The 62,015-nt window shown below is 46.7% G+C and overlaps 16 protein-coding genes across 16 annotated transcripts; 6 read left to right on the top strand and 10 right to left on the bottom strand.

Annotated features, from left to right (window-relative positions):
• Window positions 1-1,662: 1,662 nt before the first annotated feature.
• Window positions 1,663-2,025, top strand: EDB93DRAFT_1042389 (uncharacterized protein; the record flags this gene model as incomplete). Its single annotated transcript, XM_041444576.1, is given in 2 exon segments — window positions 1,663-1,814; window positions 1,827-2,025. Coding segments are annotated over 2 exon segments (351 nt in total), but the record flags the coding sequence as incomplete, so codon positions are not given.
• Window positions 2,026-11,411: 9,386 nt separating this feature from the next.
• EDB93DRAFT_1243623 (serine carboxypeptidase S28-domain-containing protein) lies at window positions 11,412-13,667 on the bottom strand (the record flags this gene model as incomplete). The annotated part of the gene is made up of 8 exons (XM_041452168.1): window positions 11,412-11,747; window positions 11,800-11,887; window positions 11,935-12,019; window positions 12,146-12,328; window positions 12,563-12,747; window positions 12,864-12,920; window positions 12,971-13,187; window positions 13,421-13,667. The coding sequence occupies 8 exons, from the start codon at window positions 13,665-13,667 to the stop codon at window positions 11,412-11,414; spliced, it is 1,398 nt and encodes a 465-aa protein (XP_041301219.1).
• Window positions 13,668-14,383: 716 nt separating this feature from the next.
• Window positions 14,384-17,183, top strand: EDB93DRAFT_1185680 (peptidase S28). The gene is made up of 10 exons (XM_041450797.1): window positions 14,384-15,103; window positions 15,160-15,204; window positions 15,257-15,551; window positions 15,605-15,661; window positions 15,716-15,900; window positions 16,127-16,309; window positions 16,361-16,382; window positions 16,433-16,519; window positions 16,568-16,655; window positions 16,705-17,183. The coding sequence occupies exons 1-10, from the start codon at window positions 14,839-14,841 to the stop codon at window positions 17,035-17,037; spliced, it is 1,560 nt and encodes a 519-aa protein (XP_041301218.1). The 5' UTR covers window positions 14,384-14,838; the 3' UTR covers window positions 17,038-17,183.
• A 776-nt stretch (window positions 17,184-17,959) lies between these two features.
• Window positions 17,960-19,090, bottom strand: EDB93DRAFT_1185676 (uncharacterized protein). The gene is made up of 5 exons (XM_041450796.1): window positions 18,818-19,090; window positions 18,758-18,766; window positions 18,524-18,706; window positions 18,377-18,473; window positions 17,960-18,326 (listed from the first exon to the last, which is right to left on the bottom strand). Exons 1-5 carry the CDS (start codon window positions 18,923-18,925, stop codon window positions 18,163-18,165), a joined length of 561 nt encoding a protein of 186 aa, XP_041301217.1. The 5' UTR covers window positions 18,926-19,090; the 3' UTR covers window positions 17,960-18,162.
• A 1,414-nt stretch (window positions 19,091-20,504) lies between these two features.
• EDB93DRAFT_182203 (peptidase S28) lies at window positions 20,505-23,176 on the top strand. The gene is made up of 11 exons (XM_041455607.1): window positions 20,505-20,566; window positions 20,648-21,030; window positions 21,085-21,129; window positions 21,183-21,477; window positions 21,530-21,586; window positions 21,714-21,898; window positions 22,110-22,292; window positions 22,345-22,366; window positions 22,417-22,503; window positions 22,551-22,638; window positions 22,688-23,176. The coding sequence occupies exons 2-11, from the start codon at window positions 20,784-20,786 to the stop codon at window positions 23,018-23,020; spliced, it is 1,542 nt and encodes a 513-aa protein (XP_041301216.1). The 5' UTR covers window positions 20,505-20,566; window positions 20,648-20,783; the 3' UTR covers window positions 23,021-23,176.
• Window positions 23,177-25,095: 1,919 nt separating this feature from the next.
• EDB93DRAFT_182169 (uncharacterized protein) lies at window positions 25,096-28,343 on the bottom strand. Its single transcript, XM_041455606.1, has 4 exons — window positions 28,190-28,343; window positions 27,726-28,132; window positions 26,769-27,410; window positions 25,096-26,393 (listed from the first exon to the last, which is right to left on the bottom strand). Exons 2-4 carry the CDS (start codon window positions 28,090-28,092, stop codon window positions 25,252-25,254), a joined length of 2,151 nt encoding a protein of 716 aa, XP_041301215.1. The 5' UTR covers window positions 28,093-28,132; window positions 28,190-28,343; the 3' UTR covers window positions 25,096-25,251.
• A 3,711-nt stretch (window positions 28,344-32,054) lies between these two features.
• EDB93DRAFT_1243620 (uncharacterized protein) lies at window positions 32,055-32,774 on the bottom strand (the record flags this gene model as incomplete). Its single annotated transcript, XM_041452167.1, has 4 exons — window positions 32,055-32,085; window positions 32,141-32,191; window positions 32,247-32,592; window positions 32,645-32,774. The coding sequence occupies 4 exons, from the start codon at window positions 32,772-32,774 to the stop codon at window positions 32,055-32,057; spliced, it is 558 nt and encodes a 185-aa protein (XP_041301214.1).
• Window positions 32,775-34,472: 1,698 nt separating this feature from the next.
• EDB93DRAFT_181843 (MFS general substrate transporter) lies at window positions 34,473-36,665 on the top strand. The gene is made up of 9 exons (XM_041455605.1): window positions 34,473-34,822; window positions 34,878-34,993; window positions 35,050-35,229; window positions 35,279-35,355; window positions 35,406-35,464; window positions 35,510-35,566; window positions 35,615-36,195; window positions 36,248-36,336; window positions 36,389-36,665. The coding sequence occupies exons 1-9, from the start codon at window positions 34,641-34,643 to the stop codon at window positions 36,581-36,583; spliced, it is 1,536 nt and encodes a 511-aa protein (XP_041301213.1). The 5' UTR covers window positions 34,473-34,640; the 3' UTR covers window positions 36,584-36,665.
• Window positions 36,666-37,189: 524 nt separating this feature from the next.
• EDB93DRAFT_1109118 (uncharacterized protein) lies at window positions 37,190-37,958 on the bottom strand (the record flags this gene model as incomplete). Its single annotated transcript, XM_041447924.1, has 4 exons — window positions 37,190-37,287; window positions 37,503-37,665; window positions 37,718-37,839; window positions 37,931-37,958. The coding sequence occupies 4 exons, from the start codon at window positions 37,956-37,958 to the stop codon at window positions 37,190-37,192; spliced, it is 411 nt and encodes a 136-aa protein (XP_041301212.1).
• Window positions 37,959-41,463: 3,505 nt separating this feature from the next.
• EDB93DRAFT_1340894 (uncharacterized protein) lies at window positions 41,464-43,185 on the bottom strand. Its single transcript, XM_041455463.1, has 3 exons — window positions 42,847-43,185; window positions 42,198-42,778; window positions 41,464-42,145 (listed from the first exon to the last, which is right to left on the bottom strand). Exons 1-3 carry the CDS (start codon window positions 42,990-42,992, stop codon window positions 41,580-41,582), a joined length of 1,293 nt encoding a protein of 430 aa, XP_041301211.1. The 5' UTR covers window positions 42,993-43,185; the 3' UTR covers window positions 41,464-41,579.
• A 346-nt stretch (window positions 43,186-43,531) lies between these two features.
• On the bottom strand, window positions 43,532-46,226 carry EDB93DRAFT_1340893 (uncharacterized protein; the record flags this gene model as incomplete). Its single annotated transcript, XM_041455462.1, has 6 exons — window positions 45,914-46,226; window positions 45,640-45,855; window positions 45,072-45,589; window positions 44,837-45,019; window positions 44,143-44,784; window positions 43,532-44,094 (listed from the first exon to the last, which is right to left on the bottom strand). The coding sequence occupies exons 1-6, from the start codon at window positions 46,057-46,059 to the stop codon at window positions 43,532-43,534; spliced, it is 2,268 nt and encodes a 755-aa protein (XP_041301210.1). The 5' UTR covers window positions 46,060-46,226.
• Window positions 46,227-48,089: 1,863 nt separating this feature from the next.
• Window positions 48,090-48,791, bottom strand: EDB93DRAFT_1185549 (uncharacterized protein). The gene has a single exon (XM_041450795.1). It carries the CDS (start codon window positions 48,641-48,643, stop codon window positions 48,296-48,298), a length of 348 nt encoding a protein of 115 aa, XP_041301209.1. The 5' UTR covers window positions 48,644-48,791; the 3' UTR covers window positions 48,090-48,295.
• Window positions 48,792-50,046: 1,255 nt separating this feature from the next.
• On the top strand, window positions 50,047-54,785 carry EDB93DRAFT_181708 (uncharacterized protein). The gene is made up of 9 exons (XM_041455604.1): window positions 50,047-51,145; window positions 51,212-51,391; window positions 51,448-51,603; window positions 51,652-51,759; window positions 51,810-51,953; window positions 52,006-52,168; window positions 52,221-52,465; window positions 52,519-52,663; window positions 52,716-54,785. The coding sequence occupies exons 1-9, from the start codon at window positions 50,177-50,179 to the stop codon at window positions 54,434-54,436; spliced, it is 3,831 nt and encodes a 1,276-aa protein (XP_041301208.1). The 5' UTR covers window positions 50,047-50,176; the 3' UTR covers window positions 54,437-54,785.
• A 165-nt stretch (window positions 54,786-54,950) lies between these two features.
• On the bottom strand, window positions 54,951-56,407 carry EDB93DRAFT_1185546 (uncharacterized protein). Its single transcript, XM_041450794.1, has 10 exons — window positions 56,222-56,407; window positions 56,097-56,165; window positions 56,012-56,033; window positions 55,921-55,954; window positions 55,799-55,868; window positions 55,632-55,742; window positions 55,437-55,567; window positions 55,318-55,385; window positions 55,191-55,261; window positions 54,951-55,130 (listed from the first exon to the last, which is right to left on the bottom strand). Exons 1-10 carry the CDS (start codon window positions 56,294-56,296, stop codon window positions 55,071-55,073), a joined length of 711 nt encoding a protein of 236 aa, XP_041301207.1. The 5' UTR covers window positions 56,297-56,407; the 3' UTR covers window positions 54,951-55,070.
• A 246-nt stretch (window positions 56,408-56,653) lies between these two features.
• EDB93DRAFT_1185540 (uncharacterized protein) lies at window positions 56,654-58,176 on the top strand. Its single transcript, XM_041450793.1, has 11 exons — window positions 56,654-56,745; window positions 56,809-56,991; window positions 57,042-57,104; window positions 57,172-57,193; window positions 57,249-57,282; window positions 57,331-57,400; window positions 57,455-57,541; window positions 57,609-57,745; window positions 57,797-57,864; window positions 57,918-58,000; window positions 58,061-58,176. Exons 2-11 carry the CDS (start codon window positions 56,824-56,826, stop codon window positions 58,145-58,147), a joined length of 819 nt encoding a protein of 272 aa, XP_041301206.1. The 5' UTR covers window positions 56,654-56,745; window positions 56,809-56,823; the 3' UTR covers window positions 58,148-58,176.
• Window positions 58,177-59,146: 970 nt separating this feature from the next.
• Window positions 59,147-60,208, bottom strand: EDB93DRAFT_181449 (uncharacterized protein). Its single transcript, XM_041455603.1, has 8 exons — window positions 60,017-60,208; window positions 59,892-59,960; window positions 59,807-59,828; window positions 59,718-59,751; window positions 59,597-59,666; window positions 59,357-59,540; window positions 59,238-59,305; window positions 59,147-59,184 (listed from the first exon to the last, which is right to left on the bottom strand). The coding sequence occupies exons 1-7, from the start codon at window positions 60,086-60,088 to the stop codon at window positions 59,247-59,249; spliced, it is 510 nt and encodes a 169-aa protein (XP_041301205.1). The 5' UTR covers window positions 60,089-60,208; the 3' UTR covers window positions 59,147-59,184; window positions 59,238-59,246.
• Between the last annotated feature and the right edge of the window lie 1,807 nt (window positions 60,209-62,015).

Here is a 62,015-nt window from a genome sequence, read left to right as displayed (position 1 = left end):
AAAGTCTGTTAGCTTAGTCCTCAGACTAGTCAACATACCTTGGTTTCAAACCATGGTCCATATTTCCAGTTTTCCTCAAGTTTCATGATCTGAATATATTTTAACGGAAAAAGTCTAATGTGAGATGGGAATCACATTTAGACCTAGTTGATGTGAAAAGAGAAATGAAGGTTAAGGTACAGCCTTGCCTTTGGCTTATTCACTTTGGCTAGAGAAAACCATAGAGAAAAGTACAAAGCCTATAAAAAACCTATCCAAAAAGACTGTGTTTCAATTCCTGCCAACTGTCTTATTTTTGCTACCTACTTTTCTCTAGTGTTTCTTTACTTTACTTTTTCATTAGGATGCTTTGACTCACCTGACACTTCATAAAATTGTACCCATAGGGTATGATGTCATTATGATGTCATAAGACTCCACAGATACTCCTGCAGGTATTCTGTTGAAAGATATTATGTCATCAAGCTCTAGATTATTCTACTCCATAATGACATCATCCATAATGTCATTTCCTTCTAGAATATTCTGCTCCACAATGACTCACTCTGACTCACTCATGGAAGGTTCTGGAATCTTTTACTCTACAATGATGTCACTCTTGATGTCATTATAATGTCATTACTCCACATTCCAGAATGTTCTGCTTCACAATGATGTCATAGCTCCATCTTTCACTTGTATTTTATTCTTTTATTGGGTTTGACCCAATATTTTAATTGGTCCTCCTTATTTTTTATTGTTTGTGAACCTAGGTTACTTTCCCACACAAAATGTATATAAGGAGAGCCCATTCTCCCCCAAAAAAAATATGATCTCCCATTTGTAGCAATCTGCCTATCAGATATTTCACTTGCAAAGTTAGTCCCTTTGAAGTGAGATAAGTGCAGGAAAAAGAATTCCCTTGAGATTATAAGTTTCTTACCTTAGAAACTTATTTAGTGCTATAGACCAAGCGTTCTTGGTCATATATATTGTCTTTGAGACCCCTTTGTCTCATTGCTCTGTGCCCTTTGACTAAGCGATCTTAGTCATCTATCATATTGTTGAGACCACGTCTCACTAGTTGTCCCATAGACCAAGCAATCTTGAACATATATCGTATATTTGAGACCATTGTCTCATAGTTCCAGTGCCCATAGACCAAGCGATCTTGGTCATATTTTGTATATTTGAGACCATGTCTCACTAGTTCCAGTATCCAAGTCCAGAGCCTAGAAGGAGATTTCCTAGGCAAATATGTCTCAGAAACTGAATTACGTGTCTAAAAGCTTATTCCTAGACAAGAGATTTGAGTTTCAATAAAGAAAAGTAAAGCTCCAGCTAGGTTAATCTTAATAAAGATTAGTTAGCAAGCCTCCCAAGAACTCACACATTATCTACCACAAAATAGGAAAAGTCATAGACTGTGTTAATCGAGGACTGGCAAGAAGTCTTATCCAAAGTGTAATTGTAGTGTCATTACATTTACACGACTTTATATAAGACCCTCGGTTATTAAGACATCAGATTGATGCATGGACTGAGATCCAACTTTTGTACATGCCCTCCGTGTCTCAATTGTGTGCTACTGGTATTGGCCTCATCCATCCCCTCAATAGTACTTGAACCAGCAATGAAGAAGAGAGCAGCTGTCCAGAGCCAAAACCCAACTCTGCCAGACCTGAAGATTTTCAGCTCTTACTTCCTTCCAACTTCTGTGACCTCACACCATGTGATCCAAAGCTTCTTGAAATGGAGTGGTCTTTACGTTCTGCTCAGGCCAGTGATGCTCTGGATGAGTGTCATTCCCATATCTGCATTCGCCATCAGGAGTTGTGATTTGAAAGCCGACACCTTCATGGCCAAGGTGCCAACACTCGCACACAGAGGACTGTCCAAGCCATGGAGAAGCGGCTGGTCCTCAGCCATGATAAATATTCATGTGCTCGTAGCGCACTGGTCTGCCTTTCAGGACACCTCAATTGTGTTGGGTGGGATCACAAGTTGCAGGTACTGAAAAAGTCCGACCTTAGACCAATTGGTGACCTAGGGGGACAGACTCAGGGCATGGCAATTATGTCGTGGATTTGGCTCATGCATGGGATCTCTTTGCATCACAGCGAGGGGCTGCAAGACTGTAAGTTCTTACACAGCAATGTTTTTGTTCAGAGTTGTACTCATTTCATGATCCATCTAGCGCTCTGCGTCAAATGGTGTAAGACACAGGCTCATCATACCAGATGGTTAGAAGAAATACAACTCCTGCTAGTAGAAATGTGCCGCGTGTTAGCATTCTTCGCATGGGAAGCCAAATGCTGGGATGAATGATGAATCCTTTGTGTGGTGGACTGGTCAGAATATGCAGAGGGTTTGATGGCATATGCAAAGTGCCAGGCTGCTGTCTGTCGCGCCTTGTCTGCCAGTTTTTCAGAGATGTGGTCTAATGTGGGAGCCCTGGTGAATGCCGGTTTGGATGATGATGCAGAAGACCAGGAGGATGACGGACCTTCTATTGATGGACTTCCACGCGAAGAAGTTGATGGTATTGATTAACGTCTATCCTGTACCTTCATATGTAGTCATCTGTAATCAATCTTAGATCTCAGATTCTCAAAGATGCTCGATACTTGCAGTGCAGTCTGGGTATCCTCCATTAGAGTGACATGTGCCGGCTCTCAGACGCTCTCGGACGGAGAACCATGGGAGCACATGGTCCGAGATACATGATTCACTAGCCTGCAGGGATGTATCATTAGAATGGATAGTCGAGCTGATAAATGTATTCCAGTTTTAGGGCTATAGCCCATAATGATATATTCATACACCAAGATGGGGTGGGAGAATTTATTTGACATAGACATCCAAGTGCAATTGCATAATCACAGACGCTCCTCGACTGAACCATATCACCGCAAGCCCATCTCACTCAATTTTGTTCATTGTAGCGACACACGGAAAAAAGGAACTAAAAGAAAGGAATGTATACTTCAGTCTCGTGCTAATAGAGCAGCGGACTAACTAACCTAAAACAAAGGAATGTATACTAGTAGAGTTAGAAATGAATGTAAAGTATTAATGAATGTCTCGCCTTCAGTCTCGTGCTAATAGAGCAGCAGACTGAAGTGTTACCAACTCTGTCTGTATGTACTCTCATGATTAAGTAAGCTGTACTTGCCGCTTTAGGAAAATAATAAACAAAACAATACGCCCACTCGGCAAGTTATCAGCAACTCCATACTCCCATTCCTCTAGTGAATCTCTCATGCTTCTCTCGACTTAACGACTTCATCAAGATGTCCGCAACCTGCACATTCATGGGAAGATACTGCAACTCAATGTCTCCAGTTTCGACTCTTTCGTGGATGAAGTGATAGCGAAGCGCAATATGTTTCATTCGACTGTGGAATACGGCATTTTTGGTGAGGGAGATAGCGGATTGGTTGTCGACAAGGATGCGGATACTCTGGGTTGGGAAGATGTTGAGCTCGTTCAAAAAGGTTTGTACCCATATCACTTCTCTCGTCGCTGATGCTGCTGCCATATACTCTGCCTCTGTTCTCGAAAGAGCCATGGAGTCTTGCTTCTTCAATGACCAACTCACTGTGCCACCCACCATAACGAACACATATCCAGTGATCAATTTTTGATCGTTTGTGTCCGCAGCCCAGTTGGCATCAATGTATCCTGTAGGAAACACATTCTCTTGGCCCTCGAAGGTGAGTCTATTAGTTGCCGTTTTACACAGATAACAGTAGACGTGCATTAGCGCATTTCAGTGCTCTGGTGTTGGCTTTGCTGAGTGTTTGCTCAGTGTGCCCACTGGATATGCGATGTCTGGACATGTCACTAGCATAGCCTACATCAAGGCTCCCAATGCACTCTGGTATGTCCTTGCCTCGAGTTCGGCACTCTCTGCCTTGATCAATTTAACATTGGGGTCCATAGGGGTCGCGACTGGCCTCGCGTCCTGCATTCCAAAATGTTTGAGTATTGTTTTGACATATCTCTCTTGCAAGAGTTGGATTGTTCTCTCCTTCCAGTCTCTGATGATCTCCATTCCTAGTATCCAACATGCTTCTCCAAGGTCAGTCAGGTCATACTCGTCTTGTAGCTCCTTCTTTAACTGATTTATGACCTTTAGATCATTAGAAAAGATCATTTTGTCGTTGACATAAACCACAACTATGATGAACTTCCCATCCTTAACCTTGAAGAAGACACTGTGTTCAGATTCACAGCGTGTGTATCCAAGCGCTTCAAAAACGGTGCGTAATTGATTGTACCATGCCTTATGCGCTTGCTTAAGACCATATAGTGCGCGCTTGAGCTTCCAGACTCTGTCCTTCAAGTAACATGATCCTGGAGGCATCTCTAAGTATATTTCCTCATCTAGCTTGCCATTGAGGAATGCTGACTTTACATCCATTTGATGGATTTCAAGGTCGAGCTTTGCCACCAATGCTAGGAGGATCCGGATGGTTGAAAACTTCATGACCAGTGCAAATGTTTCAGTATAGTTGATCCCTTCGACCTGGGTAAAACCTTTAGCGACCAACCAGGCCTTATATTTTTCTATTTCTCCGGTAGGTCCTCATTTGACCTTGTATACCCACTTGGAATCAATAACTTTCCGTCCCTTCAGTCTCTCAACTTCCTCGTATAGGCCTATCTTCTCGAAGACTCTCAGCTCTTCCATCATGACCGCTGTCCTGCATGATGTGGGAATCATGCATGGACATGAATACTAGGTGACCCTCAAAAGATAAAGTCTGTTAGCTTAGTCCTCAGACTAGTCAACCCATACCTTGGTTTCAAACCATGGTCCATATTTCCAGTTTTTCCCAAGTTTCATGATCTGAATATGTTTTGACAGAAAAAGTCTAATGTGAGATGGGAATCACATTTAGACCTAGTTGATGTGAGAAGGGAAATGAAGGTTAAGGTATAGCCTTGCCTTTGGCTTATTCACTTTGGCTAGAGAAAACCATAGAGAAAAGTACAAAGCCTATAAAAAAACCTATCCAAAAAGACCATGTTTCAATTCCTGCCAACTGTATTATTTTGACTGTGTTTCAATTCCTGCCAACTGCATTATTTTTTTGACTGTGTTTCAATTCCTGCCAACTGTCTTATTTTTGCTACCTACTTTTCTCTAGTGTTTCTTTACTTTACTTTTTCATTAGGATGCTTTGACTCACCTGACACTTCATAAAATTGTACCCATAGGGTATGATGTCATTATGATGTCATAAGACTCCACAGATACTCCTGCAGGTATTCTGTTGAAAGATATTATATCATCAAGCTCTAGATTATTCTACTCCACAATGACATCATCCATGATGTCATTTCCTTCTAGAATATTCTGCTCCACAATGATGTCATTACTCCACATTCCAGAATGTTCTGCTCCACAATGATGTCATAGCTCCATCTTTCACTTGTATTTTATTCTTTTATTGGGTTTGACCCAATATTTTAATTGGTCCTCCTTATTTTTTATTGTTTGTGAACCTAGGTTACTTTCCCACACAAAATGTATATAAGGAGAGCCCATTCTCCCCCAAAAAAAATATGATCTCCCATTTGTAGCAATCTGCCTATCAGATATTTCACTTGCAAAGTTAGTCCCTTTGAAGTGAGACAAGTGCAGGGAAAAGAATTCCCTTGAGATTATAAGTTTCTTACCTTAGAAACTTATTTAGTGCTATAGACCAAGTGTTCTTGGTCACATATATTGTCTTTGAGACCCCTTTGTCTCATTGCTCTGTGCCCTTTGACTAAGTGATCTTAGTCATCTATCATATTGTTGAGACCACGTCTCACTAGTTGTCCCATAGACCAAGCAATCTTGAACATATATCGTATATTTGAGACCATTGTCTCATAGTTCCAGTGCCCATAGACCAAGCGATCTTGGTCATATTTCGTATATTTGAGACCATGTCTCACTAGTTCCAGTATCCAAGTCAAGAGCCTAGAAGGAGATTTCCTAGGCAAATACATTCCAGAAACCGAATTACGTGTCTAGAAGCTTATTCCTAGACAAGAGATTTGAGTTTCAATAAAGAAAAGTAAAGCTCCAGCTAGGTTGATCTTTATAAAAAGATTAGTTTAGTGAGCCTCCCAAGAACTCACACGTTATCTACCACGAAATAGGAAAAGTCGTAGACCGTGTTAATCAAGGACTGGCAAGCAGTCTTATCCAAAGTGTAATTGTGGTGTCATTACATTTACACGACTTTGTATAAGACCCTCGGTTATTAAGACACCGCTTGCCATAGGTCCGCATCTGCCCAGTTCATGGCTTCTTCAAACATTTTTGGATCTTCAGCCATCTCCGCATGGTAAGCATGTTCTTCAACCGCAAGTCCCTTCTCACCCTCACACTCATCTGCAAGTATCTTCTCTTTGATGGTAGCTTCCTGGTGAGTCTTCAGTGTTGATCTTTCATATGTGTTGACGAAATATTGGGGATCGTCGTCAGGAACTGGTGTCTTTCATATGCAGGGTTGAACGTCTGATTTTGTGTGGGGGAATTGGACGTGGGTATGGTGCCAGAGGGCCTTCTGGCTGTGTGCGGCATCTTGTGGAGGTGTGTTGCTGAGGTTCGAGAACTAACTTCATGTTGACTTATAGATACAGGGACTTCCTGTTCTATTTGTTCGGGATCCTGTTACTGTTACAATAACATTTGAGCCCTACTTATTTTTCCTTTTCTGTAACCATAGCGCCGACTCTAGACTCATCTAGACTCGGCTATTCTCTTTTAAAGCAGGGCTGTCCTGCACTTCTTTTCTTCTTGATTGTATCTTGACTACTATCATGCGCAGCATGATTGTTTCACCTATCTTTGCTATCTTGATAGGTTGTACTATTTCCCTATCTTTGTTACCTTTCTTGACATGGCTGCACTGCTCCTTGTTACCTATATCAACCCCATGTACAACAGTAGTATTCCTTAACTTAATCTACTGGGTTTTCCCTTGAATCCTGTTCTATAAGGTCTCCACCTTTATAGTCTGATATCTGATTCTAAGACAAGTCACTCACTGTCTTAGCCTGAACCCCTGATAGGCAGAAGTGCTAAAACCACTCGCCACTGAACCTAGATAGAAGCCGCCGTGCTCGTATAGTGAGAACCCTTGGTCCTGAACCCTCCTTGTACTAGGAGTTCAGAACAAGCTGTCAACAAGACTGGTCTATCTTTGACCATTGACAGAAGAACTATCCCAGTCATAACAGTTACGGACTTGGATAGTATCTATTGACGACGCTCAAACAGAGTGTGTGTCGTCAACGGTCGAGGACGTCCATGGGCTAGCCCAAGATTAGGAGTCTTACTTGGCGAAGCTTCGGCAAGTAAGGTTTAACACCTATGTCCAAATCGGGTAGCTTATGTCAAGCGGGGCTCGACGATAAGTGTATCTGCCAAGGCTTACGACACCCGAAGGTTAATTGTAAGATCTGCATTAATAGAAGGACAGAAGTCCAACTAGTTAACAGGGGCTTTGCTCGTCGACAAAGTCGATGAGTAAAGATTGAGACTAAAGACTTATCCACAATGAGCAGATAATAAGATAGAATATAGACTGCTGGCTAGGCAGAAAGGATCACTCTTGTTAGGAGTAGGAGGTCAAGAACCAAGTAGATTCAAGTTAAGGAACTAGATACGTGGTAGCGAGTTTATATAGAGGAGAGGAATCGTATTAGTGGATGATAACTCGTACTACCAGAAGGGGAACTGATCAAAGGGTGATACTAGAAAAGGAAGGCACGTTCGAGGTGAGTCATAGGCGAACCAGAACATGCGGATAAGAAATGAGTCAAAGAACAGAAACAGGAAGTGAAACAAGCAGGGGCACAATCGTGCAACTGCGGAACTAAGTATAAGTGTAAATGTGCGACTGCGCACCGAGTCATAGATCAAGAAAGAAAACAGGGCAAAGGGGATGTGGTGTGCATTGTGTCATAGGTTACCATCCGGACAGTAAGGGTAAAGGGGACTGTCCACAGGATCAGTCAACGGGTGAAACGGAGCATGGGTATGCTTCATTAGAGAAAGGGTCCAGCCAAATGTACTGGCTCTGCTGGAGTGACAGGTAGAGGGCAAAGGGGAATGCAAGGATGACGAGGATAACAAGAGCAAGGTTGGGGTAAGGGTGTGATGCAAGGGTGGAGATGAGGAGGATAAGGAGAAAAATGGTAGAGGCCCAAGCGTCTAGATGTTCTTGTAACAGATCCGAGTTTTCATCCTTGATGTGTACTTGTTCCATTTTGCTTGGATCTGGGTTTTCCAGTGAGTCTTGTGGTTTTGTTTGGTCTCATTGCATATTAACTTAACAAATTTCAGTGTTGTCAACATCAATCTTCACTCGGCTCGACCCTTCATCAACCCCTTCAACAAACATGACGTCCCTTGACTCTATTACTCGCCCACTGGACCTCTGCAAACAGACGTAGGCTTTACGGTGTTCGGCATACCCCAAATGGATGCACTCAAAGGATTTTGTGTCAAGCTTTTGACAGCGCTCATCAGGTATGTGCATGTGTGCCTTGCAGCCAAAGATTCTCAAGCGCGCTACTGACGGTTTGTTGCCAGTAAAAGCCTTGTGTGGTGTTATGTTCTTCTTTAAGGCATGAGTTGGCACTCTGTTGAGTATGTGGGCTATGTAGAGTATGGCATCACCCCAGTACTTCTTCGGAAGTCCGGCATCGTTTAACATGGCTTGTGCTGATTTGACGAGGGTCCGATTCATTCGTTCAGCAACTCCATTCTCTTGTGGAGTGTAAGCATTCGTTTTTTCATGATGAATGCCTTTTGACTCAAGGTACTTTAGGAAGTCACCGGAACCATATTCCCCGCCTCCATTGCTGCGAAAATAGTTTACACGTTCGCCCATTTTGGCCTCTGCTCGCTGGAAGTATACTTTCATGAGTCCAAGTGCTTCATCCTTCATTTTGAGAAGTTTGACCATGATGAAATGCGAGCAGGCATCAATGAATGTGATGAAGTATTGGTGTCCTGTTTGTGAAGTGGTCTCCATGGGTCCACAGACATCAGAATATGTCCTGTGTAAGACCCGGGGATTTTTGATTGTGGATTCATCTGGAATGGGCTTGCGTGCCTGCTTGCCTTCGAGGCAGGGCTTGCAAACTTGCTTTTCATGAGTGATTGATCCCAAGACTTCCATCCCTCTGACCATGTCTTTTTCGAATAGTTTCTTCACAGATTCGGGTGTGATATGGGCAAGACATCTATGCCAGGTCTCGAACGTTGCCTTCAATGAGTATGTGCATGCCACGAGAGCCATGATTGGTTCTTCTGCATTCAGTAGTGGGCTTAGGCCTTTGATAATGTAAGCACTTTCGCTAATGCAAGTGTGTCCCTTCAATATGTATAGGGACTGTTGCCACTTTGCTAGTGCTGCTATTGAGTCATTGCGAGTTATTGTGCAGGTGTGCTCTCTGAACGTTGCTTCATATCCCTTGCTTGCTAAGCACAGGATTGATAACAGATTTCCATCAAGATCAGGGACATAGTATGTGTCTTGCAACATGGTTCATTTTGTTTGCGCACCACCTACTTCAACTTCCAACTCTATGCTCCCAATGCCTGTGGCCTCAATAGACCGCCCATCTCCAATTATGACACGCTGCGTGGGAACTAGCGCATGAAATGACCTAAACCAGTCTTGTCGACATGACATACTTGCTGATGCACCAGAGTCCACTATCCACTCTGCAGGATGGGACTCATGTTTTGGTTCGTGTGTGACAAACAGTTGTAGTGATGGTGTGTCATCTTCGACTACATGCGCTACTTTTGCTGATAGCTCGGACTTGTCCTTAGACTTGTCTTTGTCCCCATCGCTACTGTCCTTGTCCACAGATTTGGACTTATCGGCCTTTTTCTTTTGACAATCTCTCTCCCAATGACCTGGCTTCATGCAATAGTTGCAGTTGCCAGGTTTCTTCTTCTTGTCAGTATTCAAATTCTCTTTCGACCTGTCCGAAAGTTTTGGCTACAAGAGCCGTCTGGGAATCCTAACCTCGACACTGATTTCTCCTCGACTAAGATCTGGCTTATAGTGCCTTCGATCGTGATTTTGTTGCTTGTCGACATTAAAATCGTTCAGAGGGTCGAGTAGGAAGTAGGGAGTGATATGACCATTGCTATGGCTACTAGGGAGTCTTCTAGGGCCTGTCCAAGTGAGTTCAGCACTTGGGCCTTCTGTCGCATCGAATTGAGCTGTGGTTCCATAGGAGAATTGTCCAAAAGTATTCTGCGAAACAATTCGCCTATTAGATAGGACTATGCTTTGCTTGCCTTTCCCTTTGTACCTCTCGCACAATTTGGTCCATGCATCAGATGCTAATATTGTGTGTAGAACTCCATTTAACAGGTTCGTCTTTCAGCGTCAATGTGATCTGTGCATGTGCTTCCTCATGTTTTTCTCTAGCCACTCATTTAGTGCATCTGGGTCTGTGGCAGGTGGCTTCACCTCCACTCCAGTGACTAGATCCCAGAGTCTTTGTACTGTAAGTACTTTCCTTGCTCGAAATTTCCAGTTCTGAAAATTTGACCCATCGTTCTCCAGTGATGGCATATCATAGAGCCGATTCAAGGCTTGAATAATTTTCTTTGAGCTGGATGCTGATGAGGCAGAGGGATTTGGGTGTGAACCATGGGTTTGCGGGATTGATGGGTTGTTGGACATTGTGCGAGAAGTAGGATAGAGTCACTACTAGGCTATTTGTTGACTGAGCTTCAGTCAGGGCTCATAACCTTTTGTTCATTGTGGTGACACACGGAAAAAAGGAACTAAAAGAAAGGAATGTATACTTCAGTCTCATGCTAATAGAGCAGTGGACTAACTAACCTAAAACAAAGGAATGTATACTAGTAGAGTTAGAAATGAATGTAAAGTATTAACGAATGTCTCACCTTCAGTCTCGTGCTAATAGAGCAGCGGACTGAAGCGTTACCAACTCTGTTTGTATGTACTCTCGTGATTAAGTAAGCTGTACTCGCCGCTTTAGGAAAATAATAAACAAAACAACACTCAAATCCTTACTACTAACCTTCCCGTTGCAGTTTTCCTTTTGTGCTTACTTGCACCGCCCCACCAGGCGATGCGAGGAGTACGTGTCAGAAACATAAGAACATATCAGCATTACAAAAACACAACAATACGAAGGAAAGCATATGACGAGACATATCCAACATAGGGTCTATGACCCCAAAGGACTAAATGTGATGCAAAAGAAGAAAACACGGACGCACGGCAGATCATATGGTGTTCATATCAGTTGATCGACAGATTATCTTCCCATCAAACATGTGCATGACCTTGCTTCCAAAAGGCGAGAAGTTAACATATGTAGCAAAAACAAAATTGGTTTATAGGTCTGATGGCTATATCACGGACTCATGAATGCCCTGGTGTCCACTCAGCAAGCCACTCCTTCATGTACCTTAATGCTGCTTCCTGCACGACCCTAATAGTCGGGTCTACAATACCATTATCCGCCACCATATCCGAGGTATGGAATCCATCGCTCATATAGATCGGCATGCGGGTAGTGTTGGGCTTATTCAGCCCATCAGCAGAGACAGTTCCCCCGCGCCAAGGGTCGCGCAGGCCGTTGGCGAAGAACAGACGTGGGACATCCACATTCCAGCCAGCGTACATTGCGTTCGTCTCTGCTGTGGCAGGTTGAGGCGGATAAGCGAATACTTCAGGGAACATGTAGACACATTGACGCTGATGATTATGTTGAAGAAGGCTCATGTCACAAACCTAATTATATACGTACCTCGTCGTAAATGGGTTGAAGGATTCTGCTGACGATCGCGGGTTGGCCTTCAGGAGGCCCAACCTGGTAGAAACCGATTTGGTTGCACCTAGTAGGATTGTCAGATTAGATATTAATGCAGATGAGAATGCATACACCATCCAAGACCATGATCTGAAGGCATTATCCACGGTAATATTAGTCCAGTAGATGTCAGTCGGATTATACGTCTCCAAACAATCTCTGGCTTCACCGTCAGTACGAACAATATCACATCTCAAAAGAACACGTACTCAATATCTTGAACCTGACAAACTTCATCATCCAGATTAGCCATGTGAATCAAAAACCGAACGGACGATCGTACTATACTCGTAATATGTAGTATTCCAAAATTTTCCCCAAGAGTTGACAGCATTATCAAGTCCCCACCCGTCAGGTCCGGCATTGATACCGTCCTTGACCTCGAGTGCATCGCAGAACTGATAGAACATTGTGTTTGGGCCGGAATCAGGTGACAGACCTTGCCAATCCCAAAAGTTGTCTTGAACTATTGTTCCGAGGAGTGTCAGTTAGGACAAAAGACAATATGCCAAGTTGGGAAAAAGAACATCGTCCAAGGACCCATATATAAATTCGTAACCAAACGGGTGACGCGACATGAATAAGAATGTTAAACTAATGCAAAACAAAATGAAAGGCGTCGTTGGCGCGAATCAGATGATGTATAGGTGTCCGTTCTATGCAAGTATTTGAAACTGAATGAAACACAAGGACGACTCACGTGCGCTGGCGAAATCGTCAACGTGCTCAAGGCTGCCGAGGCCAAATGCCTCCTGGAGCGTCTTGATTCCAGCTATGTCGTTAGCCGCGTACATTCCATCCAGGTAGGCGATCACTTTCTGTACATCGGAAGAACAGTTCTGTGGCATGTACTCGCGAATAGGTGTGAAATAATCATAATAGTCACTAATTTTGGTCGAGAAGAAGCCGGAAATCAATATGTCAGAGGTGATCGTAAAGGAAGAGAAAGGCAATTCATCACGTCAATGAAAGTGAGCGATGATTGCAATAAAGTGACATACGTGATCGTTTGCACAGTACCAGAAGATATATATCCAGCCCAGAAAATTCCCGGTTTGCTTTGAGTCGATTATTACACTGACAAGTGGGATCCGTTTGCGGCACTCACTTGACCATCGTATAACTGGCAAGGGCTCCTGAGTAGCTTCCTCCGACCAATATCCATGGTGCCTGACTTGGTTTCACGGCATCACCCCCAGGCATTGGAAGGTCAGCGGTGGTGGCGAAATACACGAGATCGTCGATAGCTTGCTGGACGGTGAGGAGAGCTAGAGATTGTGACGTGAGGTTGTCGTATGGATTGGAATAACCAAAGAAACGGTGTTCTATACAGGACGGCGGCACCGTTTTGTTGTTGGGCGATGAGACCATTAATGGTGTCATTGGTAGTAGTAGCCTGCGTAGTCTGAAATCGAGTACTTTGAGAGAAAGACAACAAATCGGTTATAGGAAAACCAACCGTCTCCGTTCACTTCTCCAGGCGTCATCAATATAATGGGACCGCCTTTAATGCACACGTCAACATCACATGAAGCGCACCTCGATCCTCGCGACATACCAGACTCATAAAACTCCACGTCCATCCAGTATCGCTGCTTGAATGTTCCCAGGCCAGGATTGTTGTGGTCGATGAGCTCGTCGAAGTAATAGACGGTCGAAATATTTGGGAGTGTTGCATCATTCGACGAAGTGAAATAACGTTCCGGCACTGGAAGTTTGTGGAGAGAAGGCATCCCACGAAGCCTAGCGTTGGGAATGGCTGCTCTGGCGATGCCTACAAGTAGCAGCAACATAAGTGTCCACATCTTGATCGCAAGTGTTGGATTACACGACGTGATCTTGTCAGAGAAGGGGCATTTATATGCCTGCCAGGATGTGCAGCGTAACCAGGCCGATCAGTGACTTAATTAAAACTAGGTCAACGATCCGTCATAAATTGGCAAATTACAGAAACTGCATGGATCTTACCTGTGGATAGCTTGGCGAGAAATCTTTGAAAAGTTCACCGCTTGAATGAATGGAGAATGCCAGCGCGCCCTGGGAATCATCTGACAGCGGATACATAGAAACTGCTTATGCCAGCATAGTACTAGATGTTCATTTCGCCAATTTGTTTCCGATGCCTTCATAAGTTTCGCTGTTTGCTGACTTCAGTTGACTTGCAGGTCGTCGCTCCGTAAATACGCAATTCTTGTGACCCAAGCCGGGCATTATAAGCTTGAACTGGGAATGCTACAGATTATTTTTTTTAAAAAAAAGGTCTGGAAATGAGCGCTGAAGTGCCAATGGGATTACGGACTGACAGACGAGGGACAAGTAGGACTTCGATGATGTGCGAAAACGCAAAACCAGAGTGCACAAGTCTGAAATCTGGGACTCGGAAGTTGGAGCACATTATAGATTAGTATTCAGTAACACGGTTGAAGACAACGATAACCAAGTGACTTTATATTGATCATGTAAAGTCCTTCAAGGCAGCGATGTAGAGTCCAGAGTATGTGGCAAGCAACAAGCAGGTGTTGCGAGTTAATTTGCTGCTTAGCGTAAATTTGGAACGTCACGGCAGATGCCGCAGCCGCGGCATTTTCCTCGTGCCCATTCAAATCACGCGTGATCCCGCTTGAGCAATTCACCGATTCACAAGTGGTGAGCGCCGCTAGCGAGGTGTTAGTGAACTTGTAATTCCCCACTAACCTATCAGTATCGAGCATGTAGTAAGTGACTACTGGAGTTACGAGTATTGATTTCCAGGTCATCAACCAGAACCTACAATTATGCAAATCTCAGTGGTCATGCGACTCCCCGCCACATGCACGCCGAGCAAATGTACACGTGCTCTGATGGTGCATTTTATGCCAGCTAGATCCAAATTGCAGTTACATAATGTTCATGTGTCTTGCTTGCGAAGGCACCTCGCTGTGGCTATAAAAGGTCTTTCCTCGGCCATCATCATGTCGTTGAGTGTCATCCGAGTCAATGTTCAACATGATGTGGGCCCTTGCGTCGCTCCTGCTTGTAGGTCCCGCCCTAGCAGCTATCCCCAACGCCATGCTTCGTGGTATGCCTTCTTTCCCAAAGCCCCCAGTGCCGCGGCTGCATCGTTCCATCACTTCGCCGAATGGCACAGTGCTCCCACCCACTTCTACCGTCTATTACTTTGATCAGCTCATCGACCACAATAATCCAGACCTCGGGACATTCCAGCAGCGATACTGGATGAACTGGGAGTTCTACGAGCCCGGTATGTCGTGAGGATTGAAATACAGCTTCAAATAACATTAAATCGATGCATTGAAGGTGGCCCCATCATATTGATGATGCCCGGAGAAGGTAACGCGGAAGGTGAGTTTACCATCGTTGATTTGCGGCTTCCTAGAAAGCACTTGATTTTTAGGCGCCGAGATCTTCATCACCAATAGTACCATCAATGGTCTCATCGCTCAAAAACAGAATGGTGCAGCCATCATCATCGAACACCGTTTCTTTGGCTATTCCAATCCATACGACGACCTCACGTCACAATCTCTCGCGCTCCTCACCATCCAGCAGGCCATCGATGATATTGAGTATTTCGCGAAAACCGCTGACCTTCCGATGCCTGGGGGTGATGCTGTGAAACCAGGTCAGGCGCCGTGGATATTGGTCGGAGGAACCTACGAGGGGGCCCTCACGAGTTGGACGATGGTCAAGTGAGTAACTTACCGTGAGTAGATGTTAGTTTCAGTTAATGATTCATGTAAAGCAAACCGGGACTTTTCTGGGCCGGGTATGCATCCTCTGCGATGGTAGAAGCAATCACGTATGTCACTTCATTGAAATAATTGCTTGTGCCCCATTAATTTGACAAAAATAGCGACTATTATGGGTATTTCACCCCTGTTTACGAGTACATGCCGCAGAACTGTTCCTCTGATGTAGAGGCAGTGATTGCCTACCTTGATGGTATGTACATGGCTAACGACATAGCTGGAATCCAGATCCTCAAAGAGGCATTCGGCCTGGGAAATGTTGTACATGTAGATGATTTCGCCAGCGCAAGTGAGTCACCCTTATCCTTCGTTCGGTCTTAAATCGTTGCATAGAGCGGACACAATGTTCCGAAGGGCTTCTGATCCACGCAACATCCGTAGTTGATATCGCCTTCATCAGCGCGCGCAGTTCTTCCTTTTCCATATGCTTACCTCGAATTTTCCTTTTCCAATATTCTTTTTCTTATATTGTTCTCCTGCCTTCTTGACTCGATTGACTCTGCTTGAGCCAAAAGTTCAATCCAACCTGTTCGATTGGGAACCTATGCAGCCTTCTAGTGGCCCAGGAGCGATGTTTTTCCAGTTCTGTGATGCACTCGAGGTCAAAAACGGTATCAGTGCAGGACCTGAAGGATGGGGTCTCGAAAACGCCATCCAATCTTGGGGAAACTTCTGGAATACCACATACTACAACTATAGTAGGCGGTTCCCTTTATTTCTGATTGACGTGGCTAAACTTGATAATGAAGTCTGTGGCTCAGATGATGCCGAGTACGTATCATTGAGACCTAGTCGTCCGGATTGGCTGACTGTCAAGCTAGAACCTGTCTTGGGACGTATAACACGAGCCAGTCCTACTGGAGTGATGTCACCGTGGATAATCCAGACCGGGTGTGGTTGTGGATGATGTATGTATTTCTCATTAGCTTGAATATCCATTTTGACAATTATTCCAGGTGCAATCAACTCGGATGGTACAGGGTTGGCCCTCCTGAAGGCCAGCCCGCAATTGTGAGCCACATTATCCAACCCATTTACCAAGGTGTACGTCTATTGAATTTGAAACATGAGCGCTCTTCAACATCATTTTCAGCGCCAATGCGTGAACATGTTTCCTCAAGCGTTCACATATCCGCCTGAGCCTGCCACGGAAGAGATGAACGCGAAGTACGCTGGTTGGGACGTGAGCGTCCCGCGTCTCTTCTTCGTAAATGGCCTGCGTGACCCTTGGCGCGAAGCATCTGTCTCTGCTGATGGGCTGAATAAGCCAAACAATCCCAGCATGCCGATCTATGAGGTCGATGGAATCCATACCACGGATATGTTCACAGATAATAATATAAATCCGACTGTCGCAGCCGTGCAGGAAGCAGCATTGAAGTACATGAAGGAGTGGCTCGCTGAGTGGGCGCTGTCCACCTCATAATAGATTGAATCGTCGGGGCTTGCTTATATTACAGTAACCTGCGTTTGAGGAGAAGCAGTGTCTCGTAGGCAAATCAAATAAATGGAAGACAGATTCCTTTTGTATGGGGAGAAGTATCGATGTTAATGCACAGTGGATTTCATTCATCAAAGCCTCCAAGGGCCCAGGCTGCAGCTACCGCACTGTATGTGATTCAAAAGCAAAGACACTCCGCACTCCGTTCCCTCAATGACCCGGCACCGATTACCTCAGGTGCGTGTCAATTATTCGGATTCATTCATGATTATCCTCAAGCAACAAATTCCTACATCGGATGCATATCATTTCCGACCACAACTGCCTCTGCAATATACGAGGATAGCAGACACCTGGATCCGAGTGAACTTGAAGTTGTGTTGGGCATTGAAGGTCGTGGCGGGACACGTGGAGATGTGCGGTCAGTCCGTTGTAGAGTGAATATAGATTGTGAACTGGTGAGAGAACAGCTGTGTTTAATGCCCCTGCTCGATTCCGAATTCAATTCAGGTGAAGTTGTGACATTGGTGATATCGTATTAGACGTAATGGAACTCAATTCTAATCCGTCCGCGTGTCAGTGCAAAGTCGACTCATATAGCTAGACGCTAGGCATATAAAGCAAAAAGTTTGGAGACCACTGGACTTTCGCGATTCGCGTAGGCCCTATATAGTGATGGCCTGTCATCGACTAGTCCGAGTATATAATACGGGTCCTGTTCTCAAACTTCAATGCATCATGATCACGTCAATCTGATAGGCGCTGTGAAGCCCTTTGTCAAGGAATTCAACATGCTAGGCATGAACGTTCATGAACCACGGAAATGACCGTGTGCCACATTAAGTCCTGCAGTGCTGCCTGCTGTCAAGAAGTATTCACTGAGCTTCGGTATGAAGCAGAGTCTGGTGACTCATTCGAGCTCTCGAAAGAAATCCCTATACAACAGAACATATCCGGACAGTTTGGTCCGACACCAATCTCTGATAATATACATGCATCATATCTGGGGACGATCTAAGATCGTTGACACGTTAGCCGTACATATACATATGCTCAAACACGACCTGATCGAGTCAGAATCCATCGCAGTTCCTCAAAGGTACGTATACTTCAGGGGCCAGTCGGCCGTCTGAGTGTCCGCAACTTTGGTGGCAGAGTCTCTTCGAGTGCGCACCAAGCGAAGAGAGGGGGCAACCACGCCCATGATAATATCTCTACTGTCGCCAAGAATTGAAGCCACCATACTCCAGAAGCGTAACACGCGATCATAAGAGCTATGAGATGCTGTTAGATCGATCTCGGCACCATCATAAGGACCACTCACATAGCATCAAAAACATGATAGAAAGTGTGAGGGATACAGTTGGCCAACCCATAAACAGAAGTGTACAACACAGGCGAAAGCGTGTGGACGTCAGGACCTGCAATTGTGTGAATACGCATGAAAAGTACAGTCAGGTCCACTACAAACTCTTTTGGCCCATATTCGATCACAAGATCCATATATGTTGACCACGGCTAAACCGGAAAGCAGGCCACCGAGGGCATGCGCGAAAGATCCTAGGGCTAAAACATAGCAACCGCGTATGGTGTATGGAAGAAATGATGTCAGAGGCGGTTGCGTTGAAACAAAAATTGCCGAAGTAGTGAGGACCTGCAATTCAGCATTAGCTTTTTTTCTTTGATCCCGAGAGGTGCTACATGCCAAGCCCGCCTGCAATGTCATAAATTAGTACATAGTTTGGTTCATATCGATATTTCTTACCACTATGTTAGTATTGTTCAGCCTATCAACAGAAATCTTCCTATGTTTCTCCCATTCATCATCGCTGATCTTAGACATCCAGTGTTGTTTGAGAGATGGTCTTGCCATCGAGATTAAACAGAGTATACGAAATAATGTGGACGCTATAGGATGTTTATCAAAATCAGGAACCTCCCAATATTTTGGTAGCGGCTCATGTGGCCTACAAAACTTGATCAATCAATGGTCCAAGAAGCAGTCAGGTTACTTACTGATTAGTATTGTTTCCCATTTGACCCAGTAGGTGAGAGGACTCGGGCGGCCTACAAAACTTGATCAATTAATGCTCCGAGAGCAGTCAGATCACTTGCTGATTGGTATTCTCCATTCGTGAGAGCAGTCCTGAAGTCGAGGTTCCTCTTCGGTAAAACTGGAAGCGATCTTATATAGTTTGCTGTAAACGATGTAAGTAAGCACGCCATGCTGGTGCTAGCCAAGCTAGGAAGGATGGTAGCGTACATGACCAAATATCACCGGGTGGGGGCGGCGATCTGCACCACAGAATGTACCGCTAGTAGTACATCATCGATCCGATTTAGAACCATGCATATCATTCACAACTTTCGCAAACCACAGATTTTTGATAACCCTGAAGTACATCAAATTCATAGACACGTGGTAGAGGGTCCTCAGAGAACATCCAACTTGCAGGATGTTGATATTACGTCAATCAGTGGAACGTTGAATCCACACGACGTGCTTGCTAGGAGAGTGTCAGCGCTAGGAAAATGGCAACTAACAGAAGCGAATAACAAGCGCCTCTGGACGACATAGGGTATTGAAGGGCGTGCCTGAGACTTGTAAGGGCCAGTAATGACGCAAATCGCAGAAAAATGCTCGTGCTATACCCGGATAGGTTGGACGTGGCGATTACACCACACGATAGTACAGGTGGACCGGCAGCAGGAATGGACAACCTACCGGTGGTCGACCGGCCACTGCGGCCAGTGGTATGATGTAAGATGCCAACCACCCGGGCAGCCAGCTGCCACTAGCAATCCAGTTGTCCTTTGTTAACAGCGCTGTAGTTACGTCCAAAGTTTGAACAACCTGGTTCAGCGAGCGCACCGACTCCACAGTACTACTATTAGTGGCCTGTGATATGTTGAAGATGATCATGATGTAAGTCAGACGTCGATTAATGCGTTCGAAGCAACTCCGACGAGCTTCGCACTCGGATGCGCGTCTCATTTATCTTGTATGTATGAGAGATCTTCTCATTCGCTGTTGTGTTGAAACGAGCGTTGACTAGCGGAGTGTCGGAGACATCTGAGTAGCGGAGAAAGAAGTTGAATATCGGAACGCTCGTTGTCGAAAGTCGAAACCTTAATCCTAGGACCTGCTACCTTGCTAAGCATGCTCATTGTAAATTTTAATGAACACCTATCACACGGCTATGTGTACAAGATCACAGTCTCAGTAGATTCTCGCTACCGTTACTCTCAGTAGTACGGTACAAAAAACCTCTGAAGGCCAGTGTCAGGTACACTAGTTACGCTAATAGTACTCTTCCTGGGCTTTTCCCTAGCGGTGCAGTACATAGATCAAGAGCAAGTTTGACTGGGGCACAATCCGTCTTCTGCAAAGGGGCTTTCCTCAGTACTCATGCTGGTCATCGTATGGCGTGGAATCTTTGTCTTACTACCACCGACTCATGTACCTGGAAGATCAGAAGACTTAATTCAAGCTGCCCCTTGCGGCACATGAGCGGTGAGCATCTTTCGTCAAGCCTATTTTACTAGGAGCACCGTAAGGCCGTCGAGCAACCTGCAGCTAATATATCTTCTTCAGGCTTCTTGCGAATCGAGAAAATTGTCAAATTGCAAGTATTACGCTACCCACTTACGCATCCTGCTGGCAAGGCTATAAAATGTTTTGCCAACCATGATCATATCGTCTAACCCCACCCTGGCTGTCAAAGCTCGACATGTTGTGGGTTGCATTGCTCATCCTTTCAGACCTCGCCCGGGCAGCTATTCCTAATGCCATGCTTCGTGGCATGCAGTCTATCCCCAAGGTCTCAGTGCCTGAACGTTCTGTCATTTCACCAAACGGCACAGCACTCCCCAACATTACGACCGTTTATCACTTCGAACAACTTATCGACCACGATAATCCAGACCTCGGAACCTTCAAGCAGCGATACTGGATGAACTGGGAATTTTATGAGCCTGGTGTGTGGTAAGGATCGAGGTGTGCTTCAAGTGATATTGATGTGTGCATTTAAGGTGGTCCCATTATATTGATGACGCCTGGAGAAGTGGACGCAGATGGTTGGTTTTACAATCACCAATTTGTTATCTATCTCTAAAGTACTTGATTTCAGGATACGAAAGCTACACTACCAACGACACCATCAATGGTCTCATCGCCCAACAACAAAACGGTGCAGCCATCCTCATAGAACACCGTTTCTTTGGTTATTCCAATCCATACGACAACCTCACATCAGAATCCCTAGCTCTCCTCACGATCCAGCAGGCTATCGATGATCTCGTATATTTCGCCACCACAGCTGACCTTCCCATGCCTGGAGGTGATGCTGTGAAACCAGGTCAGGCGCCATGGATATTGATTGGGGGAAGCTACTCGGGGGCCCTCACGAGTTGGACGATGGTTGAGTGAGAATCTAAAACAAAATTTTGATGTTTCAGCATAATGATTAACGTAAAGCAAACCGGGAATTTTCTGGGCTGGATACGCATCTTCTGCCGTCGTAGAAGCCATCACGTATGTTACATCACTGCGCATCTCCAATTAATCTGATTGCTTCTCGTTATGACCAACTAAATGTTTTTGCATGACCTGTCCGTTCGTTGTAACTCGGCCTTGGATTCTTGTTTCCTAACCCAAACAGCGACTTTTATGGTTATTTCACACCTATTCGCGACTACATGCCACAGAATTGTTCATCTGATGTACAAGCCGTGATTGCATACTTGGATAGGATGTTTACGGCTAACGACACCGCTGGAATCCAGACGCTCAAGGAAACATTTGGACTCGCAGATGTTGTACACGTAGATGATTTCGCCAGTGCACGTGAGTCGTCCTTGTCCTTTATTCAGTTTTATGTAGTTACGTAGAACGGACAACACTCATCGCAATTTATCGTCCCTTCATCAACGTGCCCTGATTGGATCATGGGTTCGTCCTTCCCGTCATGTTCTCATAGATTTCCCTTCTGCGATATTATTTCTCTTGAATCGTTCCCCTGCCTTCTTGACTCAACTGACTCTGCTTGAGCCAACAGTTCAATACAACCTGTTCGATTGGCAATCTCTACAGCCCGATTCCGGCCCAGGAGCGATGTTTTTTCAGTTCTGTGACGCACTCGAGGTCAAAAACGGTATCAGTGCAGGGCCTGAAGGATGGGGGCTCGAAAACGCCATCTACTCTTGGGGAAACTTCTGGAATACCACATACTACAACTCTGGTAGGCAGTTCCACTCTATTTTTGATTGCCGTGACTCAACTTGATAGCGAAGTCTGTGGATCCGAGGACGCCGAGTACGTACCCTTGGGACCTAGATGTCCGGATTGGCTGACTGCGAAGCTAGAACCTGTATCGGGACATATAACACGAGCCAGTCCTACTGGAGTGATGTCACCGTGAATAATCCAAACAGGTCGTGGTTCTGGATGGTGTATGTATTCTCATCAACTCAAATATTCACTCTGACAATCATTCCAGATGCAACCAAGTCGGATGGTACCAGGTTGGCCCTCCTGAAGGCCAACCCGCGATTGTGAGCCGCATCCACCAACCCATCTACGACGAGGTACGTCTATTGGACTTGAAATATGAGCATTCTTCAACATAATCTCCAGCGCGAATGCGTGAACATGTTTCCTCAGGCGTTCTCCTCTCCGCCTCAGCCGACCACTGCACAGACCGACGTGATGTATGCCGGTTGGAACGTGAATGTTCCACGGCTCTTCTTCGCCAATGGTCTGCGCGACCCTTGGCGTGAAGCGACCGTCTCTGCTGATGGGTTGAATAAGCCTAAGGATCCCAGCATGCCCATCTATGAGGGCGATGGATTCCATTGCTCGGATATGATCAGGGGGAATGCTATTGTAGACCCGACCATTGCAACTGTGCAGGAAGCTGCATTGATGTACATGCACGATTGGCTTGCTGAGTGGAAGCCTAATGCTTAATAACTCGTATAGATAGACGACCAGAACGGTTAATAATAACTTATGCTGTTTTATGTTTCAGACTGAATTCTGGTGTGTTCCGAGCCACACCAGGAATTCGCACCCGCCACATTCAGTCATGTATGCGGCCAGTGCTCCCAGAGTCCGTCCGTAGACGTGGATAGCTATAGGTCAGTCTTGTGATTACTCTTTCCAATTTGGCTATCGAGTGCCACGGAGGCTCTCGAACTGGAGAAGACGCAAGTTAGGGCCATCTCAACTTTCTACTACAGGTATTATGTTAGAAGGCGGCGCCTGGGAAAGGTAATTTTCATGGTACAGCTTGGGCGGCTCACCTTCGACTCTGCTCGTTACAGATCCATCCTCTATTTCTCTAACCTGGTGCGTCCTCGCGATCTCTGTTATCCCAGGCTGCGTGTTATGTTCTTGACTTGGATATGTAATCGATGTCAGCTTACCCGAGACCGGGCCACTGGCCCACTGTAACCGCTTAGGCCTCTCCGACTCGGACTATAAAACCTGTACCCGACATATTCCGACATCCGTGAACGTTGCAAGTACAGATCTGGACTATTGAGCACATCAGTCTAGACATGAAAAGTATCTAGTCTCGGATAACAGGCAAAGCTTTGGGGTCTTCTGAAGCGGTGCCCTTTTGATGCCACGGCGTTCTGAGCAGATAAGTTCATATTACCCTCCCAGCTGCGTCTTCGGAGCGGTACGCGTTTAGCTCGTGTATATGACAGTCCTATTTCACCAGCAGTACATACAAATCCATTCCATCCCATGGGGTGGCACGTCTGAAGCGGCAGGCGGCCCGGACCGGCTGGGTGATGGGAGGTATGGGGCATTCGTGCACTTAGGATTGCAACCGAAAGACCAAGACACCGGGGATCTTTAAATTAGAATGAATTGTCCTACGTAGAGTGCCTTTCTCAAAAAGGACAGAAATTGGAATGATCTTCGGAGTGTGTGTATACTAGAGTCTCATGGTTTTCAAGCACGTACCGTACTAACCGGATGTGGCTGCAAGCTTTAAGGCGACATGAGTCAAACGCTCTTCGTAATAGCACCAAAGTTGCTCCCACAACGGTTACATTCTGTGATATCAGGTCGCGCTACTAGGTAGAATAATAGTACCCCAAAATTGCTTGAATGCATCTCGCAAAGGAGAATGCCACACGCGAAGGTTTTGTTTCAGTCAAGACAGTACTAAAGTGACTTGTACTATACCAGTCGATCAAGGAACAACTCGATCCAAAGGAACTTAATCCTTTATCTGGGCAGAGTGACACACCAGCACATGAATGACATTTGGCACCTAAGCACAAATTGGGCTACCTCTTGAGTGCAAGGGCGGCAGGTGATATTATTTGCAGAAATAACCGAGGACCCGCTCAGGGCTGCAGCTGTTACGCAGCGAGCTGTCAATGGGTGATCATTCAACCCATCCAGTAGCGATCACGAGTTTATGAAAACTTGTGCTCACCTGAGCCACGGCGCACGGTCGCGTCGACCATATTGTCCCTATAGCGTAACTGTGGATCAAGGATGAACCAAACCAAAGCAACTCGTTCTATGGGAAAGCCCTCCGGCTCCCGAAGTTACGTTCGAGGGACCAGTCAAACAGGGGTGCGGTCAAAAATACTATGCGATTGCTGAATAAACAGAAATAGAGGCTGAGACAACAGGACACGGACTCTAGGGAGTAGGGTAAGCCAACCAGCCGAAACACTGTATAAACGATGAGTAGATAAGGATTAGAAAATGTACACCGACCACCATCAATGACCAGCGATCTACACTATGAGGCGACATAGATATAATATACGCAAAACAAAGCATCATAAAGGGACAAGAAGAACAGGGGTACTCGGAGAAAAGTGATTTAAACAGATCATAGTACTGGGCAATATGCATAGCGAGGATATGAAAAGCAACAAGACAAACTTAATATTGACATGGAAAACGTGCAAAGCATGAACTGGGTAACCAAGAGACGAAGAAATAGAGGGATAGATAGTTCACAAGAGTGATGAGCTGGTGAATAAAAGTGCTCAACAGATAGTCCCAGACCGACCGTCGGTCAAACATATAGCAAAAAGATGATCACAAGAGCGACGCGTTGTGAAAGGTGATGCGAGTGGGGATTATGGACAAGAATCGCAAAGCTAATGACAGCGATGACATTGGAGCCATTTTTGGAGGGACGACGATCACAGGAGAGATGATCATTCGCGAGGGGGCTGCTCAGGCGACACTGGCCAAACAGGTTCCCTATTTCTGTCCTTGTCGCCAGAACGAGTCAAAGGCACCGCGGTGGATGAGATTGTAGTCTGCTGCGCAGGCTGTTCGGAGGAGGTGTGAGAATGTTGAGGCGAATGCTGCTGCTGATGTTGCTGCTGGGAAACGCTTGCCATCTCGTCAAGACCTCGCTTGACACCAGCCATCAAAGCATCCGTTTTTTGGATCATATCCTCTAGCCGTTTCCGCTGCTCGTGCAGTTCAAGGTAATGTTGCCTCAACTCACTCGCGGTTGGAACACCTGACGACAAGACACCGTTCAAAACATCATGAGGCGGGGGCGAATGACCGAGGGGTCCGTAGTATCCATGACCCATGCCATGAGGCGGCGGCAAGACGTACCCTGTACCAGGAGCAGCAAGACCAGGGTTTAACGGCGAATGCGTCCTGCTTGGCGCATTGGAACCAGAGCGCATGTAGCTAGATGGCGTTCCGCCGAAATCACGATTACTCAAGAGACTAGGGGGGCCATAGCCGCCAAACCGTTCACCGAGAGCGGCATTAAGAGGAGGGAGATCGAATCCAGCATGTGGAGCTGCCATGAATGCGCCATGGCCTGATCCAGTGCGTGCAAGATGGTGAGCATGTGCGAAGCGTTCCATATCGGAACTGCGCGGTAACGAATGGGCGCGGTCACCAGTAACGCCGCTCAGAGCCTCTGCAATCTGTTGTATGCTCGTGCCTTCTGCCCATGCGGAACCATGTGAATCGCGGGACGCTTTCCGCGTAGTCCGCTCGTTCTTCCGCCGACTGACAGGTTCTTGTTCCTCTTCTGCTTCCCCCATATCTTCATCGTCATCCTTTTCGCGCAAACGGCCCTTCTCCCGATCGCTCTTTCCACGTCGTGCTCGCTTCCGGCGAGGTTGAGGCTCTTCTATCTCACCATCACTCTCCTCAGTGTTCGCATGTTGGCTACCAAGACGGCCGACCGAGACAAGCGCCTCGGCCGCAGCTTGATCTGACATGCGCCCCGACGACACTCCAGCTGCCGGGACGCGTTTCCGCCGTTTGATGACAGTCTTTTTCATGGAGTTAGGACGATGCGTGCCATGAAGCTTGAAGTAAAGACCTAGATAACAATCACAAAGGTCAGTGCTGAAACGATGATAAGGCAAAAAAACAATCAATGTGTCAAAATTAAAATGGTCCGAAAGAAGCATCCGTCAACATCGCATATGGTAATGCGCGTCCCCACAAATCGTGGGAGGAAAGATAAATCAAAAGGATAAGTTGAATTCCCATTTTCCCATTACGCGAATGATAAATTGGGCTGGCGGACACCCTGATTCTGGAAACGAGGTATAGACACGCGCGACAATTGCGAGATGAACGTGTGCTCCGCAAGAAATTTTACAAAGTGAATGGGGCTTGCGGAGATAAGACCAATGACCATGCACGGCCAGATAGGAAGGGCATGTAAACTGAAACGAAAGCTGAAACTCACCACAGGCATTGCAGATATTGTTACCAACATCGTCTCTTCTCCATAATGGCGTTGTACTCGTACCACAGTTAGCACAACTAAGCGCTCCGACAGTAGACTTGACCTTCTTAGCGGGCCCTGACGCTGGGCTTTCGGTATCGACACCGGGTGAGGGTGCATCACCGGTGGGAGTTACACCTCGCGCGGGGGCAGACGGTGAGGATTCGTCTGCAGGAGCCGTCATCTCTAATCTTCCGGATATGGCGAGTGCATTATTGAGTGTGGGACACCCTGCACAAGCACTAGATCCTCCAGTGCCATCACATCGTCCGTCACCTGGACACGTGCCTCCAATAGAAATGTTATGTGCACTTGAAGCAGATATGGACTTGGCAGGAGACGAGGTTTTCGAAGAGGGTTTTGGCTGAGGCTGCCCAGAGCTCTCAGGTTGAGATGATGACAACGCTTCCTGATTTTTTGACGATTGGGGTTGGCTGGGTGATGCCGCTGGTACAGCCAAAGATGCCTGATTTAGGTTGGACATATCTGTTTCCCCACTTCCGTTTGGGGGTTGGCGAGCGGGAGCTGCAGCTGTCGCAGTGGGCGTTGGCGTGCGGGCCAGGGATGGGGGACGTGCGACTTTGCGTGATTTGAGGTAAAGGCCTACATGGAATAAAGAGCAAAAACCCAAGCGATGCGCACACGAGTTGCACACATTTCAATCAGCACACTGTTACTGCACTACCAAGCGGTAGGTAGGGAAAGAAACGTAGGAAATGACATTGGGCCAATCAGCATGATGACCGGCAGAAGCATGCACGGAACACGTTTCAGATGCAACTGAATGCTGCGAATGTGATATGGAGTGCACGGGGGTGTGTTTTGGAAACGGACGCCCACGAACCCACCAACCATGGGTTGACACGTGACGGCGTAGGACGGGAAATGAAAGAGATGAGATGAAGAGAGATCACTTACCACAAGCATTGCAGATGGTTTTGCCCTCGGTGTCGCGTCGCCACAGGGGCGTGTCAACGACTCCGCAATTAGTACAGCCAGTACGTTGCTGCTGCTGGGGCGCGTTCGGTGTCGATGTTGGTTGGTCTTCTACGACAGGTTGAGGGCGCTCTTTTGAGTGCAAAAGTTGCTCAAAAGTGAAGTCGCCTGGGTTTATCTTCTGTTGAAGGGACCCGGCAAGGACCGGTGAGTTAGACAAAGAGTCGCGTTGTACTGCAGCGTGTTCTGAGGCTGTGCTGGGCGAGAACTGCTGCTGTATCCGGGAGAGGGTAGAAAGCGCAGGATGATGCATGTTCAACGCAGGAGGTTCCATTACGATTGGCGACATTTTTTTTTATCAGACGATAGTAAGATAGACAATAGGTTGACTGAAACACGTTGAACGTCAGCTGTTGGGTGAAGACCGCGGAACGATGAGATCTCACTGATGCTGTACAAGTTGATGATGAATGATGCGTGGTCGACGTGGACGACGATGAGAAGAGGGGTATTGTTGTGAGCGAAACACGTAGGGGGGGAGAGAAATAAACGGACAGAGGAGAGTCGGGCACCGCAGTGTTTATGATTTTTGGTATTGGCGGGAACCGATAAACCCAAAAGATAACGACCATAACCTAAATCCAGCCAATCAGATTACACCCGTTTCAAAGATAACAACCAAATTTCCTAATCATCCTTGAATTCTACATCCTGTCTATGTTTTTGGCTTAAATTTACCATTCATTATCCAGATAAAAAAAAACTATGCCAACTGACCAGCGAGAGTTTTGTTGGAATAATAAAATATTATCGGTTGAGCGTCTATCAAATATTATATTACCTAATACTTTGTACGTATAATTTGTACATGTTGACTTTGTGGCAAGCGATCCTCCCAGGCCCTTCCCCAATCTTATCTGAATTCCCATTCACTATTATTACCTTTCCAAAGAAGACGTCCCTGGAGTGTTCGCGTCGTCACGACTCATGATTCTCACCTATTGCGTTGTCTCGCGCCATATACGCGAAGAGAAACCGTGTGTTCATCATACCGCGTATCACGACACCGGCGATGGGTGAACGTCGCGTCCGTGACTGATTTATGTACACTTGAACGGCAGCATGCGTACGTCAATTGACCTAATAAGATAAGATCCAGACCATTCGCTGACTTGCAGAATTGAAAATTTTTGCCTCCGTTCTTGATCTTCCGATCAAAAGTCCGCTCGCCGGAAGAATAACGGTTTGGTCGAGAATTTGTGGGTACTTATCAGATAACATCCAGTTACAACGTTTCGAACTAAACAAAGCACATTCGAGTTCAGCACGCTGGCAAATAAAACCTCCGTTGCCTACAGCCTGAACCAAACCTTGTCTAAGCATGGCCAATCACATCAGATGAAGCCTCAAATCAATCACGACGCATCCCTACGCCCAACACGAGGTTCCGCGCTTTCTCCAAATTCTTCCGCGGATTTCAAACGTAGCATTCAGGGGGTTCCGGTGTCTTGGAATATCCTCGGTCACATTTGCCTTGCGTTCGCAAGCTCGTCATCAGCCCTAGCACTACGCTCTGGCAGCAGTTAATCTACTACTGACTGCAGCTCTGCAAGATGAGTGGTGGACAACGCAACATCGCGAGGCTAATTAGATCCATCATGCAAAGATCCATGCTGCACACCACCACCACAGATCTGCGACGGTGTCCTGGGTATGATCACGGAAAAATTACCAAGGCGATGACGGGCTAGAGATGTGCAGGCAGGACACAGCTATCCGATCGTCGCGACTGGCTGGTGCGCTCTAATCTGCTCACCTGTGAAACCTTCGTCTTGAGTCGATTATGCTACCAGACAATGTAAGCTTACGCAAACAGGGACTATCAAAGTTCTCCTGCCCTTTATCATTGAAATTTGGATGCAATGATTTATCTGGTCTTGTTTCAAACTTGATCCTGGTGATTCGGATAGAGTGCGAGGCAGTGGCATGAAAGTGCCGCAGTGCAACATGCTCCACTATCTTTGCAAATCAAAATTGTCCAATCAAGCGACGCAGCAAGTAAAATCGTTGCAATCATTTTAGCAGGTCGCCATAACGAACCAAGCAAGAATCTTCATGACCATATTTCCGAATACCACTGCGCACACCACACCCTCAGAAGCAGTCTCGAGATACCCCTGTCGGCGCTATGAGAACCCACGCATGAATAGCACCAGGCTGTCGAACCCTCCGCAGCAACGTCATACCACGATAACGGAACGGCAGCCGATAATGCAGCGATAAGTGAGGGGCCAAGCGCGAAGCTGTCCTCGAAGCGAGGTCGAGACGTCATCACCCTGAGCACGTGGATCGCGGGGTGATGCAGTGATCTTGATCTCGTCAGCAGATGGAGGCTTCAATGAAGCAGTGCAGATGATCAAACATACTTAATCACATCGCTCTGCGGCACAAGTGCGTGAGGATATCGCCAGAAATCGGAAGGTCGGAAATGGTCATGGTTCGTGAATTACATATTGATGGTGGCATTTGAAGTTTGAAACGAATGATATTACCTAGCTTGGATGGAAATCGATAAAAAGGATTTTTATGGGTGAGTATGGCGATGAATGTTGACGCCAAGAACGGTTAGGTACATTCAAGTTAGTGTGCACATACCAGCCGCAATCTCCACCCACAGCCTGGGGTATACCATGACCATGAAAAATCCGGTCGTTCCAGGTCTTGGTGAATAGCAGTTATGTCCAGGAAATGATTTACTACAGTACGCTGGACATTCGAATGGGGATTGTAATACAAGTGATTTCAATTGCTACGTTGGCAGGGCGCGGGGTATTTACATAACGACCCCGCTGGGGTTGAAAATCGTCTCACGGTCCTACTCGCATCCAACGTAGTTGGTCCTATTCTTCTGGAATTTAGAGCAGTACATGGCAGTATGGCCTTGAAATGTTATCACAAGGCATATTTCAAGCTTTTGCGACCGTAACACCACGAAGTACTTCGCTAGTCTGAATTGGAAACGCTTTGCATGAGGTTGTGTTCAAAAGAATATTTACCTGTACGCACAATAAATGAGTGGGATTTCCGATGAGCAACAATAAAATACTGAGTACACTGGTTGCACCATAATGATGCAGCAGCATCTACCGTTGTAGAGGAAGAGAAACATCCATCTCGCATTAATTCATTAATACTGTTGATGCTACTCGAACTTTGGTGCAGATGATGATTATCATAGATATTTAACACCACTAGAGCGCTCAAATTGCCTGAATTTCGTCGTTTATATTCAAGTATTTTACGTCGTATCTGCATATGCATTTCAGAGCTAGCGTCGGCGCTCGGGCTAATTTAAATTGTTAGGCAAGTGTGGACTGTACTGCCAGCAGATACGTCAGTGATTGCAAGTTAGTTGCTGGTGAGGGCCGACATAACGCTCTCAGTCCTTCTGATTTCAGCGCTGTCAAGGTCTTCGTGGCCATGCGGCCAATGAGCGCTTAGGCTGTTGAGGAGATGAGAAAGTTCTGGACCAACGAGGGGGAATTCTAGGCGAATGTCGACGTATCCTCGATACGGTGCCTGCATGTGCCACCATCAGGCTGACAGAGAGGAATAGTTCCCCACAATATGGGATTAAAATGTATTAATTGAGCGTTTAGTAGGCGTCGCTTGAACGGAAGCGGAGAGATCAGCTCGGATAAGACGGGGAGACGGGGGGCACGAAAGTATGAGATAACACGAGAACCCTGTCTCGCACACCTTGCGTGAAATCATAGTGAGTAACTCTAAGGGAAAGGAAATACAGACGACATGTTTTTAGTAGAAGCAGATTTTACGTCCTGCTGCGAATCATCGCGCTTAGCCACGCTCCATCCATTTGATCTGACCTCGCGTACGAACAGTCACTTGTATACGGCTTTAAATGGGTTGCCCGTATGAATGCATTGTACAGGATACAGAGTGACCGTCGTGAGAGGATCAAGATGGCGATATTCTAATACCGGTAGTGGTATGCGCTAGGACCAGCTCTACCTGCACAAAGCGACGAAGCCGCGAGAAGGGCGAGATGGCCAATGACGCGCCAATGTCCGTCGAACCATTGCTGTGGGGCAACTGCGCTTCGCTGAAGGAGACAACAGTCCACACCGCAGCAGCACCCTGCTCGCAAGACATGCCGCGAGGCTGAACGCAAAGATGCGATGTACAAGTACCGATCGCCCGGGTGTTTAGGGGTTGCAACACAAGGCGTGCCAAATCCAAAGGGTAGCCATAATCCTGGGCTCGGACGCAAACTCGCAGAGTCGCAAGAGCTCAAATGATAGTGATGACAGACGGCCAGATCCTGCCAGTACTGATTGAGATTGCATAGCAACAGACGAAAAAAAGGGTCCACTTACGCTAGAAGCCCTACAAGGCTCTGGATCACAGCCCATACGAACGGGACCCAGCTTGATGAATTTGATCAGTGAGTGCATGCTGCGGGCACAGCGACAACAAACGCACGTGGACATGTAAAAGCCGCCTGCCTTGTATACACCTGCAAGTACGAAACCGACCACAGCTGCTCCCATGACAGCACCGGTGAGACTAAGGAACAGAAACGCAAGGATAACAAGGAGGGCAAAAGTGAGTCGAGAACGGCGAACGTTAGGTCGTGGACGCTTGATCCACTGTTCAGTTTGGTTGGAATCGGGGGAGAAGGGAATATGGGGAGAGGGTTCAAGCGGGAATGTCGTTATTGATCGACGCGAAGGCGGAAATGCGAAATTGAGGAAGGCATAGATGCCACAGATGGCATAGAAAGGAATGTGAAAAATAAGAGTCCAGTAAAGAGTGAAGCGAAAGATATCTGTGGGGTTCCATAAGCTCTCTGCAGTAGAAAAGTGACAAAAATGTCTTACCGTCTGGATTGACGAGATAATAACCACCTGGCTGTATGGGAAGTAGGGGACCATGACTCGGACAGACGGAGAGCTCGATGGCTGGGTTGTAAAGAGAGGGCCAGCTCACGGCGGTGATGTTGAGTTCCATTTCCACGATGGATCATTCAAGTGAAAGCACATCAAGATTGAAAGTGAGCCTGCAGTGGCTGAGCCGCGACGTCAAGCTCACAGTGAAGTGCTTGTTTAAGAATATTAATGCTCGTAAATACTAGTAAACACGGAACTACTGCTGAGGATTCCCCGCCAGTGTCTCATTCAAATACATGTTCTATAAGCTTTCGATGATTCTAGTTTAACAATGTCCACTGCGGGGTACACCAGTGCTACTGCTCCTAAGGATTGCCGGTACTATCTATATGTCTCCATTTGCATGTTTACACTGCCTGTTGTGGTCAGCGCTCAAATGGACCGCCTACGAAAGAACCCTCAACAGGGATGACCCATTTCAAGACTATGGCAAACTCCGCTCTCAGACTCCTCGTCCAGCACACTTACTTATTCTCAGTGCGGAGGATAGTGAGCGCTTCGACCCTCAATAGGGAAGACCCTGATTTGCATACTACAGGATCGGTGGAGGCCTACCTGGTTTGAGCGCTTGGAGCGTCATGAGTGGGACATTACAATGACTGCATGACCTCCATGCCAAAATGTCCACTCCAATAAGGCCAACGGTGTGCGGTACTGACACTAGGTCGGTATTACGTAATACATTTCTTGAGTTGCTCACCACCTATGCTTATTTTTCACACTATAAGGTTCCGAGGTCTAGTTGCCTATACATCAAGTTATCCTCGGTCATTGTTCACGTTCTCGGAAGAGAGGCTAGGATACTGTCATCAATATTCTGATTGTTCATGCTACCAAAGGTCGCCACAACGGTCACCTGCTCGAGTTGGAGGCCATGCAATCTATTGCCGAATCGATCAAGGCATCCCTTCTCCCTTATCTCTTTGACGTCTTCGAGACAAATGGACCTTATGACCAACACCTGTGCTTGGTTCTTCATGTTCTCACTGGAGGTATGAACACCTTGAGGTTTTCGGCACCCTAAAAACTGCTCGAATTATCGTCGCTTCAGTCGTGGAAGCCTCAGTTCTACTGCATGCCGCACATATCATACACACAGGTGGGCACAGCAGTTACGCTGACACAACTTATTCACGCCCTTCTTACTGAAACAGACCTCGAGCCGACAACGCGCTAACGGAGGGAACGCCAGGCAGACCATTCAAGAACTTCTCGTCTCGAGTCTTCAGACCGTCGATGAACTTGATTTGAAGGGTATGCATTATTCAACCATGGGTCGCAACCAATTCCTCATACTTTTCTGTGAGACGATCCCGGCATCACTGTATAACTGCGATCAGCTTGTATGAAATGGCAGGCATTCTCCAGCTTACATCTGGCATCGACGTGCCACGAGGTGAAGAAGACGCACGAAAGATACAAAATGACTTGTCATATCGACACTGACACTTTACTTTGTATCCTCTGCCATTGCAACGCAGGACAGCACTTCTGTGCATGCAATGGGCACGTATTTTCCATAAATTATATAATTGCTGCTGATAAACTAAGTCACGCGGGTCATATTTTCGACAAATTTTCTAGATTCTGAATCTCGCCTGCCGGACGCCGGGGGCTATTTTGCCTCAAAGCCTGGTGTAGTCTCATGTGCAGCGTCGCGTCATACGTCAGCAAGCGCTATCTATGTCAGCCCTTTGTCATCCCAAGTTCCCAACCTCGTGCTTGCCAAAGACGGAGTGGTTGATGAATCGAATTGACTAAAAATTGGCAACAAACTGCTCATTGAGTCATGTTCAGTACCGTGACTTAAGTATGTACTCACGTTGTTGTTTCACCATAAATAGTGAACGACCCTTGATCATTCCCACCTGAAGGCCTCGATTTATCATTTTTCCATAGTTCTAGCGAGGTAGTTGGTGTATGGATCATGGCACACGCTAGACAGACTCTCCATAACTCAGTAACCTTTCCCGGGGCTGGGGGTGTTGTGCCACATCGACTCGAGGAACAGAGGGACAACAAACAGGCTTCAGAAAAGCCATATAGTATATACACTCGCCAAGAAAAATGGTTCATTGTAATGATCGCCTCTTTGGCTGCATTGTTTAGGTGCCGTATCTTCATCCGTATGTGGACCAGAGGGGCATTCTGAACATCTTTCTAGTCCGCTGACTGCAATGGTGTACTTTCCTGCAATACCGACAATCGCTTCGGCTTTTCACACGTCTATAGAATCAATCAATCTGAGCGTTACCGCCTACATGATTCTTCAAGGCATCTGTAAGCAAATGATTCACAAGTCTGTCGGGGGAAGGATTACATCTAAACCACATTAGCTCCCATGTTCTGGGGGACCATGGCGGACAGCATTGGGCGACGTCCCATTTTTCTCGGTTGTCTCCTCGTCCTGTGTTTTTCTTGCATCGGCCTGGCTTTGGTCCCGACCTCAGCATACTGGTTGCTAATGCTCTTGCGATGCATCCAGGCCGCGGGTTCTGCTAGTACAGTTGCACTAGGTATGTATTAACTTCACTGTTATAGCTTTTCATCTTACCGGAGTTGAAGGTGCTGGGGTAATTGGAGATATAGGAACTCCTGCAGAACGCGGGGGCTTTTTCGGCTTATTCACCTTGGGACCACAAGTACATGAGGTATCGCTTTTACTGCATTACGTACCCTAATACTCGCGTAGGTTGGACCTGCTCTGGGACCTATTATTGGTGGTGTCCTTGCAGATAAGCTCGGATGGAGGTCAGTTCTTATCTAATACATTGAATGTAGCTAAATGTGTTACAGATCTATCTTCTGGTTTCTATGCATCATGTCCGCCACATGTTTTGCTTTCATACTCACGTACGCGATTTATTTTCTAGTGTTCCTCTGACCTCATTCATATTACAGTTTCCTACCTGAAACACTCCGTCGACTGGTGGGTGATGGTAGTGTAATACCGTCGCCTTTCTATCGTCCCCTCGTGCCAATTGTTGGGAAAGGGCGTGTGAACCGTGATGCACAGAAGCCTCCAAAGCCCACACTAAACAATCCGCTACGCCTCTTCTTCTACCTGGATGTTTTGAACCTTCTCGTATTCAATGCAGTTCTATACGCCGTCTTCTACGCGGTGAATACCACGATATCCACGATATTCGCAAGCAAGTACCCGTTCCTGAACGAAATAGATATAGGATTGTGTTTCCTAGCGATTGGTGGGGGGATGATCATTAGCACTGTCCTATCCGGCAGAATGCTGGATGCCGATTTTCGAAGAACCAAGGCTAGGCTCGTGAAGAAGGCTGAAGAAGATCCTGAAAAGCGCATACTGCCCAAGGACGTGACCAAGGAGGAGAATTTCCCAATAGAAAGAGCCAGGCTGCGGATGATACCCATATTTACAGCCATTTTTATTTTGACATGCACTGGTTATGGGTGGACGCTTCAGCGTGAAGTAAATATTGCAGTTCCACTGATCCTGCAAGTTATCTGTACGTCATTTCCTTTCCTTCTCGCAATACTCTTAGTTATGTGGATCAACAGTCGGTTATACAGTCGTCGCTACTATGAACGGCGTGCAGACGCTACTCATTGATCTACTACCTTCACAGAGTTCTTCCATTACCGCATGTGTAAGTGTCATTGTCGCTTGATTTATCAACAATCTTGACTACTTCGTTTCAGAATAATGTGGTCCGATGTTCCTTGGGTGCTCTGATAGTCTCTGTCGTAGACCTGATTGTCAACGCGATAGGTCCTGGTTGGACCTATGTACTGCTTGGGGGAATATGCCTGGCGTGCTCTCCCATGATCTGGCTTGCTATTTGGATTGGTCCACGCTGTCGTGCAAAGCGACGGGCCGGTAATACTGCCGCTTGATTATGAAGTCTGCGTACAGAGAGTTGCAGGAAGGTGCATGTAGACTATACGCTAACATAATGCCGTATTGCATGACATCAATGTCAAACATGCGACTTTATGCAAGTTCTGGGGTGCCTCGCGAGACTTTGCCGGCGATAAGGACAAAGGGTAGTGCTCGGCCACTATCTAATGGCCGGATCTCCTTTTGGCATCGAGTAACACTTAACACGGGCCCAGGTCAGAGAGAATGAAAAGATGACGAACATCGATGCAGTATAGGTCACATCAGTAGTCTCATCGCCTGTAGCTGCGGTAATCAAGCGAGCATTGATGACATATTGGGCCAGTGACTTTGCTTGAATATCCATGGCTGGAGTCTGCATGATATAGTACGGGCTTTTAATCGCGTTTCCTAGCGGCACTGAACATCAATAAGTGACGTGCAGAAATAGCTGTTCGAACCTCTGAGTAAGCGAAAGAATAAGAGTCCTTCATGCTGAGGCCACCTGCGATGGTTCTCAATACCAGTTCCATTGAAAATAGCCTCGAAAGCTCGGACTGTTCAAAGAAAGACTACATGGCTTCATTGACCAGTCTGACTTTGCTGTTGTTCGCGAAGAAATGCTAGCGGGCTTCATAATGAAGCATCCATGCGTGATGATAAGTAGCCGCAATGACCCGAGACGTCAAAGGCAAAAGTCGCTTAACCGTGTGAAAAGAGCCTACAAGTACAAAAGTGATACAGATACCATCAAGGTGTAATACATGAAACCCACTCGAAAATTTCCGTGCTTCAACTGTATGAGTGACTGCGCACACAGTGCACAGTATCTCTATTGGAAGTATAGAGTGCATTTGGTTCTTAGAGAGCTAAGCGAAGCCTGAGTGCAGATTAGGACTCTTAGGTCACAGTTAGGTGGCGTTGCTGAAGACTTACCAGTAAACCAGGCACCTAAGCGGGCTTTCATATCCTCACCACTCTTGTCCATGGTGGATTGATAAGATTCTATGGCTGCTGCAATTCTACCCGCCCGAAGGAGTGCGCGGCACTGTTTCTGGTTCGCGTTCTGCCACAAGGACTTCAGGTCCCAACCAAAGAGCTGCATAAACACACAGATGAGCACACTGTTCCGTTGCATCATATCAACGTACCATGACAAATTCGTCGTATGTAGAATGAATCGGTGATTTATGAAAGAAAGCACTGGCGTTGACCGCGGCAGTGAAGTGGTCAACAGCTTCGTTGTAGCGATTGTTATCAAAGGCTACTTTTCCTAGTTGAACCCGTAGGTAGGCCTGATGCGGAAGAGCAGAAGGATCAGTGCCAGAACACTACCTGAACCTTGTCAAATAGGCGATGCTCACTTCCACGACACGACAAGAGTATCGACATTGGGAGAGGCAGCTAGCTCCTCGACACGTAGCATTGCCTCTTCATGTTGACCTGCGTTAAACAACGCGATGGTCTGAAAATCGTGATGAAGCACGTAGGACTACGTAATTTTTTTTTACCTGCCTTGACCAAGAAAAGGAAATGAGTGGTCTTTAAATCTCCATTGGTGAATCCTGACGCAAGGTCAAATGCTGTCCTCGCAGCCAAAACTTGCCTTTTCCCGCAGAGAGCGATGCCCTTGGAGATATGGCCTGCAAATGAGGGCTGAATTCTGACGGACTATATCACCATAAAAGTGAGTTTTCATAAGGGGGCCATGATTGGTCAAGGTATATCACCTTAATTGCATCATGGAGCGCATGGTCCCAGTCGGATTCTCGTGCCATAACAAATGCGCGGTTGGCATAGGAGATGTAATTATTGGCATGAGTATCAATCTCTTGATTTAGCACAATAGCAGCAGTGCGCAAATCACCAGCTATACACGCATTTCGGACGTCCGAGTTTATAGCGAGGACCTGCGTCAAGCCTGCTCGTATCGCATTATAAGAGACAAAGGTGGGAACATGCCTTGAAATCGGAGTAGGCCTGAGCCTTGACATCGATTAGATGACACAAATGAAACTGAATTATTTAGTGCCTTACCTGCTCCTTTGGATCGTCCTTTGAACCATCCCTTGCAACAATCCTTGGACAATCCTCTTGCAAAGCCTCCTCAAATATTGGCCACTCTGATATTTTCTTATCCTGGTCTCCGCTGAGGATTCGCCTGTCATCGGCGGAGAAGGCAACGCATTGCACCTCGCTAGGATGTTTAAATGCGACAATGGTTCGCCGATCTGAAACACGCCAGAGTCGGACACGGTTGTCATCAGATGCGGAGGCAAGGAGAGTGCCGTTAGAGTTTAGAGAAATGGCCTGGATATTCTTGAAATGGCCCTTCCAGGGATCACCGACCTGTGTCCAGGTTGATGTATCCCACTCCCGTATGGTCGGATCCGTGGCACCGCCCGATGAAAGAAGCCGTGTACCATCAGGCATCCAGGCGAGCGAGTTATTGTATGATCCATTGGTTGACTCACTGGTATTGTGACCCTTGAAGTTTGCTACGCATTCCCTCGTACCTAAATTATAGATTTGGATATTGTTGTGTGTTGCAATCGCAAGAAGCTCGCCAGACGGCGAAAACCGGACGCAGCGGACATTTGTCTCATGATTGTGACAAATGATTGGATTTCCTAGCAGCACCCAGTCCTTTGTACACCACAACTTTATCATCCCATCTCCTGAACCAGTCGCCACCAGAGAGCTGTCGGGAGAAAAAGCCAGCGATGGGATGCCACTGGAGTGGGCTTTGATGGCTTGAGTGAGAGATTCCCCGATGTTCAAATCCCAGGCGATTAACGTCCCTCGATCATCACCACTTGCTATCATCTGTCCATCTCGCGATACCGCCAATGCATTCACGATGCTCCACGAATGTCCCTCCAATCTTTTCAACAGAACACCTTCCCTCATATCCCACAGACGAATCACATTCCACGAGGAAGTGACCATGCGTCGCCCGTCAGGGGAAACTGCGATCGCATTTGTGCGAAATCTATCATTTTGACCCTTTCTACCGGTAGTGCCATCATCACGTTGTTCATGATCTTCGAACAGTCGAAGGGGTGTTGGGTTCAGAATGAGCTGTGCCATTTCTAGGTATTGATTATTTAGAGGACGATCACGATCAAAGTGAACTTTGAGGAGATTGTGACTCACAGGATACTTACTGTTATTTTAGCTCTACAGCCTAGTATTTAATAGGCGCGTTCAAGATGTGGTTTGATTATATAAGCGGTACTACGGCGCCTTGCGGTCGTAGTAATTCATCCTTCTTGAATACTATTACTTGGTGTTATCACCTGCGGCTAGTGTCGTCACCGTGTCGTGTCCTAGATTCACTTCAAATGTGTTAGTTCCCTCCAGCAAGGTCATATAATATTGGTTTCACCTTTCTCCGGAGATCGAAACCACCCAATATCACTTATCAAACGCATAGCTCACACACCCTCCACTAATCATTTATATCCCCTCAACAGCTCCCCCCACCTCGAACACCTTCAAGTCATCCTCCGTGCACCACATGAACTACTTATGGAGTGCAGGAAGCCATATTGAGATGAGAGAAAGCGTGGGTGATGACGCAGATGAGTCGAATCAGTTGTGGTGGGAGATGAGCAATAGCGAGGAGCGTGTGATGGGAGTGATGATGTCTAGATAGGATGAAGACAACCATCAAGCGTAAATTATAGGTAGGTTTGTCAGTGATGACCTAAACTTGGACCACCACGATATCGATATTATTGTGTCAGCATCGCTCGAGCGACACGAAGTGGAACACCCTTGATAACAGTCAGAGGTTCACTGTCTGCCTGCCAGTAGCGTGCACTTGGTGATCGAGAGTGGAGATTGCGCAAGCATTAAAGACGAAAACAAAGGTGCGCCTCCACATCTGAATTCTGAAGTTCCATGTCGTGAACCTTTCGGACGGTGAGTCACTTCTGGTCCCCATGAACACGTGAGTAATCAAGGCATCTGATGGTCTTTCTAGATGTCTTTGTCTGCCTCCAAACAATCGGGCTGCGCGATTTTTTACCCTTTAGAACGGAACTCAGAGCCCTAAAATCACTCGCCCTCGAAATATATACCGCCGCTGTGGCCTTTGGCTATCGGGTACTTTCTACAGGTCTACTTGATGTTCCGCAGGATCGCGTCGCAATTGCAACCGAAGGATTCCACTGACGTACCGAATTTGAGGCAGCATATATCTTTTGATTCATCGTCAACTAATTCTGATCATCACTAAACACACGAATAATCTCATACTCAAGTCCTCAAACCCGCAGGTCGGAGATCACGAGGTGAATGACATGTCCAACGCTAGTGCGCTTACTAACAGCCTGCCAATCAACACCAAAGAAACGCTAATTTAGTTCTGGCATGCAAGGCCTACTCTACCGATGTGTTTGTTTACTTCTCTATGAGATGATTGTCCGCTTGACCTGCCTGATTTGCAGAAGATGCGGGGAGCTTGGGGGGCCGAAGGAGAGAATCGTCCAATAGGCTCCATAGTCACCGTTATGCAAATTTATGGCTGCCTATTCACATATCATTTCATAAGTTAAGGTGGGGATGATAGATATAGTACGTGTTCTCAAATGCGGGGTGTTTAGCCTCTGTGAAATATTGTCCTATTGCATCATTCTTGCTGTTGCTCACCATTGTGCCCGAAATTGATTCATCTCCATTGCACTTTTGTGAACCTGTGTCAACGGCCCTCGTGTTCCTTTCTCGATGCTCAAGTTGTTAGACGATGTGTTCGTGGAAAATTGTTTGGTGCGTCTCACCAGGAGAGGCTTAATGCTTCCTTCACACCATGATCCCCTGGCTTCGTTAGCCCATCAATCTAGCTAAACCGTCGAAAATGAAACGTATTCACGGCTACCGCACGATGTGCAGAGAATACAAGTGGCATCTAAATTCATTGAAAAGTCCCCAAGACCGCTTCTGGTTCATTTACAAAGTGACGTCGCATAACTGCGGAGGCACGCTACCTCAACTACAATTATACCTACCCTACTTGGCAGATGACTGACCGTCATGCTCCAGCATAGGTCCCTCAAGTAACAACTCGAATGCCAGTTGATCAGCCAGTTTGCAGTACCCATTAAGAGTATAAAGCGACTGGATCCCCGAAAAGCATCTCTTTACAAGGCCCCAGGACGCTTTGTGCGATTCAGATGGACGCGCATCACAGAAATTCACTGTCCAAAAGTGGGACTTTTTTTCTGCGCATGTGAAAGCATCCAATTTCAGCCATTCTTCTTCTAGTGGTCTGTTTTTGCTGAGGAGCTTGCCACCTTCATACCGAAGGCAGATCCAGGTGAGGACCCAGATGAACGATTCAGCATCATGCGCGTACACGTGCTCGACCTCGCCTGCTATGGCTCTTGGCGTGAGAAGGTTTACCGCCATGAATGGTACCGTTCCCGTGCGCTCGAGGCCGGTGGGACCATCACGTTTAAACGACGATAAGTCATAGTCGTTCAGAACAGCTGTAAATTTACCGCGTAGGCGGTACCCCATGAGATTGCTGGGGCTGACATCCCGGTGATGCACAATCTTCCAAGGGGCGTGGTGACCTGTCGAATAGTGGATAAATGATAAAGAGCAGGAGAAGATATATATATTTACACTTCACAACTTCCCACCACGCGGCAAGGAACTCCTTGCCAGAAAGCGTTGTGATAGTGATAAGCTTTCTGGATACGATGATAGTCAAGACATGGCCGCTGTTTGGTTTGACCAGTTCGACGGCCTTCAGTCCTGGTAAGATTCTGACTTTGTACGTGGATGATCCTTTAAACTTGTGAGACCAGACAAACACTGGGGTGTGGCCCGATGCATCAGGATCTATTTGCGCAATCTTGCAGACCTTGTCAAGGGTAACTGGAACTGGCTCGTTCTGATGTTTGTCTCCCGGCCAATAGGGCTCACAATGGGGATCCAGCTGGAGACCCAATAGCGCCTTGCTCCTAACTAGAAAAACGGTGGTCACATTACCAATACGAGTCGTGCACTTGTCAAACTTCAAATCCAATTCGAGGTCGATTCGCATATCCTTGGCCATCACTTCGCCCGAAAATATGAGCTCAGGCTCGGATATCTGCTTAAAGCCTGTGCATCTTGCATGCAGCCCCTGTAGTACAGCGTCCGTCTTAAATCTCTCGAACTTATGGACGTCTCGCCCAATCCATGGGCGTACAGTATCGACTCTGCATAAATGGCGAAATTTAATACGAGTGATGGCAGTCAAAACGATTTAGAAAAAGAGTTGACGCACTGAATGCCTACAGTGTTGACATATTCACTGGCGATAACGAAATAGATTGCTCGTGGAGTAGACTTGATCCCAGCCTCAGTGGAGAATGAAGTGTTAGCACGGAAAGGTGTCTTTTGTGGGGTGGCACCAGCGTTACTATTGGCCATGACGAGGCCTAAGGTAGGAGAGTAGGAGAGACTCGGAAAAGTGAACTTCGGAAAGAAAAATATGAAGGCCTGAGCTCGCTTTTAACCTGGCACGACCCTACTGTTGGCAGACATTCAAGTCAAGGTTGTACACGATAATCAGTAAGTATGGTTGAACGAACACTGGCCCGGGTGACTTGCAATTGAAGTGTGCCACACGAAAATTATCAAATTACATAAACAATCATCTTCTGATAGGCCGGTTTCTCAATGGTGACTCAACCCAAACTCAACCAGAATTTTGAAGTTCCAAATCTTCGGATGCATTTGGAGTCACTTCAAGGAATCTGATGGTCTTTCTAGATGTCTTTGTCCGTCTCCAAACAACTGGGCTGCTAAACCGTCCAAAATGTATTTACGCTACCGCATGATGTGCAGACAATACCAGTGGCATCTAAATTCATTGCAAAATCATGATAGTACCCAAAAAGGCTTCCTGTTCATTTTACAAGTGATTTGTAACTGCGGAGGCACGCTACTCAACTACAAGTACACCTACCCTACTTGGCAGATAAATGAACCTCATGCTCCAGCATAGGTCTCTCAAGTAACAACTCGAACGCCGGTTGATCAGCCAGTTTGCGGTACCCGAGTGGAGTATAAAGCGAGTGGATCCCCAGAAAGCACCTTTGTACAAGGTCCCAAGACGCTTCGTGCGATACAGATGGACGTGCACCGAGCCCATTTGACCAAAAGTGGGACTTTTTTTCTGCGCATGTCGAGGCATCCACTCTTAGCCATTCTTCTAGTGGTCTGTTTTTGCTGAGGAGCTTGCCATCTTCATACCGGAGGCAGATCCAGGTGAGGACCCAGATGAACGATTCAGCATCATGCGCGTACACGTGCTCGACCTCGCCTGCTATGGCTTTTGGCGTGAGAAGGTTTACCGCCATGAATGGTACTGTCCCCGTGCGCTCCAGGCCGCTGGGACCATTACGTTTGAACGACGATAAATCGTAGTCATTCAGAACGCCAAAGAATTGACCGCGTAAGCGGTACCCCATGAGATTGCTAGGGCTGACATCCCGGTGAAGCACGCCTCCCTTCCAGAGGGCACGATGACCTATCGGAGTAATGAATGAATGATAAAAGGCAGAAGAAAATGACCTACACTTCACAATTTGCCACCATGCGGTAAGGAACTCCTTGCCGGAAAGCGTCGTGATCGGAATAAGCTTTCTGAATACGATGATGTACAGGACACGGCTGCCCTGCTTTGCCCGTTCAGCGTCCTTCAGTCCTAGTGCGATTCTGATTTTGGACGTGGACGTTTCTTCAAACTTGTGGAACCAGACAAGCTCTGGGACGTGGCCCAGCACATCCGGATCCGTCTGTGCAATCTTGTAGACCTCGTTGAGTATGTCTGGCTCGCTCTGACGTGTCTCTTCTGGCCAATAGAGTTTGGCCACCAGTTCAGGGGATTCATTGCGAAAATGGGGACCCCGGGGCCGACCTGATAGTGCCTCACTCTTTACTGGAAATACAGTAGTTGCCCGTCCGCGTATACCGAAATGAGTCACGCGCTCGTCAGACTTCACGTCCAGTTCGAGGTCGATTTGGGTATCCTTAACCAGCACCGGGCCCGAAAATCCAGGCTCAGGCTCAAACACTCGGTTAAGGCCCCACTGCTCGTATCCCATCCGCTGCATGATGAGAAGCAACACGAAAAAGCGTGGAAGGTCCTGAACGAAGTTGATGGCAGCACTTTGAATTGTCGCCTCACGATCAACAAACCAGACGTGAATGCAGTCGTCTAGAACGAATTATCAGTTTGACGTCAGGCAAACAGGATCCCACCAACTTACTGTTGACAATAAGGGAGATGACATGTTGCCGCGCGATATGAGCCGCAAACATCTCTGCAACGTACAGGCCGTTCTGGACGATAGGATGGAGTTTACGCGGCTCCGTCTCTTCAGTCCGATTTTCATTGTTGCCGGCTCGCTTGCGCTTGACTCCTTTGCTGAGTTGCTGCGATGAGGGTCTTACTGCTTTGCGAATGTCAGTGACGAAGGAGAAAACGGAAATACTACAGCTTACACTCGTTCGATGCTTCGTGGGCGGTCCGGGCAGACCCAGTAGCAGATGTTGAACCTGTTGGCTTAGCAGGGCCGTTCGCGTCCTTCCTATACACCATATACTTCGCAGAAGGAGAAGGAACAACATATTTTGTCTTATAAGTGGACGGCGGGTGAGGCAGAAGCTTCCGGGAGCGTTTGAACTCCAATGTCGATCGAACATCGGTCCATTGAAAGTTGTCTTTGGGTGATTTGCACGCAGTCTCAGTAAGGACCTGGGGCTGTTGCATTTGCTGTGCTTGTGTACCCAGAGCAGTTTTACGAGAGATAACGACAACGTCAGGCTTGCGTTCGGACTGTTTGCCCTGGTGGTTTTGGTATATGGGCATTGGATCATTGACATGGAGTAGGATGTTGGTTTTGTCGTCAACCTTAAACGCAGGTATTCCATGTACATTCACTTTGCTTAGTTCATGGAGCGCACAGTTGGCGGCTCTGACGAAAGGAGCGTATGTTGCTGTTTCGCGTTCGATATTACAACTTGATAACAGCGTCAGTCTTCTTTCGCACTATTCGAAATACTGACTTACAAATCAGTCAGGTGTCCCTTGATCTCCTGCGCCACAGCCCCCACATTGCAGATAGGTAGGACGGCCTCGAGAGAAGCTTCGAGTAGCTTCGATTCCTCGCTGACAGAAAGGGAAGAACCTGTGCACCTTGCAAGGAGGACCTGCAGCATCGTATCTGCCTCACACTTCTCAAAGTTTTGGACGTCCCTCGTGATCCATGGGCGGACGTTGTTGACTCTGCAAAAATTACTGATATGGGTGATAGTGGCGAGAACGAAAGGAAGAGTTGACGCACTCAACGCCGACAGTACTGATGTGTTCGCTGACAGCAGCGGAACCAACTGCGAGTGGGGTAGACTTGAGTACAGCCTCCGAGTCGGCTGACATGGAAGAGTTACGGGGAGGTGTCTTTTGTACGGTGGCATCAGCATTATCGGCCATGATGATGAGGCCTAAGGAGGCTCAGACAGAACAGAAAAGCGAACTTTGAGAATCAGAACACGCAAACTTGAGCTGGCTTTTAAGTAAACTAGCACAACACCGTTGTTAGATATTTCAAGTCATGGTCCATAATAGATAATCGATAAGTTGAACGAAGTTGATGGCAGAACCAAACTTAATTATGTAATCATCTTCTTCATTATGACAAGTCCGCCGTCGAATCTTCTCAAATGCATCCCTGCTTGTTTTCTTTGATATGTATCCAACGTTTACTGACCTCAATAAACAAGGTTTACTATACTAGGTAAATATTTTCAGGCCCTCCGCGTATTGCACAGGGGTGCCAAAAGGTTTGCATGTCCGCAAAGGAGTGACTTGTAGACGCAGCGCTGACTCGAACAATAGGCCATTCGGCTGTCACCTTCACGGCGGCCCTTCACCTCCATTCAGATTGACAAATTTTCAATCTTCGGATGACAAGTCACTTTTAGTGATCCCCCTGAAATGCGAGTCACCAAGGAATTTGATGGTCTTTCCAGATGGTCTTTTCAGATGTCTTCATCCGAATAAATGGATTGCGCGATTTTTCTCTATAGAATGGAGATGTGTGAGAGGAGGTCCCAAGGAGCCTCGACACCACTCATCCTCCAATTATGCTGCTGCTGCTGCCTTTGGCATCTACTTATTGGGTACGATTTTCTTCTCAGGTGAAAATTTTTATAGGTCCGTCTTGACGTTCCGGGCGTCGCACAAGAAAATTTTGCAGGAAGAACTCTACCAGTGATCTGCTAAATTTTCGGTAGCCTTTGTCTCCATTTCTGATTTACAAATTCTAAACTTCCATTTCGCTGAACACTTCTGAATCATCCTTGAGCACACGAATAATCAAGGAAAAAAATCCGATTCAGGATGTCTTATCAGAAGTCACCATCTTGGATCCCACAACTGGGCTGTGCGATCCCCCTTCTATGTGATAGAAGTGGAAGAAAAGGGCTCAGCTGCTCTCGCCGAGAGTGAGCCCTCATGCATCGGAATTCACGGGACGAATGTTGTGTCCTCGCGACTTGTCTATCATCACACAAGAGATGCTGATGCAGCTATGGCGGGCAAGGCCCACTCGACAGATGTTGCTTGTCCATCCATAGGATCCGAGTCATCGTCTCCTCTCAACCTGCCTCGTTTTGCAGGATGACTTTCAATAGCTCGCAAGTATCTTAATATATCTACGATATGCGCGGCTTTAGCTTAACACCAGACTTTGTGCATTGTCGACTGTATTTGTTTTATCCATTACACACATAAATATGCAGGTCTCCCAGTAAAGCATATCATACTCTAAGCAAGGCACATATAAAGAAGTGTGTTTCCTCAGAATGGCTCCAGGCCGTCTGCAAATAGATCTTATCCGAGCGCGACCCAACCACACAACTCCATCCTTTGACTGATCTTCGTAGGCATCCACAATACTATCTCCTTACGCAGCTCATTGTCATTGCAGTTCTCCGAACAAAGCACAAACCTTCCAAGTCCTCCCTCCCATCCTGCGTATATGCACACCGTTGGCGGTCGCTTAGCACGCCTGACTTACAGTGCCAATAAACATTCTGACGGTTCTTGCTTTGATATATCGGAATTCACCTCGCTGAAGCATCCATCTGGATCTCCACCGTGATGTCATTGGCATTGGCCGTGTTCTACATCTCCAAAGTCGTTGAGAACGGTATTGAGATCACCCCTGGAGCCTGGGCCTGTAATGCCGATTCCTCATCAGACACGATCACTGGCAGATGTCACACGTACCTTACCACACATGATGCATGAAGGTGAATGGGGTGCTACGTCGCATTATCGTGCATGTTTATGTATATCACTTCATCTTGTAAGATGCACGTGCTCTGGTACCAATCGCGTTCACCGTCTTCATGACAATATTGAGCCTGCAGTTTGGCACATCCGGATCCCTCCCATATTCAAGTCCATCCAATGACCGCAGCGAACACTAAGATTCTGAAATATTTGATATTTTTATGTCTACTCCTAACTGTGAAAAAAGAAATACGAATGTCGTGAATTATGGTATATAAAATTAGCTGCCCAAGAGATCCGCGATTACCATCCTCCAGGCCCACTCAGGCCCCAGGCAACCTTCGGCTGCACGAAATCACACCCACCCAATAGCCTTAGCATCCGATCGCGGATAAAGGCCCAACTGAACGACATCCACTAAGCGAATGAGTTATACGTACATAAGGCTTGTGTATTTCAAGAGTGGCTTGGTAAAGCCAATGACTTCTAGCCTCGCGCATGACGCGCGTCCGCAAATTCCTATCACCAATATCGAAATCCCTGCAGATGCTTGAACGTGCTTTGTCATAGCTTGTGCATGGAAGATCGCATCCCTCATGACCATGTTCATGCCCTGGCCGCCCGCAGGCGAGTGTGTATAGGCTGCGTCGCGGACTAGAAAGATAGCGGCCCCAAGATGCGTGAAGGTACAGTGGGCGATGGAGGAATGGGTTCTGAGACGGCCGGGGTCAACAAGACTATCTGATCGATTTGACAGGTCTCGGATTAAGAAACGCATTTGATGTTATACACGGCTAGCCCGTATGTGTCGATCAAGTTCTGGATGTACTCTTTCAGTGAAGCATGGGGGCTCCTCGTTCTTTACAAGTGTAGCAAAACCTGCACGAAAGATGGATTTCGTAGTGGGCTTTCCATCTCGCGTGAGCTCGGCATTGAGGTAGTTGCCAAACGTTGAGCTTCTTGATTGAGGTGGCCGTGACTCGAGGTGAAACCGGAAACGCGAGAATACTATTTTGTGGTAATTTAGAATACTGGCGATCATCGATCAGCACTCATATGGTGCGCGTGACCACAGCTCCAGCTGCTCGCGTCCTACCCCGAGCTTCGCTCAGTCCAGCCCAACCACCCTAAGTGTCGACATCGACAGCCGGTAACCTTGAGCAGACTTGCTCGGTGACCCTCGAGCCGGGGAATGAGTACCATCGGCGCCATAGTAGGAAAGAATTCATCTTTGATGGGGCCGTGTCCTAAATTGGCGGAGCAAGGTGTAGAGATAGAGATTACCTAAACAAAACGATGATTCTGCGTGATAAGATGTTGAAATATCGCGCGGGCTCGTTCGCAGACTATGAAAGCACCAGTGAGGAGCAACGAGTACGAAAACAGGCTCTCCTGGATGTGCAGGCGAAGAAGCGAGCTAAGCTTGTAGCAAGCGTCCAGCACAACTGCAACAGACTCGTGCGACAGGAGATGATAAGCGGCTCGGGCAAGTAGCAAGCCGGAAAAAGAAGCTTGAACGCCTTGGAATGGAGAAGACGGAGGACGGCAAACGGTTCTAGGTATCTTATTGGGCCGGGTACCACACGTCAGCGCGCGCAAAGCTTGAGATTGAGAAGGCCTTAAGGACAGCGTCAATAAAGATCCCGGATCCTCCTCCGTTGCGGTACCACGGATCTGTGTTCACCGTGAAGAATGCATCGTTTCGCTTTGGTTTCGCTATCCGAATTCGAGCAAAAATGTACTGACAAACATCAGTCTTAATGTCGGGCCCCATGCTCGCATAACGCTGCCCGGCCCGAATGGATGCGGGAAGACAACGTTGCTGAACATGATGGTGGGTGTCACTCAGCCGACAACGGGAGAAGTGTACCAACACCCTTCGCTCCGCATTGACTACTTCTCGTAGCATGTGGTCGATTAGCTCACACTCATACGTACACCCATCGAAGAGATGCGCTTTCTGCATCCAGCGCTTTCGGAACAGAAGTGTCTGGGACACTTTGGCACGGTCGGCGTGAGTGGGAATTCATATCGTGCTAAGTGGTTTTCAGTGATGATGCACTAGACTTTGTCAACCTATGAATGAACTTAACAGATAAAGAGAGACACTAAAGAAGCGGCGGTTAGAATTATAGCTTTTGTACATTCAAAGAAATTTGTGTGATAAAAAAGTTCGAGTCGGAGCAAGGTCATAAGTTCGCACGGTGAACCCTAAGCTAGTAGCTAATCGTAAACAAACATACAGTGTACTATGGTAATGTGCATGGAGTAGGTTCGTAGATCAAGCTCCCAATCATCAACTTCTCTTAGAATGGCGCAAGGCCCAGCGCACCCTATCATCACCACGTCAGTTCGAGCGTTTGAAGATCATAAAGGCACTGTTCTCGCAATCGCAGTCTTCCCCGATGGTCGCCGTATGGTGACAGGCTCAACAGACAAGACCCTTCGTTTGTGGGACTTGAAGAATGGCCTTGTGTTGAAAAATATGGAGGGACATTACGACATGGTATGGACAGTGGTGATATCAAGAGACGAGAAAATCATCACAAGCGGGGGTGACAAGGGAGAGCTCATCGTTTGGCACAGTGTCACTGGTGAATTTCTCACCAAACCCATCAAAGCTCACTCCTGGTCGATCTTCTCGATGGACTTTTCTCCTGATAGCAAATTACTGGTAACTGGTTCACGGGACCAAACGACGAAGCTTTGGTGCACAAAAACGTGGACGCTGCAAGGAAATCCAATCGCCTGTCGTTCAGCAGTCTACTGCGTTCGGTATTCGCCAGATGGCGAACTTCTTGCCATTGCGACATTCAAGGATATCCAAATATGGAATCCGTGCACAAGGGATTGTATCGTAATCTTTCAAGCAGCGATCAGTCCAGCAAACAACATCTCACTTGTGTGGACGCCCAATGGCAGACAGCTTCTCTCGGCGGGTTCTGGTTCTGATCCCACCATACGTTGTTGGGATTCATCGACTTGGAACCAGATTGATGATCTTTGGAGCGGGCACACGCGATTTATTAGCGCCATTGTCCTGAATTCTGCCGGTACGCTCGTTGCCTCTGCATCTCATGACACCCATGTCCGTCTTTGGCGTCTCTCGGATCGACGAACCATTTCCATATTCAAGCACTCCAGTGCGGTGTGCTGTGTCACCTTCTCTGCAGATGGGAAGCAACTCCTGAGTGGAGGTTATGATAAAAAGGTCTTAGAGTGGACAGTACCCGAAGACGCTTTGCCGGTGGATGCTCCTATGGAACATTTATTAAACATGGTAAGAACCCCTTATTTTTGCCCTCACATTGACTGTAGTCACGCAACGTGATCGTGTTTCATGCAGATCCTCTCCATGAACACGACAATCCGCAATGCATGCTTAACTGGAGACTTGCATACCGCTGAAGCATTGCTAACAAACGAGATCAACGCCGACGGTAGCAACTATAACTCCTATGCCAATCGCTCTGTTGTTATGGCGCGAAAACTTGACTGGGATTGCGCTCTCACTGATGCATGCAAGGTGAAGGACACCAAGCCGTCACCTCTCGAGATAGGCTAATTTCCATGGTGACGCAGTCCGTAAGCATTCAGCCCTCGTTATCGGGCTTAATCTCGAAGGGCATTGCCCTCTGCGGGAAAATGCAATTTCAGGACGCGATGAAAGCATTTGACTTCGCATTCACGTTCACAAACGAAGATTTAAAGACTGTTCATTTACTTTCATTGATCAAGGCAGGTTCATTTTCACCCACGTAATATCTCTTTAATTCAGAATTTCAGGCCATCGCACTCTTCAATGCAAATCAGCAAGTGGACGCAATGCAGCACCTTCAAGAACTTGCCACAACTTATCCTAACGCAGATACTATTGCGTATGGCGCCGTGGAAGTGAGCATCTTGCGTGGATTCATACTAATTTTTATCAACTCGTACTCTAGGCTTATCTACTTGTCCGACTGGGAACCAATGCCTTCGATGGTGCACGTTACAACGAAGCCGCTGACCATTTCGCCAACGCTGTTAATTCAATTGGCTTTTCGTCTGGATCAGCCATTCATTCTACGCATGAGGACTTCGTTGTGGTACGTTAATGTGATGCAATCGAATGTGCTTTGCATTACGTGCTTCACACAGCTCTTCGGATGGGACCTGAAGTCATTGTGGAAAAATGCACACCAGAAATGGTGTGATGCACTCCTTTGTGCGGGTAGACTCGGTGAAGCCGTCAGATCATATCGATATATGATGGATGAGAGCGATGAAACTACGAAGACCGCTTGCCTTAATTGGTCCGCTGGCAAGTTTTCCGCAATATCACATAAGCTACAATCCTTAAACATTTAACTCAGATTTTAAGCAAAATTGCACTGTGCGCTATGCTGCCAATATGGATGTTGCTCTCGATGCGAGCGGTGACGCTGTCCTTGCTGCAGGCGGAGATGCCGCCCTCGCTGCACATGATTACAACAGGGCTATTGGACTTTACTCGGCGGCGATCGATCTGGATTATGCAACCGATACCATCTATGCGAATCGCAGTATGGCGAAGTCGAAAAAAATGCTATGGGAGGGTGCCATTGCCGATGCGCAAGCGGTGCGATGTCATGTACCATTTTGTCGACGATGCTTATTTTTGGTGATACTCAGGCCATTGAACTCAACCCTTCATCTTATCGTGGATACGAGGTGAAACATATGGCGCTTTATGGCGCGCAACGCTACGATGAAGCAATCGAAGCCTTCCAAAACATGCTCTCCAAGTTGGAACATTCTCCCGACACACAAATACAAGGTGAGCGCTGAACACGCAACCCATACGACAGGATGTTTGACTGTTTATCCAGAGCTGCGCCAGCAGTACGTCAATCGATCTGACGTCGAAGGTGCTATTCGAAAGATTATTAATTCTCAACTTGAAAATGCCCCGCTTCGTCTACTCAACACTTCCACTGGGCGTTTATGTGATCGAAAGGGGCAGATAAACGCCTTCGAAACGAGCACAGAGTACAAGGAGCTTGTGTCGTCAACTACGAAGCCCGCAGACCTCCAAAGGAAACACATCAATGACGTGGTGGCGCTGTACTTCCAATATGTTACGCTATCACATAGGTGGGAAAGAAATGAGCCGCTGCTGCGGGACATCCAGGAGGAGGACGTGTACAGGTTGGATCCAGTTGATGGCGTCGTCAAGTTGCAGTCGTTCTGCAAAGCTTCGCATGATGCGGGATATCGCTGGGCATGGAGTGATACATGCTGCATCGACAAGAATAATAATGCAGAGGTGCAGGAATCAGTTAACTCTATGTTTATCTGGTATCGCCACTCAGCCCTCACGATTGTCTACCTTTCGGATGTTATGCGTTCATCTGAGCCTGGCGCACTGGCGAAGAGTGAGTGGAACAGGCGAGGATGGACCTTTCAGGAATTCGTGGCTCCCAGAGTCCTGCTCTTTTATCAGAGGGACTGGACCCTTTGTCTCGACGACCGCTCTCACAACCACAAAGACTCTGTCGCTATCATGAATGAGTTGCAAAATGCGACAGGCATAGATTCGCAGAGCCTCGTCGCATTCCGTCCAGGGATGAGCGGCGTCCGAGAAAAACTCCAATGGGCGTCGAAGCGTGTCACTACTTTGCAGGAAGACATTGCATACTCATTATTTGGCATCTTCGACATTCACCTACCTGTGATCTACGGTGAGAAGAAGCAAAACGCTCTTGGGAGGCTCTTGCAGGAGATTGTAGCTCAGTCGGGCGACATCAGTGCCCTGGACTGGGTGGGACAATCGTCCGAGTTTAACAGTTGTCTACCAGCCGAAATTACCTCGTATACAGCTCCGCCATGCACCCTACCATCTGTGTCCGAAGATGAGTTTCAGGCAACTGTCTCCTTGCTGCAGGATACCGTGTCTGTAGAATCGGCTTCAACATTGTATGACGCGCTTGACAACTTGAGCGCGCCACGTTTCTCGCAACGTCGGCTTCATCTGCCCTGTATCACATTCCCTGTCAGAGAATTAAGACGGGGGCGTGGTCAGGGCCAGGAGACATCTTTCACGTATGAAGTCAAAGCGCGCGGACTTCATGATCTGGTGATCACCACGGAAGAAAAGCTGGTTCAATTTTCACCAGCAAAGCCCACCCTGCAGACATTCTTACTAGTCTATCCGTGGAATCGGCACCTCCTCATGTTGCCTGACTTCGCAGAATCACCTGATTTATGGGACGACGCGCAGAGCGATGAAGGTTTTTGGGATAATACGCAGAGCGAGAAAGGTTATGGGGATGATACGCAGAGCGAGGAAGGTTTTTGGTCCGTGCCTCAGTCTCCATCACACGATTTACCCGTCATGTTTCCTGGAGAACATTGCGCTGATTCAGAGTCTCACCTGCGAGCGTTGCAATTGATTGTTCGTCTTGGACAGCCTTTTGGTGCATTTCTGCTAGCGCAGCAGCGTGGCGGAGAGTACAAGAGAATCGCATCAGATCACAATATCATTGCACAAGTCCAAGACGTGGCCTCCATTAACGAGATGATTGACATCAGGACACTAGAGATACTGTAGCTATACACATCTTGAAGAGCAGGGATGCTCAACAAATTTTCTCACTTACCTTAATAGATAGCACTTTTATGACTCCAAAGCGAACTTTACAGCTACTTTCATATCCGCCGTAAACAGGATTTCGTCTTGCCGCTTCTATCTTAGAAGTAGGAGCTGGACAAACGAAAGGGCCAAAAGTCTACCCACTTTTTATAACCTCTCCCCTTGACATCCCCGATCACTGGGACGACTTTAAATGGCCTATCACAAAGTGCACACGTGAAAAACTGGCACACTTCGATCACAAACGTCGGATCGCTATGTCGAGAACCCTGGCTTTGTAGTTTTGGCCGAGCCTGATACTCACATTACCCCAACTCCGTCGTCAATCAGAAGTTCGTGTGAAAAATCGACGGTCCAGTGGGTGAGGTTTGCAGTCCGAAGAGATTGCATGTTACTCAGGTAGTGGGTGGACTGAAACTCGGTACATAGGGGATGCGCGACCCACTCAGCGCTACGATGCACAGTCAGGCCAGTTGGAGAATAACCAGTGATTTTCGGCAAGGGATGGTAATATCCAATTTAGATCACATTGAAATCTGATATGTAACGACTCTTACTATTCCGTACAAGTACCATGTTAAAATGCAAGACGTCAGTAGGGAGGCTTGAGCGCGGTTGTCCCGTTTGGCTTGTTATAAAGCATGAAGGCAGACTTCATAACAACGACGTGAGTGAGAATACTCAACATTAGCAATACATGGAGAAAACTCACCTCGGGGAGATCGTTTACAGCCATAGGCCCCAGCAACGGGGCATAATTCATCAATTCCAACGGCTTTCCCACTTGAAATAATGAGAACATTTAGGTAATTCCTTGTTGTGGATCCACATGAACGCACCTGTTGGTTCTACCATAGCGTAGGCTTGTAGACACAAGGGTCCATTGATCGTGAATTGTTCACCCTTTCTGCAAGAGGTGCCGTCAACTTAGTCACTGAGAAAATGCATAGGAACGAACGGGAGTGGGCCCAAATCAACGATAGGCAGACGGTCAAAGCCGTCCTCTTCAAATAAGCATAGGGCAAGCTTAGTTTCCCCATACTCATTCCTGATTATGAAACTGTCATTGGCAACAGTAGGTGGAGTCTGCTGCATCACATCGCAAGCGATTCGTCAGTGCTCGTTCTTATCCCCGAAATCGGTTAAGACATACCTGTCCTGCAGTGATGCCTGCGTTACTATTTTTAGTATAAGGCGGAGGATCTACATCCCAATACAACCCATCTCCTTCTTGCGTAGGCTTGAGTACGACCACGCCACCTTTCTTCAGGAAGCAACATGATCAAAACGGACAAACGGGTGATACAAATTTCGCCGTACCTCAAGTTTTTGAGTGTGGTTGGGGATCAGGACGCCATTGTCCCGTTCATCGACTGTGCAGACGGCAATCCTTCGAATTTTCATCAGTCCCATGGAATAAGAAATTAGTGATAACCATTTACTCTGGGTTTATAGTGACTGAACGGTATGTAGTGCCTGTCACAGCAGTGTTTTAAGTACTCAAGTCAATTTCGGTAAAATGTATTATTGTACTTTCGGCGTGAAACGTGAGGATCTAGAAGAATTACACATCATGTACTTGTCTTTGCCATGCTAGATCACGGTGGCGACTGCTTACCTTCCAAGGTATTAACTTACTCGTCACACCACCCGCATCCTCAGGCGATGGAGCAAGTGTGATGACGACCTAGATGAAAATCAGAAGTTAGTCTTAGATATTAGCAGCATGCAAATGAAGCATACATCTGTCTTTCGTTTAAGTCTTGTGTCGCGTGCCGAAGTTGACGTACGAACACTGAATGTAAAGGTTTTGCTCATAGTAGTGATCTGCGGATAGATGCGATGGACTGATATCTGGGCTGATATAGGCCTCGGCGAAAACTTTCGACCTAATCTGGACAAAGTTCAAACAGTATGTCTCGTAACTCTCGTTAGCCTTGGACCCCAAGACACTCCCAACATATTCGCTTCAATTGTCGTCACAACCCTCGATGCATCGGCTAAAGAGACTGGCTGTTCGGATAGGCAATTATGTAAGGCAACCGACGAGCTCGAACCCACATGACAGATGGCGGCTGCACAATCATACGATGTATCAAAAAATGTGCGATAGTTCTGGTCTCGCAGGGAGTCCTTTACCATACTGGGGGATACTATTCCATTGTTCCACCCAAACAGTACTAGTATCTACGTAAAAGATAGGACCTGTTGTTTGTGCAGCGGCAGTTGCTAGTCCTTTCAGGAAGTTTTTTTGTCTTGGAGATCAGGCGAGTCACTGAAAAATATAAAGCAGTACGCTATCCACTAATATCTTGCATGTATCCCTGCAGGTGACTATTAGTATTATGATGAGCCAAGCTTCGACGACCCGAGACACAGATGTAAGCTATCCACTAATATCTAAGATTAATATCCTGTATGTATCCCCGCAGATCAGCCAAACTTCCATTGACTTCGACGTTCATACGACGATGGCAGAAAGCACCAAGAAACTGCGCCAAGACATAGATCTAGTGCTACGCTATCTACTAATATCTAAGACTAAATTCTGATTTTCATGCAGGTCGTCGTCGCATATCCACAAGTCGTTCGGAATACTAGGAAGTGTAAACCGATACCTTTGAAGGTACGCAACCACCGACACAGTAGTATTGCAAATACAACTAGTTGACGTGTCATCATGATTGTTCTAGATTCATAAGTGTACAGCCGAGAGTGAAATCATACTCTTTCCTGAACTTGGCTCGAGTACTTAACGCTACTGCGACAGGACAAACATGCTATCCAGCTACTATACACTTAAAGTAAAGGGCTGTCACTACTTATTCCATGCGACTGATAGAAATTTTAAGGATCGGTGTTTGCACAGTCGAGGAAACGGAAAATGGTGTCGTGGTCCCCCAGTTCAGTGAAATACTTCAGGTATGGCCAAATTTGTGTCACCTGATTGCCCGTTTTTGATGTTGCTTCCTGAAGAAAGGTGGCGAAGTTACACTAAAGTTTATAAAGAGGGAAGGTACGCTGTGTTGGGAGTTCACTTCTACAGGCGACACTGCAGAACAGGTATATGTCTCAAACCGATTTCGTGGATAAGCTTGATGACTGACGAGCAGCCTCTGATGTGTTGTAGCAGAACGCACAAACTCAAACTCCACCTGCCAACGACGATTTCGTGATCAAGAATGAGTATGAGAATACTAGGCTTGCTCTATGCTTAATCGATCAGGGCGGTGCTCGTCTGCCTATCGTTGATTTGGGCATATGCTCGTCCGTTCCTGTGCGACTTCTCAGTGACTGACCTGACGCAATCTCATGCAGAAATGGTCAACAAATCAATGTCAATGGACCGTTATGCGTACAAGCCTACGTCATAGCAGGACAAACAGGTTCGTTTATGCGTGTATACAACAAGGAAGTACCTAAGTCTTCTTGTCCCCAGTTGGAATGCCGCTGGAATTGACGGATGCTGATGTGAAGTCCGGGTTACTGAAAGAGGACATGGCTGTAATCGACCTCCCCAATGTGCGTTTCCTCCATGTGTTGCTGATGCTAAGCATTCTGATTCACGTCATTGTTGTGAAGTATCTATTCACACTCTATCCCGATCTAAGTGGGGGGCAAATCAAACTCGAGAAATCTTCTCGTAAGCGGACGGAACAGGAGAGTTAGGAATGGAATGTATATTCGTCTTTGTGAAAGAATTGGGGTGTATTCGTGAACGTCTGTATTGTGCCATTTCGAAACAAGAGACCAGGTTTGTTGGAATCAGCGCACGGACTCGCATACCGCAGGGGGACAGCGCAAAGACTCCTCGAAGGTGAGTTGACCGGAAGTTAGCGGTTGGTCTTGGCCTGATAACAGATTCACTGGACTTCCTGAAAGGGCTAGCGACTGGAGCTGCAAAAACAACTTACTACTAGTCCCACCTTTTACGTAGATACTAGTACTGTTCGGGTGGAACAATGGAATAGTATCCCCCAGGACTCCCTGTAAGATCGCACATTTTTGGATACATTGTATGATTGTACAGCATCGTAATCAGCGGGACTCCAGCTCCAGAAGGAAGTGGAACGGCAGCACGACGAAAAGAGTTCATGCTACCTGTTCCGGATCTTAGTATTCTTTCGAGTTTAAGTCCCAAAGGGACATTCACAATATTAATGAAAACACCTCGTCTTCGCTTCATTTAATGTTGCAGCTTGTATAATGGCCTCAACAATGTTACCACCGTCCTTGCACTCAACTCAGGACCACCAGTTTTGGTGAACCTCACCCAGGCCAAAGGTTAGAACCTAGATTGGGCTTGAATAATAGCCCACATTCTTGTGCTCGCAACGTCCATTCATTTTTTTTTCCGTCTATACATTGGTTTCCTCAATACAAAAATTTGGCAAGGCATGGTAATATTAATCTGTAACTTAAATCGCATTAAAATCTGGTATATATGCAACGACACTAGCGAACGGTCGCTATTCGTGCACTTCAGCACTGTACATCTCGAAATGCAAGACACTCGGGATGCTGAAGCGTGGGTACTCCGTTTCGCTCGGTGTAAAGTATGAATGCAGACTTCATAACAATGACATGAATCAGAATGCTCAGCATTAGTAATACATGGAGAAAACGCACCTCGGGGAGATCGTTTATAACCATAGGCTCCAGCAATGGGGTATACCCCATCTCCATCAATTCCAGCGGCATTCCTGCTGGGGACGAGGAGATTTAGGTAATTCCTTGTCGCGAATCCGAATAAACGCACCCGTTGGTTCTACCATAGCGTAGGCTTGTAGATATAACGGTCCATTAATCGTGAATTGTTGGCCCTGTCTGTATGAGATGGCGTCAGGTCAGTCACTGAGAAGTAGCACAGGAACGAACGGGAGTGTGCCCAAATCAACGATAGGCTGACATTTGACGTCGTCCTCTTCGAATAAGCATAGAGCAAGCCTGGTATCCTCACACTCATTCTTGATTGTGAAACTGTCATTGGAAAACGCATGAGAGGCTGACTCCCAATATATCTCGCTTCCCTCCTTCGCAGGCTTGAGTACAACCTGGCCGCCTTTCTTCAGGAAGCAATATTAAAACGGGCAAACGGATGACACAATTTTGCCATACCATAAGTGTTTTGCTGAGCTGGGGAGTCAGTATGCCGTTTTCTTCTTCCTTGACTGTGCAAACGGCAATCCTTCAAGTTTTCATCAGTCGCATGAATAAGGAAATAACGGTAATTCTTTACTCTGGGTTTATAGTAAGTGAATGATTTGCAGCGCCTGTCGCAGCAGTATTTTGAGTACTCAATTCAATTCAGGAAAAGTATTATTTTACTTTCGGCGTGGAATGTAAGGACCTGGAACGACGGCACGTCAATCACTTGTATTTGCCATGCTAGGTCACGGTGGTGATTGCGTACCTTCCAAGATATTGGCTTACTCCTCACGCTATCTTCGTCCCCAGGTGATGGAACAAGTGTAACAACGACCTGCATGAAAATCAGAAGTTAGTTTTAGATATTAGTGGGTAGCAAATTGAGCGTACGTCTGTCTTTTGAGCCAGTTTTGTGTCGCATGCTGAAGTCAACGTACAAATACTGAAGGTGGTTTTGCTCATAGTAGAGATCTGCGGGGGATGTATGCAGGATATCTAGACTGATAATATACGGCGGCGAAACTTTTGGTAACGTCTTGAATGCTCAAGACGCATGCCTGCAGGTAACCAGGGTCATCATGTCACCCTGCTGTAAGTCATTACGTTCCGGTTTTAATTGATTCGTACAAATGGCTAGACTGACCAATTGGTTACCAGCCTAACGAAGTGTGTACTAATCGCTCGTTCAGACTAGGCTAGATAGTCCGAATTATGCCATCTGCTGCGAAAACAAATTGAAAGCGAGTCGGATAATCAGTACAAAATACCAAACCGCAGGATAGTAGATAATACAGAACATCAGCCGTGGATTTCAATTTTTAAAGAATGAAGCAGATGAGAGCCCGTCATCTGATATTGCAAAATAAGGAGACACTACAGTGCCTTGACGAGCGCTAGTGAAAATTTCTTGAGGGAACTTTCGGATCAGACGCCAGTGTCTGTCCGACTCCGTCGTAGGTTGGGGCTGGCAATATAAGGGACTGCATTCCGTGAGCGGTAGTAAAATTTTTTGAGGGAACCTTTGGATTGGGCGCCAGCCAGTTGTTTGATGCTGACACATGAGCCCTGTTGGCGAACGCCAACTGGGAGCGCTAGTGTAAGGTTCATATACTCGGCTCATCACAAAGCGTCTAAATCAGCGCCTAAAGAAGTACATGAGGCCCTGGCGCCGGACGACAGAGTACTAGATGACCCATAGAGTTCGCGCATTTTCGAGAAAACATCTATAACTCTACAACACATCCACATAAAAATATAAATTTTCGATGGATGGATAGCCTGACATTTAAACTATGGGGCCCGCTAGTTTTTTCTTTTAAAATTGACGTGTTGAGTCCAGCGGAGACTTACCGCGCAGAAAAGTGCAGTTTTCCCTAGAGTTCGCGCATTTTGTCACCCCATGTCACACGTCTGCCGCCATGCCTTTTCACACTCCGCACCGTTTGAAAGTCGTGCACCGCAGCGAAGTGTGAAGCATGCGCAATTAATGTTTATTGAACTGACTATGTGACAGTGAGATGATGATACATTGTGTACTAGCGTGAACTTGAATAATGAGCTTGTGTAGGTAAATAATCGTGATAAGGGTAATGCTGAAGATTATGATAGTGTGTAGTAGCAGGTGTGCGGCCATGATGTAGATTATGTTGAGGATTGAACGGGTGCTCGTGTCCATGAGGAAGTAAGGTATGTGCAGTTCCAGAATAAATTGTACTAGTTGAGGGACCTTCAAAGTATGGACTTGACCATGCAGCTGTTTAGGTGAGCACTGACTTCAATTTGACGTTGGTGTTTTTGTGCCGCATTTCGGCACAGCGGAGTTTAGATGCATGCAGTCTCATTGTAACGCTTTGGATAGATTGTCACGTCTAGGTCGTATTTCATTCACAGAGGATAATTCTGACAAGCATGTGGCCACGGAGAAATTTATTTTAGCATTCTATAATCATGTAGAATCGTCATATCACATCCCAGATTTTTCCGTGGTGATCTGACCTTTCGAGGGAGTCATTTATGCACAAAACGAGCCTCGAACACCCATAACTCGACCATGGCACGAGATCCGCTTCATTTTTTGCCAAAAAAAATACATGGCCATGTGTATGATGTTGGGAGGAACCTATGTATAACATATATAAGGATTTCGTGCAGAATTGCGTGTGCTAAAGCCAATGCGCGAACTCTAGGGACGCGCGAACTCGTGGGACTATCTAGTACTGCCAAGTGAAAATGTGGGTGTCCTAAAATAGCACGAATGAGTTGGAAGTTTTTTAGTTTTGTAATCACGTAATCCCATGACTCGGACCATGTGGAGCCCGCTACTCGCCTTGTCCTAAACAGGACTAACTTTACAGCGCACAGCGTGGTCTTCCTCGCGACTTTGCTCTAG

Source organism: Suillus bovinus (genome assembly GCF_016758785.1).
Source record: "Suillus bovinus strain UH-Sbo-P2 chromosome Unknown EDB93scaffold_139, whole genome shotgun sequence".
NCBI classification, from domain to species: domain Eukaryota; kingdom Fungi; phylum Basidiomycota; class Agaricomycetes; order Boletales; family Suillaceae; genus Suillus; species Suillus bovinus.
Note: the sequence above shows the minus strand (reverse complement) of the source record. Positions and strands in the feature narration are given on the sequence as shown.

What these genes read in the sequence shown, in the direction of transcription:
- EDB93DRAFT_1185676 (XM_041450796.1), bottom strand. Translation starts at nt 18,925, where the DNA reads ATGGCAAGACCATCTCTCAAACAACACTGGATGTCTAAGATCAGCGAT. An exon ending in ATCGAATATGGGCCAAAAGA is followed by an intron (nt 18,474 to 18,523) that starts GTTTGTAGTGGA and finishes ACACAATTGCAG; the next exon opens with GTCCTGACGTCCACACGCTT. An exon ending in TATCATGTTTTTGATGCTAT is followed by an intron (nt 18,327 to 18,376) that starts GTGAGTGGTCCT and finishes AGCATCTCATAG; the next exon opens with CTCTTATGATCGCGTGTTAC.
- EDB93DRAFT_181449 (XM_041455603.1), bottom strand. Translation starts at nt 60,088, where the DNA reads ATGAGCAAAACCACCTTCAGTATTTGTACGTTGACTTCAGCATGCGAC. An exon ending in CCTTACATTCCACGCCGAAA is followed by an intron (nt 59,752 to 59,806) that starts GTAAAATAATAC and finishes CTGCTGCGACAG; the next exon opens with GCGCTGCAAATCATTCACTT. An exon ending in GTTGATTTGGGCACACTCCC is followed by an intron (nt 59,306 to 59,356) that starts GTTCGTTCCTGT and finishes CATCTCATACAG; the next exon opens with ACAGGGCCAACAATTCACGA.
- EDB93DRAFT_182203 (XM_041455607.1), top strand. Translation starts at nt 20,784, where the DNA reads ATGTTGTGGGTTGCATTGCTCATCCTTTCAGACCTCGCCCGGGCAGCT. An exon ending in CTGGGAATTTTATGAGCCTG is followed by an intron (nt 21,031 to 21,084) that starts GTGTGTGGTAAG and finishes TGTGCATTTAAG; the next exon opens with GTGGTCCCATTATATTGATG. An exon ending in ACCAACCCATCTACGACGAG is followed by an intron (nt 22,639 to 22,687) that starts GTACGTCTATTG and finishes CATAATCTCCAG; the next exon opens with CGCGAATGCGTGAACATGTT.
- EDB93DRAFT_181708 (XM_041455604.1), top strand. Translation starts at nt 50,177, where the DNA reads ATGGCGCAAGGCCCAGCGCACCCTATCATCACCACGTCAGTTCGAGCG. An exon ending in CTCTCACTGATGCATGCAAG is followed by an intron (nt 51,392 to 51,447) that starts GTGAAGGACACC and finishes ATGGTGACGCAG; the next exon opens with TCCGTAAGCATTCAGCCCTC. An exon ending in TTGCGTATGGCGCCGTGGAA is followed by an intron (nt 51,760 to 51,809) that starts GTGAGCATCTTG and finishes CTCGTACTCTAG; the next exon opens with GCTTATCTACTTGTCCGACT.
- EDB93DRAFT_1185546 (XM_041450794.1), bottom strand. Translation starts at nt 56,296, where the DNA reads ATGAGCAAAACCTTTACATTCAGTGTTCGTACGTCAACTTCGGCACGC. An exon ending in CCTCACGTTTCACGCCGAAA is followed by an intron (nt 55,955 to 56,011) that starts GTACAATAATAC and finishes CTGCTGTGACAG; the next exon opens with GCACTACATACCGTTCAGTC. An exon ending in CAGGCATCACTGCAGGACAG is followed by an intron (nt 55,568 to 55,631) that starts GTATGTCTTAAC and finishes GATGTGATGCAG; the next exon opens with CAGACTCCACCTACTGTTGC.
- EDB93DRAFT_1185540 (XM_041450793.1), top strand. Translation starts at nt 56,824, where the DNA reads ATGATGAGCCAAGCTTCGACGACCCGAGACACAGATGTAAGCTATCCA. An exon ending in GTAAACCGATACCTTTGAAG is followed by an intron (nt 57,105 to 57,171) that starts GTACGCAACCAC and finishes TGATTGTTCTAG; the next exon opens with ATTCATAAGTGTACAGCCGA. An exon ending in CAGGCGACACTGCAGAACAG is followed by an intron (nt 57,542 to 57,608) that starts GTATATGTCTCA and finishes GATGTGTTGTAG; the next exon opens with CAGAACGCACAAACTCAAAC.
- EDB93DRAFT_1185680 (XM_041450797.1), top strand. Translation starts at nt 14,839, where the DNA reads ATGTTCAACATGATGTGGGCCCTTGCGTCGCTCCTGCTTGTAGGTCCC. An exon ending in CGGAGAAGGTAACGCGGAAG is followed by an intron (nt 15,205 to 15,256) that starts GTGAGTTTACCA and finishes CTTGATTTTTAG; the next exon opens with GCGCCGAGATCTTCATCACC. An exon ending in TACCACATACTACAACTATA is followed by an intron (nt 16,310 to 16,360) that starts GTAGGCGGTTCC and finishes TTGATAATGAAG; the next exon opens with TCTGTGGCTCAGATGATGCC.
- EDB93DRAFT_182169 (XM_041455606.1), bottom strand. Translation starts at nt 28,092, where the DNA reads ATGTCGCCAATCGTAATGGAACCTCCTGCGTTGAACATGCATCATCCT. An exon ending in AACCATCTGCAATGCTTGTG is followed by an intron (nt 27,411 to 27,725) that starts GTAAGTGATCTC and finishes TATTCCATGTAG; the next exon opens with GCCTTTACCTCAAATCACGC. An exon ending in CAATATCTGCAATGCCTGTG is followed by an intron (nt 26,394 to 26,768) that starts GTGAGTTTCAGC and finishes ATTGTTATCTAG; the next exon opens with GTCTTTACTTCAAGCTTCAT.
- EDB93DRAFT_181843 (XM_041455605.1), top strand. Translation starts at nt 34,641, where the DNA reads ATGGCACACGCTAGACAGACTCTCCATAACTCAGTAACCTTTCCCGGG. An exon ending in GCAGATAAGCTCGGATGGAG is followed by an intron (nt 35,465 to 35,509) that starts GTCAGTTCTTAT and finishes AATGTGTTACAG; the next exon opens with ATCTATCTTCTGGTTTCTAT. An exon ending in GTTCTTCCATTACCGCATGT is followed by an intron (nt 36,337 to 36,388) that starts GTAAGTGTCATT and finishes ACTTCGTTTCAG; the next exon opens with AATAATGTGGTCCGATGTTC.
- EDB93DRAFT_1340894 (XM_041455463.1), bottom strand. Translation starts at nt 42,992, where the DNA reads ATGGCCAATAGTAACGCTGGTGCCACCCCACAAAAGACACCTTTCCGT. An exon ending in GTCAACACTGTAGGCATTCA is followed by an intron (nt 42,779 to 42,846) that starts GTGCGTCAACTC and finishes CCATTTATGCAG; the next exon opens with AGTCGATACTGTACGCCCAT. An exon ending in GTGGTGGGAAGTTGTGAAGT is followed by an intron (nt 42,146 to 42,197) that starts GTAAATATATAT and finishes ACTATTCGACAG; the next exon opens with GTCACCACGCCCCTTGGAAG.
- EDB93DRAFT_1185549 (XM_041450795.1), bottom strand. Translation starts at nt 48,643, where the DNA reads ATGCGTTTCTTAATCCGAGACCTGTCAAATCGATCAGATAGTCTTGTT.